A 70,550-nucleotide genomic window follows, 5' to 3' on the forward strand; every position below is an offset into this window, starting at 1 on the left:
GTGTGGCTGTACTGTGGGATTATGGGACTGTGGGATTATGGGACTGTGGGATTATGGGACTGTGGGATTATGGGATTGTGGGAGGGTAATTTTAGCATATGGAAACATTTTTTTAGCTTTGTTTTAATAGTGTATTGTTATTTCTGCCGGCAGGGTTTTTAGCGCATTGAGACTCTTTTTATTGTATACGGGGGATTTTAACTTGTATTTGTGATTCTGGCTGTGTGTTTTTATGGAAATAAATGGTGTGTGTTCAAAGCCAGCTTAGTTTCTGTGCCCTGAGCGCTGACCCGCTCACTCCCCTTCCTCTTGTATGTGAACGGACTTGGAGGTGAAGATTTAGGTCCACCAGTCTTAGCGGCTACAGAGTCCCTTCTCAGTTTAATGATCTTCATTGTTGCCTGGCTGGTTGGTAATGCAGCGTTCAGCCTTTAAAACAAATCTACATGAAGCTGTTAGTTTGCTCGTATCCATGTTGGTGCATCAGTAACTACAGCAGAGGCTGTCGCTTCTCACCCAGGGCCAACATGACGAGCAGACAGAGCATGTAAACAGACAGCAGGTGGCAGTCTTTCACTGGAGACCAACCTATGATCACCAAGGGCTGATAAAAATCTGTCTTTTCACATAATAATGATCCCATACATAGCTTATTGTCTCCACATCAGTAGCATTATCGTCAGTTCTTCACCTTGATGGAGGCGTCCTCGGCTACCGTTCACCTGTCCCTCCAACCTTCCTCCAGGTGATCTGATGTCTAATTGGCTGACTGGAGCAGATTAAGCTAAGACCAGGAATAGGACTGCACACACACACACACACACACACACACACACACACACACACACACACACAGGTCTGCATGTGGCTTTCCGTTAGACAGTAAGCTCAGTGTAGCATTACAAACATAAACAAATCCATCAAGAAGGAAACGCTCTCCTCTCATCTTCCTCATGTTATTAATTCTGTTCAGGGGCGCGTGTGAAAGGGCGCGTGTGAAAGGGCGCGTGTTAAAGGGCGCACGTGAAAGGGCGCGTGTTAAAGGGCGCGTGTGAAAGGGCGCGTGTTAAAGGGCGCACGTGAAAGGGCGCGTGTGAAAGGGGGCATGTGTGAAAGGGCGCGTGTGAAAGGGCGCGTGTTAAAGGGCGCGCGTGAAAGGGCGCGTGTTAAAGGGCGCGTGTGAAAGGGGGCATGTGTGAAAGGGCGCGTGTGAAAGGGCGCGTGTTAAAGGGCGCGTGTGAAAGGGCGCGTGTGAAAGGGCGCGTGTTAAAGGGCGCGTGTGAAAGGGTGCGTGTGAAAGGGCGTGTGTGAAAGGGCGCGCCTCAGCCGGCTCCATAGCTAAACTCCAACGTTACAAGTTCTTGGAAAAAGTAACACTGTGGTGGAAATATTTCTGTGGAGATGAAATGAGTCACGTGGAGAAACAAATCTGTTCCTGATGTCTGGCAAACAAGCGCGTCCAACAAAGAAACGTCCGTCCTCAGTGTCTTCATTAGGACACTTTTGTTATTGACACCCATGCTTGTTTCTTTTGGGCAAAGGTGCGGGACGGACTTGAAGACCTTGTTCGTACCAGTTTGGACACACCTGCGGCGCCGGTTTAGCGCAGCTGGATGAGCAGCAGTCCCTGTGTCCCTCTCTCACTTTCCTGTCAGTTTTCACTGCATCTGTCTAATAAAGACAAAAATACATTTAAGAAAAGAACAGAAAGTTTGGATACACCTTCTCATTTTATGGTTTTTCATATTTACATCGTAGAAGACATCACAATGTGGAGTTAAACAAAAAAGTCTGAAAACATGTTTTATATGTGAGATTCTTCAAAGCTTTGCTCTCCCAGTCTCACCTTGTCCCAGCACAGAAACAGAGACACGTGGGAAAAGTGACATCTCATTACATGAGTTTGTGTGAGGCTAGTCCAACAGTAATGCAGTCTAATGGTGTGGAGATCTTCCAGTCAGTGGTGACAGGCCCAGCTCTGACAGCACAGTGTGACAGCACCGTGTAGCATATGGAGCCCTTTAGAGATCAATGCATGTAAACTGTAAGGCGACCCCCGTATCTGTAGTCCTTCTGAATATTTCTGTTTAACAAGCAAACACTTGATTAGAAAACTAAGTGATGCAAGTGCAGACTTAGCTAGCGGCCTGTGAAAGTCACAGTTCAGTCAGGCAGCTCAGACATTTGGCACTCAGGACTTTGGCTTTACAGCTTTGGGTGATGGGAACAAACCACAGTGCAGTCCTCCATCCAACCTAACCCAGCTCTCATCATAGCACAACGTGTGGAAGAGGGAGGCCACTCAGACAGGAGAGAAATGCCATCAGCATAGATGACTTTGTGGTGTTACTTTTGTAATGTTCACACAAATACAAATAAGCAAACGGTGCATTTTGTAGCAGCCTTGAAATATATAAATATATATACATATAAATAAAAATAAATATATATAAAAATATAAATATATATAAATATAAATATAAATAAATATAAATATAAATAAATATGTATATAAATATAAATATATATAAATATAAATACAGTTTCTATTACTGGGAAAGAGGATTTCTGTTTAAATCCAGCTCCAGCAGGCTTTGGCAGCACGGCCGGTGATGTGTGCGCGCGTTTATGTGACCATTGACTGAGCATGTGCGAGGCAGCAGAGAGATCATCGCTGCCACGACTCTGGGCTGTCCTGTAAATCTTCTACTTGCTGGGATATTCGTTGTAGTTCAGGCATGGAGGAGCGGAAACCTCTCGGTTCAGGCGCAGTCCGTGGAGCGGAGCGACTTTGGAGACTTTACGCATGCTCCTCATCAGCGGCGGGCGGGGAGACTTTAAAGTTGGACCCTTTTCATTTACAGTAGTGACGCAGGTGAAATGCTATTCTGTAGTGAACTCTTGATATTTTTGGAACATCTCGAGTGGTCTCACAACAGATAAGAAGAGGACAAACTCACTCCGGGACACTGTGACCATTCCCACTGTAACAAATGGCAGATGGATATGAGCAGGCCAGCTCATCAGAATTTATTAAGGGTAAGTTTAACATCAGTGCTGGGATGTAATACTGCATAATGGTTTTCTATAAGAAACTACAGCCTGCAATATTTCCATGTGTGTGACTGAGAGCGTGGACATAAATACACAGCACTGACCTGCTCGTTCATTTTGGCTCATTTGTTCTTTCAAACAAAGCTAAACCAGTATGATTCAGTGTGAGCTACACTGACCACGATGGTCTCCATCATGGGGACACTAACCAAATAAGAGACGAGGACATTTCTGATTATTTTGTAGCTTCTTCATCAGCACTGTGCATTGTTGTGGAGAACAATAACTCTTGACAGGACTGTGGGGGCAGCTGGTCGGCCTTTGGCCTGGAGGATGCTGGATCGTTTTCAGCTGTGTCTGCTATAATTAACATGATATAAAGTGTAACAGCTGTGCATTAAGACGGTAAAAAGAATCCTGGTAAAGTGAGTCCATGCAGGTGCAGGTCAGCTTCACAGCCTTTACACAGCAGCTCGTTTCCAGGAATAAGTTTTTCTCTTTTCAGCTATCACTGCAGAACTTTCCAGTTTTACTGAAGCTGCTTCACTCATGAGTACATGTAAAACTACATGTAGCTGAAAGGTTCAAACTTACAGGCTAACAGTTGGCAGGTTGTAGCCCAGTGTCCCACAACTCATTCACTCATAGAGTCAAATAATACAGTTTAGTTAAAGCAAAGAATTACAAAGTTTATTAAGTTTATGAAGCCACGACCCATCGTTCTCTAATCTGGTAAAAAGAAGCATTTCAGTAGTGCGAGGATTAAGTTTGGCTAAATCAGGTTAAGTAACCAGCACCAGTGTGTCATGTAAGGACGGAGATTTGGGTCCTGCCTTGGTTTCAGCAGCAGTTAATGAGGGGAACTGATCCTGTGCTGTAACCGAGACACCAAAAATACCTGGATACAGTCAGCAGCTCGGTGTGATCGGGACAAGAGAGCGTTATCGCCCTGTATCTGAAGCCAGGACTGTCTGTGAGGCTGAATGTAACCTGTGTGTGTGTGTGTGTGTGTGTGTGTGTGCACCACAGACCGCCTGTACTTTGCCACTCTGCGGGTCAAACCTAAGAATACAGCCAACACACACTTCTTCAGCACGGATGAGGAGCTCATATATGAAAGGTAAGCTGTGATCTAGTCTGATCCCAATTCTGACGTACCGCCGTCTGACATCCATTTAAAGTGAGTCCGGATGTTATCATTCACATGCTGATATTATAGTTGGTGTTGTTCTTGGTTTAGCTGAATGTTCATTTAACAAAATACTTTCTGTACCATGTAAAAGTAAACTCATGACTTTCTATAACAGCAACAAGCATAAAACATTCAAAGTGACTCAAACTCTGATCGCTTCATGTCATCTGTCCAGTAGATCTGCAGAGATCTGCAGAGATCTGGTCTCTGTGGCTGAGACGGCTACAAGTGCCTGAAGGAGATCTCCAGCTTCTTCAGTGCTTCGGGGTGTCTCGTACTGTTGTGCAGTAAAACGTGTAGTGTGTGAAGCTTCCTCATGATTCTGCTAACCAGCTGTAGCTGATTATGTCAGCCGAGCTGGTCTGAGAGACACGTGGAGCTGAAGGTTCAGTGAATCCTGCAGATTCACTCAACAAACACACGAATGGCTGAAAAGTGAGAAACGCTGCGATGTCATTGCCACTGAAAGTCTCCATGGTAACAGTCTGCTCCTGCTCACTGCCAGCACACGCTCCTACAAATCATTTCTTTCTGATGCCTCTTTTGTAACAGATGAACTTTGTTTGCCTCCGTTTTTGTTTCGTGTCCTTTAGAAATTCCTTTGACCTCATTAATATCCCACCTGTTCATTTCAGAGAGACACGCCTTTTGACAGTCATGGTCCTGTCCTTCCTTGACTTCTCATCACTGGTCTCTGATGACCATTATACTGTTAGAGGAAGTCCACTGCTCCACCCGGAGGGATGGTGTCCTGGTTCAAACTGTGGTCTTTCTAGTTGGAGTTCACACGTTTTCCCTGGTTCACAGTCCAAAGACATGCATGTTCATTCACGTTAGCTTAACTGGTGATTTAGTTTAGTCCAGTTTTATTTGTATAACATCAGTTACATCCAGGCCCTTTGTAGGTAAACAACCTACAATATTAGAGAGAAAACTCTAATTGGACGATTCCCAACGAGCAGGGCCGGGAGCAGTGGGACGGTAAACTTCTAATAGGTGGGGAGACCCTGAAAGAACTTCCTTACAGTGCCGCCATGCCGCCTGGATGTGAGCAGGATGCTGCTTCCTGTCAGGACAGCTGCTCTGGCCACCACGAAGACTATCAGAACCTGGCCTGATGAAGCCTTACAGCAGCTGCAGGACTGTCTCCACACCACCAGGACATTCCTGAACATCCAGACCTGGAGGTGTACTGTGTCACCTGGTCTATCCCAACCACAAGCCCTGGATGACCGGGGACGTCCACCGGCTGCCTTCAGAGTGAGCGACGGTGCAACGAGTCGTCTGAAAGGCCAAATCACAGTACAGGTGGAAGATCACCTGGACAGCAACAACAGCAGGCAGGTGTGTCAGGAGGGCAGCACATCACCGAGTACAGGAGCAGTCACAGAGCTGATGCTTCACTAGCAGAGCAGTTGAATCACTCCTTGTTTTGAAGTGCAGTCACCAGAGGCACGTATCAATAAGTCCATCCTCACTGTGGAGGAGTGTGACATGAGACACGCCGTCAACCCTCCAACAGGAACAGCTCATACGTCAGTGAAGACATGAAGTCCACATACTTGTGGAGAATTTCATCCAACCCTGTGTTGTCATGTTGATACATTTGCACTGTTTCTCCATGAAAATGTCTGTTGATGTATCACCAGTGTGACTGATGTCATAAACCAATCATCTGGTCCTGGCCTACTCTGTGGTCATAACCCCTGACTGAGCACGCACGAGTTATGGTTCCTTAAATGATCTGCATTTATTTTAGGATATAAAATAGTTTTAATCATACACCCTTTATACACCGATGAGAGACAGATCAGAGGTGAAACAGCCTTGGAAAAATGCTCCATCTATGCGTTTATATGTGCCCTGCAAATTGCAGCTTCATACTGTGGATGTTCTGCTGTGGAGCTGCAGGCCACCACAGTACACAGGGCTGGGTGGAAACTGGTTTCCAGCATTTCCTGACCTCTCAGGACTTTTTAGGAACTCTAAGGCTACGTTCACTCTGCAGGTCTTGATGCTCAATTCAGATTTTTGGATCAAATCTGATTGTTTTGTCTGCTCGTTCAAACTACAAATAAAATGCGACAGCAAACGCGCTCTAGTGTGAACGCTCAAAGCGGCCGCATGCACAAAAGAAGACGTCACACACAACGCGCTCTGTTTAGACCCAGACCAACAGTATTGTTTGACTGATGGTCGTTAATATAAAGACTTCAGACTTCACGTTTCCCAATTTTTGCTTTAAGTTATTTTGTTATTTACATAATAATGTAAATAACCTAATAATGATCCTTATTGCTGTTTTAGAGGAGCGCTGCTTCAAAGGATAGTTGCAGATTTCTGTCAGAATCTGCAGATTATACAGAACAAATAAAATGTTCACGTTTCTCCAACGTTGTCTTCCCAACAGTTTCACTGGATGGAAGCGTTCACAATGTCTTCTCCGGCGCTGATAATTGGCGTCTGTCTTGTGTCGGTGACGTAAAAGACGGATTTAATGCGACATGACCATCAAACAGCAGCTTTCTAAAACATCAGATATGTATCGGATTCAGCACCACATACGAAAGTGACCCAGATCGGATTTGAAAATATCGGATTTGTGCCGTTCACACTGTCACACCATGATCGGATAGATGGTCGCAGAGGGTCAAAAAATCTGATTTGATGCGCTTTCGCCTGCAGTGTGAACGTAGCCTGAGTTCTTGATGCTCAACTCTGAGCATCAGTATCATGGGATATATCACAGTTTCAGTGTGTCTGTCACAGAGCGGGTGTTTGAGCTGTGATTAACCGGGGAGGTGGTCTATGAGTAAACCTGAGATGGCTTTTGTCACAGTGGAGTGAGCCGTGTGGAGGAAATAAAGGAGGATCCAATTGGAGGCAGTCGTGAAGGTGGTTTATTGAACACAGAGCACAGGGAAAAAATGGCAAACGAAGATTAAACTAAACTATACTGGGAATAACTAAACTAGTAAACACAAAGCAGAAGACGAGCATGAAGGAGGGAGGGCAGAACACACGGGTGAAACATGGCAGATACACAGACGGACCGGCAATGACAGAAGACACGACTTAAATACACTCAGAGAAACACAGGGAGATCACACACAGGTGGAAGTAATTAACGAGACGAGACAAGGGAGGGAACACAAGAAATCACAAAGACGCAGACTGGACACAGATCAAGACCCACAGCAAACATGGGAACACAGAACCTGAGAGCAAAAACCAGAATCACAGAAACAATAGATAAATAATAATAATAATCAACAAAGCACCAGAGAACAAAAACGATCCTTCAAAAAGAAACCAAAGCAAGAGAACTCAAAATGCTGGGTCGACCCCAACGTGACAGCTTTCAGTGCTTGTTTGACGATCTTTGAGATCCTCTTGCTGTCATTCGTGCTGTTGGCCGACTTACTGAATAGCAGTGATGATGAGTAATCTGGTATCCAATGCTGTGGTGTTAGGGAAAGGACTTTATAGAACCTGATGTTCTGCTGTAACAGTGCTGACTTGCACCCCTGCTCGTCTGTCATGTTCCAGCCTTGATAACAGTTTTCTTTTCTGCAGCAGACAAACGGGATCTGAGTTTGGTTTCATTGAGTGAAACAAAGCTGTGAGCTTCCTCTGACTCCATGTCTGCATTGTGTGGGTTTTCTAACGGAGCATTTTATTATAACCAGATGAACAATGTCACCGACTTCACCTGTCAGTGGGTTTAGTTTTGTGGCTGATTTGTGTTGTTGTTGTAATTGTTGAAAGCTCCTCCATCTCTCGCTGTGTGTTGCAGTTTTTATGCAGACTTTGGGCCCCTCAACCTGGCCATGCTGTACAGATACTGCTGGAAACTCAACAGGAAGCTGAAGGTAATGCAGATGAAGGTCTTCAGACTCAGGGCTTTGTTTGCTGTATAGACATCATTTAGAAAACGCGTTACGCTCTTATTTTGAAAGGTCTTTACTCTGATGGTGTGTGTGCACTCCTCTGACAGTAGACTCTTATTTTGAAAGGTCTTTGCTCTGATGGTGTGTGTGCAGTCCTCTGACAGTAGACTCTTATTTTGAAAGGTCGTTGCTCTGATGGTGTGTGTGCACTCCTCTGACAGTAGACTCTTATTTTGAAAGGTCTTTGCTCTGATGGTGTGTGTGCAGTCCTCTGACAGTAGACTCTTATTTTGAAAGGTCTTTGCTGTGATGGTGTGTGTGCACTCCTCTGACAGTAGACTCTTATTTTGAAAGGTCTTTGCTCTGATGGTGTGTGTGCAGTCCTCTGACAGTAGACTCTTATTTTGAAAGGTCGTTGCTCTGATGGTGTGTGTGCACTCCTCTGACAGTAGACTCTTATTTTGAAAGGTCTTTGCTCTGATGGTGTGTGTGCAGTCCTCTGACAGTAGACTCTTATTTTGAAAGGTCTTTGCTGTGATGGTGTGTGTGCACTCCTCTGACAGTAGACTCTTATTTTGAAAGGTCTTTGCTCTGAGGGTGTGTGTGCACTCCTCTGACAGTAGACTCTTATTTTAAATGTATTAATGCACATGTGCTGTTTCACTGATTATTGATTATCATTATTGGTTTATAGTCTTTCACAATGTCTAGAAAGAGACTGGTTCACTACACCAGCTACGACCAGAAGAAGAGAGCCAATGCTGCTGTTCTCATTGGTGCCTATGCTGTAAATATCCTTTCATTTGTCCATCACATCATCTGATTGCCCGTCTGTCTGTCCATTATTAGTGATGTAGTTTAACTCTGCCCTGTAGGTGATGTATTTGAAGAGAAGCCCAGAAGATGCCTACAGGACTCTGATAGCAGGAAACAACACAGGCTACATGCCGTTTAGGTACAGGCTGCTGCTTTCTACGAAACAGCACTGCATGCTGGGCTGTTGTCATTACATTTACTGAGACACTATTCTTCTGTCTGTTACTTCCAGCTTAGCTTAGCTTAGCATAAAGACTGCAAGCAGGGTAACAAGAAGAAACTCCACCTAGCTGGAAATTATTTGGTGACCATGAAGGTTCCAGGAGGTCAGGAAACCTCATCAAACCCACACTTTTAAGTTTGGGATGGGAACATTTTCCCGTATTATTGTAGGGTTTCTACTGCTGTTGTGATTTGGCACTATATAAATAAAACTGAATTCAGAAATTTGAATGAACTGTTAAGAGTTTATGAGCTCTTAGTGAGCTTTAGCGGTGCCAGTGGGTTGATTTCATTCATCTAGACTGAGCTAACGTGTCCCCCCCCAGTCCTGAGCTCAGCTAAACAGCTGCTGCTTAGTTTTTACACTCTTAGTGATGCTTTGTGTTAATTTACAGTGCAAACAAGCCTGAGACCACATGTGACCAGATATGATCTGAACCCTGATAACTACTAGTGATGGGTAGATGAGGCCTCGTGAAGCGTTTCATTCTCCAAACTGTATCGATACTGCGTCGACACAATGTTGCTGTTTTACTCCATACTGACACCTGCTGGATCTTAAATATCATTGCAGGCAACTTACTTGAGACTCACAACAGACACTGATTCAATGACCTAGTCATACTTGTATACACTGTAAGGTATTGTACTTTCCATGGATTAATTTTATATATTTTACATTGCAAATATTTTAGACATCTTTAAAATATATTGTGAATGACATTAATTGAAAATTAAAATGAAAGTATTGTGAATGTAATATTACCCATTTAAATGTAATTGACCCAGAGTTTATTATAAATTTCTATTCAGAAAAGGATATATTTGTTAAAGGATCCTCTGATCTTGGAATGTTTCTCTCCGACACTCTCCACAATACTAAGGGGTTTGCACTCCTTTATAATAAAATTCACAACAGCCTGGTCCAGAACAGTCTTCCCAGATGCTTGATTTCAAAATAATAAAACACATATTAATTAAAAAAAATGATGATAAAGTTGTTCAGTGTCAATATAGGCCGACCTGTGTTCATTCTCAGTGTGTTTGTTTCCTCATTTTCATGTTTGGCTCTGTAATGCCTAAACACTGAGGAGGTGCTTTTGTTTGTGTAAGAAAGCTCCACAGAACAGATGCGACATTCAACCTGCATAAAATGAAATAAATAATTTACACTGCAAGTCACATTGCTGTTTTTCCTATTCTGATAGATTACACTGAAACAAAGACAGACAAACTAGTCCCTTATTTGCAGTTAAAAGATCAAAATGATCCCACACAGCAGAAGCATTTCTTTTTCTTTCGGGCTCCATTTTGTTATGGAGAGATGTGTATTATTATTTGTTGTAGAGAGATATGTATTTTTTTTTTTTTATCTTTGCAAGAGTAATTTTGTGGGGTTTTTTTTTTTTTTTTGGTGGCAACTCATTCCGTTGGCAGATGCGGTACCTTTTAAACACAGTTTGGCGCGTTGGCAATTAGCGATACAGCAGCTGTATCGATCACGTGACTTTTTTTTAAAGCGACGCACCGATACAGGCTTCGCTCTGTGAGCTTGATAGATGCATCGGTGCGTTAGTGTTGCTGGACCCATCACTAATAACTACTATTACTGTATTCCTCTGACTGTATGTGTATGTGTGTGTGTCTGTGTGTGTGTTTATGTGTGTGTGTGTGTCTGTGTGTGTGTGTGTCTGTGTGTGTGTGTGTGTGTGTGTCTGTGTGTGTGTGTGTCTGTGTGTGTGTGTGTGTGTGTGCCACAGAGACGCAGCAGTTGGAGAGTGCTCTTTTAACCTCACCGTCCTAAACTGCTTACAAGGAATCCACAAGGTAGCAACAACGTCTAACACAGATGATTTTAGTAAAATTAAAATGACACTTATTAACTTCATTTTGGTCATTTTAACCTCATTTTAACTTAAAAATCCCAGTTTGAGCCACATTTGACATTGTTCTCCTCTTATTCTGTAACAACAGTAATTGAATTCAGTTTTATTCATAGCACTAATTCTAAGCAACAGTTACTTCAAGGTACTTTAACTTATAAGGTAAAGACCCTACAGCTCTGCACTAGAAGTATACACTTGGCAACAGTGGGAAGGAAAAACTCCCTTCCAACAGGACGAAACCTCCAACAGAACCAGGTTTAAGGAGGCAGCAATTCACTGTGACAGGTGAGGGGTGAGAGAAGAGAGCAGAGAGAACTACAAAGGAGTTTAATAATTACTAATGATTAAATACTTAAGTGATGTACAAACACACAGGAATTGAAAACAAATGACTAAAGAAGAAATAGTCAGTGCATCAACATCTCTTTTAGTCCCCATTCCTACAAAACTGCTCAAAGAAGTCCTGCCATTAATTAATTCTTCGATCTTCAGTGCAGCGTTTGATATTGTCGACCATAATATCCTATTAGAGTGATTAGAACATGCTGTAGGTATTACAGGTACTGTGCTGCAGTGGTTTGTATCATATCTATCTAATAGACTCCAGTTTGTACATGTAAATGGAGAGTCCTCTTCACACACTGAGGTTAATTATGGAGTTCCACAGGGTTCAGTGCTAGGACCAATTCTGTTTACATTATACATGCTTCCCTTAGGCAGCATCATTAGAAGACATAGCATACATTTACACTGCTATGCAGATGACACCCAGCTCTATCTGTCCATGAAGCCAGAATTCAAAATCCTGCTCCTTACATACAAGGTCTTAAATAATCAGGCCCCATCTAATAGACCTCTCTGCACTGAATCATCCTTGTTATTAATCTCTGGCTGTCCTCACAGTGTGTCTTTGGTCCTGTCTCCGTCCCCTCAGCCCCTCAGCAGTCAGTCAGATTGCCGCCCCTCCCTGAGCCTGGTTCTGGTGAACATGTGTTTCTGTTAAAAACGAGTTTTTCCTCCCCACTGTCACCAGTGTGCCTGCTCGTAGGGGTGGTCTGATTGTGTTTCCTCTGTATAACTGTAGGGTCTTTACCGTACAATATTAACTGCCTGAGGTGACCTTTGTTGTGATTTGGTGCTAAAAAAAACTGAACTGAATCTGTGAAACCACTGCAGATCACTATAACACTAAACATTTCAGCCCTTTGGGGGGAGTTGTGCTTTTGTTGTGAAAATCTGTTCCTGCTCTTTTCCTCTGCAGGCATTACAACATGGTTTCTTGGATTTTGAAAGGTTCAGTGCAGAAGAATATGAACATTATGAGGTAACAGACTGCAGAGTGCTGACTGTGCTACAGGTCGATATCAATGAAAACAGGACCAGGATACAGTAAGAAATAAGTAACGTACGCTTGTTATTCATCCAGTTTATTTGCAGTGCTGTTACTAACACAGTCAGGGCCAACCAAGGGCTCGTACCATGTCCAGGCCTGCCTTGGTGCACGCTGTACTTCCTCAGTTTCTCAGTTAGATTGATCCATAACTCACCCGTCCAAGTGATAGACAGTCAGTGAAGTAAAGGTCAGCTCACCTGTGTCCACTGCAACAAAACTGATTTCCAATGAAAGGTAAAAGCCTGTATGTGTTCATTACTGCAGTGGTGGTATAATTAAGGTGTTCTGGATCCATGTTTTTAACTGATATGTCGCTAACCTCTATCACAGTCTTTCTTTCCTTTCTTTTTGTGCTTTTAGCGAGTTGAAAATGGAGATATGAACTGGATCGTTCCGGGAAAGGTTCTGGCATTCAGTAGCCCTCATTCTCGTGGTAAGATAGAAGATGGTGAGTCAGAATCTCTAAGCTAAAAGCTAAAAGCATGCCTCCAAACCAACATCAGTGCTCACGTTGCTTGGCCTGACAGAAGGCCTGTGCAGCCCCTCAGTGCCTGCACGTCCTGAAACAGCTGAGAAGAGCTAACCTTACCCTGCTGTCTTCTGATGGCGTGTATTGTTTCCTGCTTAGTGCTGTCATGTTGTTACGGCTGGATTAGACGAGCCTGAGCCCTGCAGTGGCTCGGGGTTTCCCATGATGCACTCATGCTTCTTCATCACTCAGCTCTTTTTACTTCCTGTGTATTTACACCACTTTGCACGTAGTTATTATTCCCCTCTGGCTCTCCAGTACATCTCTTTTCCCGTTGTCCTCCCCTCACCCCGACCACATGTGGCAGATTGCTCCCCCTCCCTCAGCCTGGTTCTTGTTAAAAGGGAGTTTTTCTTTCCCGCTGTCAGCAGGTGCTTGGGGCCGTTCGATCGTTGAGTTTTCTCTGTATTTAACGTCTTTACCTTACAATATAAATCAGTTGACACTACGTCATTGAATCTTATTTTACGTTTGCATTAAGAGACAGGACTTGCATTAAAAACAGACCCTCGCTGATTGAAACGTACGACGTAACTCAGTTGTTGTTGATTCTGTCTCCAGGTTATCCCCTCCACACACCCGAGGCATACTTCTCATACTTTTGCCAAAATGACGTAACGACCGTGGTTCGTCTGAACAGGAAGTTGTATGATGGCAGGCGGTTTGAGGATGCAGGATTTGAGCACCACGACCTCTTCTTCCTTGATGGGACCACGCCCTCTGACCTCATCGTCAGACGCTTTCTGCATGTGTGTGAAAGCACAGACGGGGCAGTGGCAGTGCACTGTAAAGGTAGGACTGCAAGTGTTTATGTATGTTTAATTGATGTCATTTATTTCTTTTATCTTAACTTTGTCTCTTTAAACACTCCATCCATTTACAGCTGGATTAGGCCGCACGGGCACTCTGATTGGCTGCTACCTGATGAAGCACTTCCGGTTTACTGCAGCCGAGGCGATTGCTTGGATCAGAGTCTGCAGACCTGGATCTATCATCGGTCCACAGCAAAACTTCTTAGAAGAGTGAGTTTGTGCCTCAGCTGTGACCGCTCAAACCAAACGCTCCAATTTCCGTGACTCCAAAGGTATCAGTCGGAGACAATCATTAAGCTTTAGTGCCGTTCATGAAAGTACAGGAGTAATGCTTTCCAGATGATGTGCACACAGACACGTCTGCAACACTTCATTAGGATAATGTCACAAAACACAAGCAGACGGCAACTTCACCTCCAAGGTGCACGGAGAAAGATCTGACGAGGTGAAGACTCCAGTCACAGAGTATTAGGGAACCATAACGTGTTAGTGGCCTTCATCAGGGTCATTGCGTTTATCTGTGAAGGTGTGATTGGTCCACTTTTTCTGTTTCCAGTCTTTTTTATTTAAACACAAGCTGTTTGACATTTTGCAATGACCCAAAAGGCGTTGGTCACTGAGTACAGCTGTTCTCTAATACTTCGAGTGTCGCTGGAGTCTTCACACGAAGCACAAGTAGATCAGGAAGTAGATCAGGAAGTAGATCAGGAAGGGTTTGAGGCGTCACCTTGGCCTTCAACGTCGGCAGATCTCAATCTCATCGAGCATCTGTGAGAGCATCTCAGCTCCGGACGCACACTTCCTCCTTACGCCACAGTAGTGCTCTGTTGCTAATGGCTACTAGCTTTGTGTGTCTACTTACACGCTAAACCAGGATGTTGAATGTTATACCTGCTAAACATGATATCACAGTTAGTTTGTGGCGTGTGTTTGATGTTTGTGTGCAGGAAGCAGCACAGTTTGTGGGTTCAGGGTGACGTGCATCGGTCTAAACAGAAGCTGGTCCAACAGAGACGGAGTCGGCAGCAGCAGCTGCAGCAACAGCAGCTTCACCGCTCTGACTCTGTGCAGGGAGGCAAACAGGAGGCAGTGTCCTCGCTGCTTTCCAGCATGGATGACCTGTCAATCAACACCGTGCTCTGCAAGTCATATAGCTTGGATGAGGTCAGCGGTGTGACTTCATAGCACCTTTTTTAATGGTTACTGCAGAATTCAAACAGGCTACTGAGTTCTGATCACAATGTTGTGTTTTCATGCTGCTAATTGTGTCTTTCTTTCTGTGTCTGTGCAGAATAACTGCAAAGAAGTCAGTCTGACACAGGGAGACGAACTGAGAGCACTGAAGGGAAAACGCCCACCGAGATCAGCGTCATCCTGCTCAAGGTACCAATATCTGTAATTTAATTAATGATAAATGGTTATTGTGCTCAGTGCAAGAGACACGTTGAGAATTAGCTCAAAACAAAGTTTCTATTAACAAGGAGATATAATAGACACCAACATGTTTTTGTGGATGTCAGAAAGTACATAAGTGACTGTTGTCGAATGCTTTGTTTGCACGCTGTCTAACAGACAGACTGGACTGCATGAAATCCTGCTGTGTTCTCATCTGTGCAGCGTAAATGTTGTGTATAACCTGCTCAAGCTCATGCATCCTTTTTTGTTCTTCGGTTAAACTGAAACCTAAATGCAACAAGAGAAGTTGTTGTCTTTGGATACTTTAGTTAATCATGAGTGAGATTAAGGTTGTGGAGGTTGTCAGAGTATTCCTTCTACTGCCTGACAGTGTCCTCAGTTGGAGTCAGCAGGCCTCCATCTTTACTGGACACCGTGTTGGTAGAGCACCACTTCCCCCTCCTGACGGTTTGCCAGAATCGCTCCTCCTACGCCCAAGTTTTTGCTGCAGCCGCGGCCTGAGCTGCGTTTCGATTGGCCTGCCCGCTGCCTCTGCTCTCCACCCGTGGCTGCCGCCAGACACACAATCAGTAGATAATACCTCTGCTCACTACAGTTTTTGTTTTGGTCCCTGAATCCACGGCCCAAATATAGCAGATATATAAGAAGCTGCCATAGTTCAAGAAACATTTCATAAAAAGTAAATAGTTACAAATCGGGGATATGGGAGCTGCGGCAAAAAGAAACCAAAGGACGACCACGAACCAAACTCACAACGTGCTTCTCCTGTAAACTAACATCACTAAACTGCTAACCTGACACAACCAAGAACTGGGCTTCCACGGAGGTTAACTCGAGGTACCTCCCACACGTCGAAGCGTATCTGTCTCTTGTCTCTTGTACAGAGTGTGTGTGCAGATGTTGATTCCTGCAGTGAGCGTAGAAATCATCAGAAGGATTTTTGGAGAAGTTGTTCGTTGTGCTTGTTTTTGTGAAGGATCAAGTTTAGTATTTGCTCTTGGATCACACACACACACAAATATGAGGTGTTCTTGTTTTCTGTGTCAGGTTAAACCTGTCCAAGACTTCACACTGCTCCATCCTCCCTCCCCCGAAGCCCTCCAAAGTCCACCTCACCCGCTCTTCTACTAAAAAGCTGAGACGAAGTTCCTCTACCACCACTGCTCCGCAGATCAGGAGGTTGGTGTCTGTGCTTTTGTTCCTTACTAGAAGCACATTATAATAAAACCAATATAAAATGTGATGTGCTGATGTCTCCACAGTCCCTTCAGCCTCATTGTGTTCAGCACCAGGCCAGCACTGATTCACTGACTTCACACTTGGGACGTTGTGGTCATGAATCAGCCCAGCTGATGATGGACTCGCTGGAAACTGGATCAGCTCTCTTGCACCTTTAATAGGCTGTAAATCCTTTTTTAGCCCCAATAACTACTTTTGGTTTTGACAGAGCCAACAGTTTGTCACCACTTTAACTGGTCACGTGGCCCATTCTGTGATAACAGGGCCGACACCATAAATCATCACGTCTCTTGGGTATAGCAGGCAGGTAACTGTAAAAAACTGCTGCTGCATATTGCAGATATAACATCTGCTAGATGCTGAATGTCCCGTTGTCACAATCATTTTGCTGGAAGCAAAGGACACGTGCAGGTGCCAAGACCAAACAACGCTAACAGGGGATAAAAGGTCGTAGCCCGAGGACTGAGTCAGACCATCGCCAAGAGCAGTCTGGGTGCTTCTGATAAATGGCTGCTGCCATTTGTCCATCCAAAGTTCAGAACCACAGGATGTAGACGGCCTGAAGCAACGTCTTGGTTGTGGAAACACAGACCTTTAGAAGTCGTACCAAAATCCACGCCAACTTTGGCAGATCACAGGTTTCTTGGCTGCACATGATGGACCTAGCTTATTTGGCACGTTGTTGTAATGTTGTCTCCTCATTTTCAGTACTTTAGTAACCTGGTTGGGTTAGAGAACCATAGCAAACCACATCTTTTGTAAGAGATCGGTGCACATTGTTCAAGAATTAACAACTGGACGCAAAACTGTCTTGCAAGACCAAGACTGATACACTGCTTCTGCTATAGATGTTATTTATATTTTCTAAGATTTCATCGATAAAGTATGAAAAACTTATATTTGTTGGTCTGTTAATGTTCTAATGATGCAGAGCGAGGGACACAAAGCTACGACATGCGTATAATGCATTCATATATATATATATATATATATATATATATATATATATATATACACACACACACACACAGTATATATATATATACTGTGTGTGTGTGTGTATATATATATATACATAAGCATATATATATATATATATATATATATATATATATATATATATATATATATATATATATATATATGCGTATATATATATATATATATATATATATATATACATACATTCATATAAAGTCAAATAATAAAAAAATAAATAAATGTTCACTTACCTGTTACTACGGATTTTATGTTTTACCTCTCCAGACACCTTTCTTTTGCAACATTATGGGTTGTACGAACACTGTGCTATGTTTGTAAACACTATGTTTGTTAAGCTGCAGCCGTTCAACCGGGCTTATATGGTTGACGAAGAGAAGGTGTATTAAAGGAAACACTGTGGAATTCCCAATGCCAGTGTGAGCACTGCTATCAGTGAGCTTAACGACAGCCGTTAGCATCATTTCAGTGTTTCAGTCATAAAAACACTTCCTGTCTCTGTGGTGGTTACACTGACATCATGCAGTTTGTGCTTTGACCTCCAGAGGGCGACAAATCAGCACAGACAGAGAGCTCCATTCAAACTTTGCTGCCATCAGTAATAATTCTTCAAATATAGTCATCAGTGCTTGAGCAGCTATGATATCAGGGACAATCTAGACATGTGTGACAATACTGAACATGTCACATGACACAACTTAAACATCATGTGATCCACTCTCAGTCTGCACTTTCATTCATGACTTCAACAGGTTGAAATGAGCTTTGAAGAAACATCAGTTCAGTGGTGAAATATTCAAACGCTGCAGGAAGAAGAACAACAAAGTGATGACAGATGTTTGTGCTTCAAACTGGAAAACCAGCAGAAATAAATCTGCAGAGGTTTAGGAGTTTCTGAGGGGAACTGGAACGCAGCACAGTGTTTCAAAGTCCCTGATTGTCCCCAAACGCCACATTAGGCTGAAAGTTTACTTTCACTTCCTGAACTTCGTGGAGTGGCGCTTGTTGTTGTTGGTGTGTGAAGAAACTGTAAGTTTGCTTTGTTTCCTCCTTTAACAGTTTGTCTTTAGGAACTTTACTGTTTGTTCAGCTCATGTTCGATTTCTTCACACAACAAACTGTGTGTGTTTGTATTTCCGGTCTCTCCATTAAAGTCAGTGTGTAATGTTTTCCTGGCTAACATCAGCTGTGTGCAGCTTAGTTCCAGCACAAATCTGCCGCTCCATAGTTCACGGTAATGGACTCACAGCTGGACCAACGAGGCCGAGTGTGTCCGCCACTCTGAGCTACGTTCGTGTTTGTGTACTTGTAGTTTGTACTTTGTGAGTTTACTCAGAGCCCACAGAGGACGCACGTACGTGATGACGTCAAAGCCCTTTACCTCCTTTACTGTCACTGTAATTAATATTTACACACCACACGAGACACCTGACAGCATGTTAACGCTAAGCTAAAGTAAGTTGAGTAACTTCATCTCTGTCAATAACAACATTCATACGTGGAATAAAAACACATCAGTGGATCATTGCTGGAGCTGCCTGGACTTCAGTCTTCAGGATCTCAACCAACAGCATCAACATGCTGCTCCAGATGTTTGTGCTCCAGATGTTTGTGCTCCAGATGTCTGTGCTCCACATGTCTGTGCTCCAGATGTTTGTGCTCCAGATATCTGTGCTCCAGATGTTTGTGCTCCACATGTTTGTGCTCCACATGTCTGTGCTCCAGATATCTGTGCTCCAGATGTTTGTGCTCCAGATATCTGTGCTCCAGATGTTTGTGCTCCACATGTCTGTGCTCCAGATATCTGTGCTCCAGATGTTTGTGCTCCAGATGTTTGTGCTCCACATGTCTGTGCTCCACATGTCTGTGCTCCAGATATCTGTGCTCCAGATGTTTGTGCTCCGGATGTTTGTGCTCCTGGTGATCAGACTCGCAGTTTCATCCTTGAAATAAGTGTTTATATTGTTGTTATATTGTTGACCCACCATTGATCATGTGTCTCATCACATGATCAATGGTGGGTCAGCGACATGCTTTCTTTCCGTCTCAGGTTTAAATATCTGGGACTCTCCACCGTTTGGTTTTAAAACTGAAGAAGCTTCTCGGATGAAACGTCTTCCAGAAACTTAAAGAAGTCTCTATTTTCTTTCTAAGCTCCTTAGATCACATGAACTGGATGACTGAACCTACAGACATATTGACCTGGTTTCTAGGTTACATGACAGGTCAGAGGTCAGCGACTGTAACTCAGTTACTCCTGTTAATGTGAACTCACTGAGTGTTTGTGGTTTACCTCTCAGACTGACTGAAGATGATGATGGAGGAAGAGGAGGACAGAGCAGAGTCTGCAGGGTCCAGCTGTCCGTCTGTGAGGAGTGACCGGTCCAAAGATCAAAATCCAGACTTCAGTGCTGAACCTGGACCAACGAGGTCAGAGAGCTGAACACACTGAGTTACAGAAATAATTCTACACTGACATCATAATCAGTGTTGATTCTGGTTGATTGTCTGACTGTGTTTGTGAGCTGAGAGGAAATGAAAATGAATTTGTAACAAAAATCAGTTTTGTCCAGTTTTCCTGTAAAAAGCTGAACTCTAATCTAAGAGGACTGTTACTGACAGGAAACAGCTGCATTATCTGCAGTCTGTGTGATCACAGCTGCTTCAATCATGTTTGTGTCTGCAGAGGTCAGAGGTCACAGTCTGCAGGGTCCAGCTGTCCGTCTGTGAGGAGTGACGTGTCCAAAGATGACCCTCCAGACTTCAGTGGTGAACCTGGACCAACGAGGTCAGAGAGCTGTGATGACTCCTTTACATGTTTGTGTTTCCTGGATAAATATGACCTGAAACATCCTCAGATTGTTACAAAGATTCATTAAAAAGAAAACAATGAAAGAGAAAAGATCCAAATGTTAGACTTGGTCATTTGCTGTTTGAGGACAGTGATGCTCATATCTGTGGGGAAAGTGTGACCTGAGTGGGTTCATGTTTGTCTTTAAAGAACAGAGCTGCTCTGATTCTCTTTGTGTCTGATCTGTTAAACAGTCTGAGAGGTCACACAGAGACCCAGCAGCTAAAGCCTGGCTCATACTGGCTGCTGTTAATGAGACTCCATCAGGACAACACTGAGCCACAGTGGTGTTCATGGAAATCAATCAATAAATTCAACTTTACACTGTATTACCAAAGTACTGACTCGTCTGCCTTCACACACATGTAAACTTGAGTGACATCATATTCTGAGTCCACAGCATTCAATATGATGTCAGCCAAGAGTTCAACATATAACAGCTTAAACTGTTCTAAAAAGGTTTTTTCACAGGTTTAAAAGTGTTTACGGGAATTTTTAACGGTTCTTTCAGAAGCACATACGTGAGGTTAGACACAGGAAGCAGCAACACTGACTGAACACAGCTTTTAGAGGCTAAATTCACATTTTAATAATGAAAGTGGCTTCATGTGTGTGTGTGTGTGTGTCCATGGTTCCTCCACAGAGTGGACCAGCAGAGCTCAGAGGTTCCCAGTGGTCAGTCTGCCCGGCAGCATCAAACACAGCTGGACTCCATGTTTATGGTCTGTACATGTACAACAACTACTTTATTATTAATATTAATAATAATACATTTATTTATAGGTCCCTTTCAGAACACCAAGGACTCTGTGGACTAAATGACCAAAAGAAACAAACTTTGAAATCAGACGGTGCAAATGTGATCACAGGGAAACGTTTTAAACATCGAGGCTTTAAACAAAAACCAAAGAGAAACAGTTTGTAGTCGAGATCAGTGGGAATGAAGCTGAATAACTGTTTCTTCAATAACTTTGAGAAATAAATGACAAATATGATGGAAATTAGGAGCATTAGCACTTACTAATGATGTGAGTCGACACTCTGCTGTATTGAGACGACCACATTAGGTGGTCCTCAACTGTAATGGAAACCAATGGCTCCAGTCGATCTGAGCAGCTACTAATAGAAACGGGCCATAGATGTGTTTGTGCTTAATAACAGTGAATCACAGGATTTTTACATTACAGTTAAAATCTCATGTTGTTTGTTAAAGTGTGCAGTTCAGGGTGTGTTACTAAAACTGTTGTTTGCTCACTTTCCAAAGACCCAGCCCCCATAAAAAGCAGCCAAACAGCTCTAAGAGTTACACACACACGCATATCTATCAAGTTTACTCTGGTCTAATATACTTGGATTTAGCTTGAAGAATGTTCCTGTACGAGGACTGAAAATGATTTAAAAAGCAGCCAATGCCCAAAGAACAACTTTGACACACCTTCATAAAGCCTGCAGAGCAAAAGAAAAACTAGCTGAAATTCTGGCTGCTCTTATGAAAAGTACAGAGAAATTATGGGTCGTTCAACACTTGTGCACAATATAAGAGTTTAAATAAATCTAAAGAGTATCTCAAAATCCTACAATCATACTGAGAAAATCATCTACAGCTAACTATCCAAGTGGATTTGTTTAAGACAGCTCCATCTGCTGGTGGCCCTCTGCAGGTGCATGAAAGGGGCGTGTTTATAGTGAAAGTAGTAGAGAAAGTAAACCCCATGGGAAGGAGGGAGGACTCTCAGCAGCTTCCAGCTCATATTCAGACATTTGACTTCTCACTGAAAGCAGCTAGTTTGAGTGTCTGTACCTTAATTAGAAGAGATAACATGGCCATAGTAATTAGAGTTGATTGGGCAATGCTGTCCTTGTAATGTACTTTATGATTTTTATACATCTGTTTGTGGACAAGTCACCTATAACATCTTCAAGTTTCTGGCTTCGATCATCAACCTGTTGATAGTTCAGCTCTGAACACCAGTGAAATGTTTCTCCCACTGAATTCACTGCATTCATATGAACAGAATCAACGTTTTGGGACCGTGGAGTTGTGGAGAATGTCTCAGTTAATCAGATAAAGTCAAACTTATAATTGGTGAAGAGCTCGTGGATGATATGCCCCTTGATCGTAAAGAAGTGGATGTTTTGTAGACTGAAGTTCAGAGTGGTGGTTCATTCATAAAGTATTCTGTTCCAGCTGCTGGAGGACAACATCATCACTTTTGTGAAGAACGAGCTGAAGAAGATCCAGAAGGCTCTGAATCCAAATAAGCCCCAGTGCTTGGAGTTTCAGAGGGAGGATGATGAGCAGAGGAGCAGCAGAGAGGCATTTGTGAAGATCGCAGTGGACTTCCTGAGGAGAATGAAGCAGGAGGAGCTGGCTGACCGTCTGCAGAGACGTAAGAGGATTTCTTACTTAAGGTTTTAAGCTGTTAGATAAATGAGACACTCATGACACCAGTGTGCTCAGTCATTTCTCAGTGGGTCAGAAAATGTCATCAGCGTTTTGTAAAATATATTTGTTGAAGTTGTATTTTTATTATTATTATTCAGAACTTCCAGCTGCAGTTTGTCATCGTAACCTTAAATCTGCTCTGACGAAGAAGTTTCAGTGTGTGTTTGAGGGCATCGCTAAAGCAGGAAACCCAACCCTTCTGAATCAGATCTACACAGAGCTCTACATCACAGAGGGAGGGACTGCAGAGGTCAATGATGAACATGAGGTCAGACAGATTGAAACAGCATCCAGGAAACCAGACAGACCAGAAACAACAATCAGACAAGAAGACATCTTTAAACTCCCACCTGGAAGAGATGAACCAATCAGAACAGTGCTGACAAAGGGAGTGGCTGGCATTGGGAAAACAGTCTTAACACAGAAATACACCCTGGACTGGGCTGAAGACAAAGCCAACCAGGACATCCAGTTCATGTTTCCATTCACTTTCAGAGAGCTGAATGTGCTGAAAGAGGAAAAGTTCAGCTTGGTGGGACTTGTTCATCACTTCTTTACTGAAACCAAAGAAGCAGGAATCTGCAGCTTTGAAGACTTCCAGGTTGTGTTCATCTTTGATGGTCTGGATGAGTGTCGACTTCCTCTGGACTTCCACAAAACTACAATCCTAACTGACCCTAGAAAGTCCACCTCAGTGGATGTGCTGCTGATAAACCTCATCAGGGGGAAACTGCTTCCCTCTGCTCACCTCTGGATAACCACACGACCTGCAGCAGCCAATCAGATCCCTCCTGACTGTGTTGGCATGGTGACAGAGGTCAGAGGGTTCACTGACCCACAGAAGGAGGAGTACTTCATGAAGAGATTCAAAGATGAGGAGCAGGCCAGCAGGATCATCTCCCACATCAAGACATCACGAAGCCTCCACATCATGTGCCACATCCCAGTCTTCTGCTGGATCACTGCTACAGTTCTGGAGGATGTGCTGGAAACCAGAGAGGGAGGACAGCTGCCCAAGACCCTGACTGAGATGTACATCCACTTCCTGGTGGTTCAGGCCAAAGTGAAGAAGGTCAAGTATGATGGAGGAGCTGAGACAGATCCACACTGGAGTCCAGAGAGCAGGAAGATGATGGAGTCTCTGGGAAAACTGGCTTTTGATCAGCTGCAGAAAGGAAACCTGATCTTCTATGAATCAGACCTGACAGAGTGTGGCATCGATATCAGAGCAGCCTCAGTGTACTCAGGAGTGTTCACACAGATCTTTAAAGAGGAGAGAGGACTGTACCAGGACAAGGTGTTCTGCTTCATCCATCTGAGTGTTCAGGAGTTTCTGGCTGCTCTTCATGTCCATCTGACCTTCATCAACTCTGGACTCAATCTGCTGGAAGAACGACAAACAACCTCCAAGAAATCTGAAAAAGGAGAATCTGCAGAGAAACACTTCTACCAGAGTGCTGTGAACAAGGCCTTACAGAGTTCAAATGGACACCTGGACTTGTTCCTCCGCTTCCTCCTGGGTCTTTCACTGCAGACCAATCAGACTCTTCTACGAGGTCTGCTGACACAGACAGGAAGTAGTTCACAGACCAATCAGGAAACAGTTCAGTACATCAAGAGGAAGCTCAGTGAGAATCTGTCTGCAGAGAAAAGCATCAATCTGTTCCACTGTCTGAATGAACTGAATGATCGTTCTCTAGTGGAGGAGATCCAACAGTCCCTGAGATCAGGAAGTCTCTCCACAGATAAACCGTCTCCTGCTCAGTGGTCAGCTCTGGTCTTCATCTTACTGTCATCAGAAAAAGATCTGGATGTGTTTGACCTGCAGAAATACTCTGCTTCAGAGGAGGCTCTTCTGAGGCTGCTGCCAGTGGTCAAAGCCTCCAACAAAGCTCTGTGAGTAAACATGTGATCAGCCTTTTATTTATAACATAAACCGTGTAATGTGTGATGGACCCTTAAAAACTTAAACATATTTTCTTACATGATCATCAGCACTAAATACAGTATATTATAGTTAATGTTTGATAGCAGCAGTAAATATCAGAGTGTCTTAAACATATCTGGGTGTCAGCTTTTATCAAAGTCATGTCCAGAATCATCCTGTAAGTAAAATTTATTTATACAACAGCTTTCACAGGTCAAAAACCACAAAGTGCTTTACAATAGAAACAGGCAATAAAAAACACAGAAGATAAAAACATTAAACAGCAAACACTGAACATCATACAGCCTAAAACTAGTTAAAGGCCACTCTGAATACTAGAGTCTGAATAAATGAGTTAGTGGGACCAGTAAAAGCCTTTGACTGGAAGATCTCAGATGTGAGAAGAGCTGTAGGATTGTAGAAAGTCAGAAATATAGACTGGGACTAAAAGTAAGGACTAAATCTTTAAATAACGCCTAAAATGAACTGGTTACCAGTGTGACGAGATTAAACTGGAGTAATGTCCAGTCTATTTCATGTGCTGGTTAAAAGCCTCGCAGCATGATTCTGTACTGACTGAAGACGTTCAAAGACTGTGATGGACCCATAGGTGATCAACTCCCTCATTCCTCCTCTGGTCTTATTGCTCTGCATCAGTGCACTGCTCAGCTGAAGATGAGTTCACTTCTATATGTTACAATCGTCCTCACCAGTACAGTTCCAAGGATCTGCAGCTGCTGAATCAATTATATTCCTCGTGTTTCTTCTGGTTTCCTGTTGTTAGATCTGCATGCTTGATTGTTTTTCAATCTCTCCTATGTCGTGCACTTTGATTTCCGACTGTACACAGTCTGTGAACCATGACAATTTGTGACAGAATGCAATGATCAGTGAGGACCCGGAGGACACTGACATTTACACTGGTTCAACACAAGAAGTGATTTAAATTAATCACAAACAGTTTGGTATCAAATGACAATTTTTGAGATCATGTTTTTATTTTGTTTTTGTTTTTTAGGCTGAGTGTCCCTGATCTCTCTGAAAGAGGGTATGAAGCTCTGTCCTCAGTTCTCAGCTCCCAGTCTTCTACACTGAGAGAGCTGGACTTAAGAAACAACAACCTGCAAAATCCAGCAGTGGAGTTTCTTTCTGCAGGACTGAGAAGTCCACACTGTAAACTGAATACTCTGAGGTGAGATCAAGTTATGTTGTGCTTTTCATCAATTGACAGAATTAACCAATAAGAAGCCACTAAATGAGAAAAAAGTCAGTTAAACTTCTGTAATAGTTTTATGTTAGTGTCATCTCTTAGTGTTGACTCTTAGTAAAAAAACAGGATTTATTGCAAAATCTAAAAACTCTTTTGTGCACCCTCATTGCAATTTAATAACAGTGTTTGTTTAATGTTTATCTGTCATTTTTCAGACTGAGTCACTGTAAGCTCTCAGAGAGAGGCTATGAAGCTCTGTCCTCAGCTCTCAGCTCCCAGTCCTCTAGTCTGAGACAGCTGGACCTGAGTAACTCTGACCTGCAGGATTCAGGAGTGAAGCTTCTGTCTGCTGGAGTGAAGAGTCCACGCTGTAAAATGGAAACTCTCAGGTCAGGATTTAAAATGTTCCACTGATGATCATGTTAAACCTGATTTCTATTACTGCAGAAACAGGAAATTGATTTTAAAAAAGTCTGAATGTAGAAATTAGCGTCTGGGGTTTTTAGTGATATTTGTTCACTTTCTTTCTTTCATTTGCAATGAAATGTCCCATCTGCTCCTCTGAGTCCAAATTCTTTATTTTAGCAGTGCTTCATCCACCAAACCTTCTAGTTCGATTCCTGTATTCTGAAGGTTTTTACAGAGCTGTTTGTTCAGATATCAGAATTTGATTTTCAGAAAAATTTAGTAATAAAAATATGATCAATTGATTATTTCTGACTGAAAAGATGAAATATATATTTGGTCATAGTGATATGACTCATTGCCTCAATTAAACATAAAATGTAAACAAAAATTCAAAACAGTAGATTAATACAAAACAGAATTTGTCTGTTGAGCTTAAAGTGAGCTTGAGTGTTATTCACTTCCTGTTTTATTTTGGTAGTTATCGTCTCTGGTTTTTACTTTTACTTCCTCCCCCGACATTGTCTACATTAGTTTCAGCTGTAGAAGATTTTATTGACTGTTTGATTTGTCACTTTTTTAAAACTATAATTGTTGACCTATAAACTATTGCTAAAATGTATTTTCATTAAAATACCAAATAATTTATTACTTTATCATCTAATTAGATTATAATTCTGTAAATAGGGGTGATAGTGTGGTCTATGTGGGTTGTCTTCAGGTACTCTTCCTCCCACAGTCCAAGAACATGCATGCAAGGTTAACTTGAGATGTATGATTGTGAGCATAAATTGTCTGTCTCTGTCTAGCTCTGTGTTTACCTGGCTACATCACCATGGTTACTGATGCTGAACCAATAACCTGGTCTGGATCAGGTTATGTTCAGAGTTTTTGTTTAAAATCAACTGAAGTGCCTCATTTTCACTGATTCTTTCATTTACAGAAATCTTTAAGTGTGATATAGATTCAGTCATATCTAACTAATGTCAGTGAAAGAGGCCCAGCTGTAAAGTCACAGCAGTCACACTGTATGTGTCTCATTGTCACTGGAGTTTAGGCTCCATTCATTCAGCTGGTGCTGCAGAAAAAGTAGAAATGTTTCTGTTTGGTTCTAATGCTGAGTTCGCTGGAGGACTCACACGCAGGACTCAGAGGCACAGTATTTATTACAATTCCACCAGGTTAACAATTCTCTCAACAAATGTGTTTTTCCTCGTTCTTTGTTATCCAGCTGAGACTTTGGGTATAAATGTGTCATAAACAGGAGAAAGCAGTGCAGGTTCAATGTAATCAAACCTCAGACTGAGTTCAAAATCATCACCTGTCCCAGATACCACATCAGCACCAGAACCATGATGTGTTTACTCACATTTAAAAAGGTGGAGGTCAGTGTGAATGGACTGTTGTCATTGGTCCGAATGTGCCTCTATAAACATGTGCTCTTCATTATTGATGTTTTCCTAATGAACAGAAAATGAGACTTAATAAAATCCTTCTGACTGTTGTTGGAGCAGGTTAGGTCCTGGGTTTGAGTCCCCCACTGTACCACAGGGGCTTCTAGCTTTGTTTCACAGTGTGTAGAACAACAAATAAAACCAAATCACAAAAAGCTTCAAGTCAAAAACGCATCAAACTTTGAGAGTTTTTCCCAAGGATGAGGAAGCGGACTCGGCCACAAACAGCTGGATATATGAATGGTTACCACAGCAACCACAGCAGTGTGCTCTCAGTATATTTAGTTGTATAAAGGTGTTTGTGGTGTGTTGCAGCTGAAACAGCCTCATGTATGTTGACACAGGGAGAAAATAGTGTGAGAACACTGTTCACAGCAGTCACAGCTCGCTGCCTTCAACAGTCTCTTCCTTCCTTGTTCGGATGTCACTGATATCATCTTCTGCTCTCACACTGACCACCTGTTGAAGCTAACATGGAAGCCACAGGTATGCCACCTGTGGCAGCTGAGGTCACGTGATCTGAGTGTTTGAACCAAGTGTTGGAGCAGCATTTCCAAACATCTGCAATTCAGAAGCTCCAAAGTGTGGAAACGTCACTGTGGAGCGTCTCATCCCTATCTAAGAGATTTTCTTGCCTCTGCAAAGCTAAGCTTGCAAACAGCACCATAGTTTGTCAATCCCAACCAATCAGAGCGCTACTTATGTCACGTCACATGACTCGTGTGTTTACCTCTTTGATTAGCACCCAAAGAACTAAAGAAAGGCTAAAAGGACGTTCAGCCAATCAAATCCCTCCTAGGAACAGGAAGTCTAGAGAGGAAATGAAGCAGAGAAGGAGAATCACCAGTTTAAATGTCTGAGTTTTAAACTGTGACCCTCTAAAGAGGCTTTTATTGACTCTGTTTTCTTTTTCACCATTTAAACTGTTTAATATCAGATTTAGAAATAACTTTTGGACAGTTGTTGTACATTTCCACTAAAATGTGACACAAATAATGACTTTCTGACTTTACTTTGGACTAATCTAACGACTCAGCCTGGCTATGTTGGACTTGGTGTGGAAGCAGCTCCCAGTTTGAGTTCAGGAGACACACACTCTCTACTTTGAAGATCAGCTTCAAACTTTCCTTTTTGATAAAGCTTATAGTTCGAGCTGGATCAGGTGACCCTGAACCATCCCTTAGTGATGCTGCTATAGGCTCAGGCTGTTGATGATGCTCTGCTTTCTTCTCCACTCCCCTCTTTTCACTCCTGATGCTTTTATATGTCACGACTGTCCTTAACTTTTGTGTCTCTCTGAGCTCATCTCTTCTCTTTCCCCTCACCCTGCAACCAGTCATGGTAGATTTTTTTGAAGCTGAGCTTTCATATATGATGAATTGCTCTCTTCAGTTGGGTGTCTTCCCTGCTGCCTTTAAAACGGCGGTGGTGAGGCCCCTTCTGAAGAAGAGCAATTTGGATTGTAATGATTTTAATACAGACCTGTATCCAACTCACCATTTTTAAGTAAAATTTTAGAAAAACTTGTTTTTACTCAGATTAATGACTTTCTGAATGATAGACAGATCCTGGAGATATTCCAGTCTGGATTTAGGGTGAACCACAGCACAGAGACTGCTCTCCTAAAGGTTTTAAATGATCTTAGATGTAACTGGGACTCCCAAAAGCTCTCAGTCCTGGTGCTGCTGGATCTAAGCGCAGCCTTTGATACAGTAGACCACGCTATTCTTTTAAACAGACTGAAACACATGGTGGGCCTCTCTGGTGCTGTACACAACTGGTTCACTTCCTGTCTCTCAGACAGAACTTTTATGGTGAGTATGGATACATGCTCCTCTAAGATCCATAGAATGACATGTGGTGTGCCTCAAGGGTCGATTTTAGGTTTTAGGCCCTGTACTTTTTAATTTGTATATGCTCCCTCTCGGCGGTGTCATCAAGAGGCATGGAGTGAACTTCCACAGTTACGCTGATGACACTCAGCTGTACATCTCCGTTTCTCCTGATGACACCAGACCAATGGGTGCCCTTTTTAACTGTATTTTAGATATAAGATCTTGGATGGCAGAAAATGTTTTACAGCTTAACCAGGACAAAGCTGAAGTTTTAATCGTCGGTCCTGAGGCTCAGAGAGAGAAACTCTTGTCTAAATTACAGGCATCTTCACTATGCCCTTCACTACAAGTGAAAAACCTGGGTGTTATTTTTGACTCTGAGCTTGGTTTTATCCCACATATTAAACATGTAACCAAAATTGGATTTTATCATCTAAAAAATATAGCCAGAGTCCGCCCTATTCTCTCTCAGGCCAACACAGAGATGTTTAAGCATGCTTTTATTACCAGTCACATTGATTACTGCCCTGCTCTCTGGTCTCCCCAAAAAGAATATTTCACCTTTACAACTTTTACAAAACTCTGCAGCTCGTGTGCTGACGAAGACCAGAGGGCGGGCCCACATTACACCGGTTTTAGAATCGCTGCATTGGCTCCCCGTGTGTTTCAGGATCGAGTTCTTTTATTGGTTTTTAAATGTATTAATGGTCCAGGTCCTCTGGTACTGGCCTTTTGATTGTCCCCAAAGTCAGGACACATACTCATGGAGAGGCAGCTTTTCAGTGGTATGGTCCTCGTCTGTGGAACAGCCTGCCGGAGGAGCTCAGGGCCGCAGAGAACGTACATGTTTTTAAGATCAGGCTCAAGACCACCTTTTTAATTTAGCTTTTACTTAACGTTTATTTATTTTATGCTTATTTATTCTATCCTGTTATTCTATTTATATTATTAATTTAGGTTTTACCTAATATTTATTGATTTTATTCTTATTCATTTTTTATCTTCTTACTCATATTTATATTTATACTGTATCCCATTCTTATTTATTTTATTTTATTCTGTATATACTCTTATTAGGTCATTTCTCCAGTGGTTCCTCGGAGCGGGCTCTCTGCACCGGGGTTGTGATCGACCGTGTCTGCTGGGGCTCTGTGGGTCTTCTCAAACTGGCTGGGGGGCTTCTTTGCCTCCCTCCTGCTGTGTGCCCAGCCTGGAGGCTGTAAAGCACTTTGTGCTACATCTTTGTATGAAAAGTGCTTTATAAATAAAGATTGATTGATTGATAGATTCTCCTCCGGGAGCCTGTTTTCACTGGGAGAATCTTTGTGTCAAAGGGAGTTCTTCCTTCCCACCATCACCAAGTGCTGCTCACAGTGGATTGTCTGGTTTTTGGGGCTTTCTCTCTAATATTGGAGGCTGTTACCTTACACTGTTAAACAGCTTCAGACGACTGTTGTTGTCTGTTGGGAATTGTCACTTTTAAATAAAGTTACATTGAATGGATGTAAATGGATAGATGTTATTATGACAAACAGAAAATGATCTTTAAAAGATTGATTGTTGTTTTGTGTGTCTGCAGTCTGTCAGGCTGTCTGATCACAGAGGAAGGCTGTACTTCTCTGGCCTCAGCTCTGAGCTCCAACCCCTCCCATCTGAGAGAGCTGGACCTGAGCTACAATCATCCAGGTGACTCAGGAATTAAGCTCCTGTCGTCTGGACTGAAGGATCCAGGCTGGAGACTGGACACTCTCAGGTATGGAGAGAATGTCTGATAGAGGAGGACGAGCTGGAAACATTTCCTGTGTCCTTCACTCACTTCCTGTTTGTTTCCTGCAGATGAGACATGAACAATCACACATGCAGGAATATTTTCAGGGACAGACACACTAGTCTTGCTGGATAGTACGTAGGGGGTCTCCAAGGAGTCTGTTTGCAGGAACATTAATGATAACTGATAAGTCATGTTGAGAGTTTCATTAAAAGTAGACCTACAGTTAGGTCCATAAATATTTGGACAGAGACAACATTTTGTAACTTTAAATACACTTTATTAGGTCACCGGTTTACCTGAGATAGTGGTCACTGTGTACCTAATAAAGTGTCAGCCATGTGTATGTTTCCCATGCTGTATGTCCACAGTCACAGTGACAGTCAGTGACACTGACAGAAGGATGAAACAAGGCTGTGAATCATTTCAGTCTTTGTGTGTGATAAAGAGGCAGACAGGAGCAGCTAACATCACCATCATTTTCCTGTATGAATCGCTGTTACAATGAAAAATGTCACTTACATATATCATATAGGAGACACACATTGATATACACTAAATATTTATTTCATTTCTCTTTTTTTGTGTTGCCAATTTATGCACCTGCTTGATTTAGTTTAAACAGTTATAGCACACTTTCTGTAAATCCAATGAACTGCATTTCGCTTCTCAAATATCACTGTGTGTGTCTCCTATATGATATATTTAACTGGCACTTTTTATTGTGACAACCAACGATTTGTAAAGGAAAATAATTACTTTTCACAATGTTGCCCAAACTTTTGCATGCCACTGTATTAGTATGTTTTGTCATTAGTATAATATGAAATAAATTCTACTTGTGTCAGTCGGGTGCCAATATTTGCTGTGTAGTAGAACAGAGACATTAGTCATTATAAATGTTTATTTGAAAAAATATATAAATTCAGTAACAAAAACATTAAACATAAATATATGAAATTTAACTATTTACAGAGAGACAGGAATAAAAAGGACCCAGCTTGGAGTGGAAGAGCCTCAGGGAGAAGGAGGAGAAAAATAAGAACATTGTTTCTGCCCTGGAGAGCTGCTGCCTCATCAGAAAACTGCTGATCATTAGGGTCCAATGTTTCCAAATTTAACACAGCTGTGCTGTTTTCAAAAGCTAATTTATAAATTTGAAATTTCACGAATTCTTGTGTCTGAGGCGGCATGCTCTCCAGAACAGGAACAAGGCCGAGGAGGAAATGTTCTATTGGAGACGGGCGTGGCCTCTTTAGGGACTCCAGGATGGCCAGCTCCATCGCCGATGGACCGTCCTGGGACCCGTCCCTCGCCCGCCTTCGAGCTGTCCTCCTCTGTGGGCCTGTAAAACACAGCACAAAACAACACAAAGCAATGAGAAGGCTGCTACTAGATTTTCATTTTCAAATTAGAAAAAAACAGGATATAAACAGATTGGTTGTAGATATTTAGTAAAGGTGATCACAAGGGAATCCAAGCAAGTAAAAAGCTGTCAGTGCTTGATGTTCATACCTGTGGGTGCAGCAGCAGGAGCTGAGGGACCAGGGACTGGGGAGCCAGGAGAAGAGACAGGGGATGCTCTGCTGCATGATTACTTGACTCTATAAAGACAATATTAAATGTTAACAGGTTGAAGACAATAGTCATAGAGAATATAATATTATTATATACTTATATACTTATTATATACAGTGGGCTCTCATTTATTGCAGCACATGAACAGTAGTCACTGTTCTCACAAGTTGATTCTCAAAGTGCAAACCTTTGTCGATTTTAAAACGTAAAAGTATTATGCCGCGCTTTTTCTCCGTCTGCGGCGCCACTTTTGTGCGCCTTTTTTGCTCCCGGTGCAGGTGTCTATTTCCGAATGACGGTCACAGTTATGAGTGTTTTTGTGCTGTTTTTTTCTATTGGACGTGATGGTTATCAAAACCAAACATGATAAGTTTGGCAAGCGCAGGAGACACGACACGGGGGAGATTTGTCATTTGGGCTGCAGAATGCAATGCGCATCGTTGAAAGCTGTACGGTGCAATAAAAAAAATCAGTGAAAAGGCGAGGCAGTGACGGATGAACAGTGGGACTACTGTTTACTGTTTATTAATAAACAAAATATATTCCTGTATGACAACATGCATAAATTAACTGCCTACATTAATTCATTTTAAACATACCTTCTGACTGACACTCCCCTGCTGCCTCTCCGGGCTGTCCCTGGTCCTCGGGGGAGAAGTTCTCCACGGTCCGCACCATATTGCCGCTTGTCTCCCGCGGGGTGAGGAAGGGGTCCAGAAACCCCATGACCGCGAAGAACTTCCATCTTCTCCCCGATCCTGCTGCAGACCCACTCCTCTTCTCCTTCTCTGTCTTCTTCTCCTTATTATAAGTGTCCCTGAGGCTCTTCCACTTTCTCCTGCAGATGTCCTCTGAATAAACGCATTATCTTGTTAGCGGAAAGGTATTTGTACATCAGTGGGAAAATAGCGGGACAGTAGGCGGGCTTGGTAGCTTTTGCGCGGGTTCATCGGGTCAGTCTGAAAATTAAAAAGAAGGAGGAATGAACTTACCAGGTTGCCCGATCTCCTCACCTATGTGTCTCCAAGCTAGGTCCTTTTTATTCCTGTCTCGGTAGAAGTAGTAGCTAGCATCATATAGCTCTGGGTGATTAGCCACGGCACTGATGAGTTTTTCCTCCATACTGAATGAAGAATGAAGGGCTTTGGCTGGATCTGCCCCTTTGACCAAGGTCAGAGCCAAGTCACCAGGCTCCTGATTGGTTGTCACGGCGCGATTTGACGCTGGAGTTCAGATTTTTCCAACTCGAGCGGTAGATGCGAAACGCGCGTATGCACAAAATGCAACACAAAAACTCACGCGCGTGGTTTTTTTCGCGAGTCAAACGCACCAGACGCGCTACACTGACGCGCATTTCACGCGTTTTGGTGTTTTGGCGACGCAAATCTGCTTCCGAATTCACGCGGGACCTGCAATCGCGTGTCATCGTGTGTGTCACCCCCATTGACTTTACATGTAAACCTGACGCTCTATTCGCGTCCATCGTGTTTGGTGTGAACACACCGTAAGGCTACGTCCACACGTACCCGGGTATTTTTGAAAACGCAGATTTTTCTATGCGTTTGCACCTTTCGTCCACACGTAAACGGCGTTTTTGGTCACTGAAAACGGAGATTTTTAAAAACTCCGGCCAGGGTGGATATTTTTGAAAACTCAGTTTTTGCATTTATGTGTGGACGAGAAAAATGGAGAAAATGGAGAAAATGCAGAAAACGCAGTGTCAAAGGTGTGCGCCTTTTTTGACGTCACACTGTGCGCCACGTTATTGTTTCGGTGAAATGAATTTCTACAATACTGTTACTGTTAATTGTCTCTGCAGTGTTTAAATGCTTACATATACACACACAGTTACTGTCCCTCCACACATACGACTCGGTTCTGCTTCTATGCCCCAGCTTTGTTTACTGTTTCCCACCGAGGCTTCTAGACTTCTGATTGGCCAACATTTCTGCACGGTTAGGAATATAGCGCCACCTGCTGCTTTTGCATGTTCCTAGCAGCGTTTTCCTTCATTTCTACGTTTACGTGTGGACGGGATTATTTTTTAAAACGAAAACGGAAAATCTCCGTTTTCAAAAATACCCGTGTACGTGTGGACGTAGCCTTAGTAGTCTGTAAAGACTCTGTGTGCCTTCCAGAGTGCTCCGGCATGCACACACACCTTAAGGTCATGAGAGAGGTCGTACCTTCTCTTACTGATTTATGGTTTAGGAGGACACCTACTCTGTATCTGGTTAAGTATAAGAGCCCTTTGTTAGGGGGACCGCTGGACTCTTAGCACCAGCTTTGGGGTCACAGGGTCACATCTGGAACACACACACACACACACACACACACACACACCTACACTATGCACAGACTGGTACTCTTTGCTCATACCTGTGTAAGACGTCACATGTTAATGAACTTATGCATATTCATGTAACCTCAATAAAGAGCAGTGTTACGAGGGAGCAGACGAGAGCGACTGAGGTCAAGTGAAGGAACGGCGCTGTCACAGTTCTCTCCCTCATGAATTGTCTGGTTCCAGCGGTGGGTCTGTGCTAGACGACCATCACCAGCTTTTTCCAGCTTTTTCCACTGGTTACCAGTACGTGGTAGAATCCACTTCCAGATCTTGTTGTTTGTCTTTAAATCTCTGAGTGATTGGCTCCATCTTATCTCTCTTTAACAAAATAATCCAAGTCGAGCCCTCAGGTCTGCAGATAAGTAGCTTCTGACCAGAACTAGACGTAAAAACAGAGGTGAGCTTTATCGATCGCTGCAGCCAAACTCTGGAACAGTCGCCCTTCACATCAGGTCGTCACCAACACTCGACATTTTTAAAACCCGGTTGGAAACACATTTGTACTCTGTAGCTTTCAATTCTGACGAGTCTTTATAGTAATTACTGTGTATGTTTCCTATTTTCTCTCTACTCTGTGCAGCACTTTGGCTCAAGCTGTTTTTAAATGTGCTGATAAATAAATGTAGATTTCTTTGAATAAAACAGTGGAGCCGAGCTTTGAGCTCAGTGTGTAACAGTGTGTGTATGAGAGCCATGTAATGTCCATGTGTGCATGCTGACTGTGCTGCTCTGACCCCCCTCCTCCTTTCAGGGTGGAGCCTGCTGGAGTCCGATGGTTGACACCAGGTCTGAGGAAGTGTAAGTGTGTTTTTAATGGGATTCATGAAAACAAAGCAGCACACATTCAACCATCTTCATCATGTCAGGAGTCATCATCAAAGTGTCAATCAATGAACAGATGATGGATCAATAACTGCAGCTGGATTGTGTTTGTTCTCTCCATCAGATTCCTGTCAACTCACAATCGACACAAACACAGTGAACACAAACCTCCAACTGTCTGACAACAACAGGAGGGTGACACGTGTGGAGGAGGTTCAGTCATATCCTGATCATCCAGACAGATTTGATGGTTTTAATTATCAGCTGCTGTGTAGAAATGGTCTTACTGGTCGCTGTTACTGGGAGGTCGAGTGGAGAGGAATCGTTTTTATATCAGTGAGTTACAGAAGCATCAGAAGGAAAGGACGCAGTGATGACTGTTTGTTTGGAGGAAATGATCACTCCTGGAGTCTGAGCTGCTATAATGGTGCTCCTCGTTATGTCTGGCACAATAACAGAAAAACATCCATCTCCTCCTCCTCCTCCTCCTCCTCCTCCTCCTCCTCCTCTGTCTCTAACAGAGCAGCAGTGTATGTGGACTGTCCTGCTGGCACTCTGTCCTTCTACAGAGTCTCCTCTGACACTCTGATCCACCTCCACACCTTCAACACCACATTCACTCAAACTCTTTATCCTGGGTTTGGGTTTCTCTGGTCTCCTGGTGCCTCAGTGTCCCTGTGCTGAGTGGGGTGTAAAGAGTGTCTCCTGTTACAGAAACACTCTGACTGTTGAACAGATAGTTCAGTCTGTACATGTCTGTCTCTTTCACTCACAAACACGTTTTCAGATTCATGGATTCAATCAGTTGATGTTTGAAACTCTTCTAAATGATTCCTTGTAAACTTCTTCCTCTTCAGTCACAAACAAACAGGAAGTGATGTCACATGTGTTCCTGTCCACACAGCAGAATGAGTCTATTGCTGACAGTGATGTACAAACAGAGTGAGCATTTGTAAGGCCCAAAATAAACTGAGTAGTTCACTGAATGAACAATGGACTGTGAGCTCAGTTCCTTCATCATTAGTATGGATTATATATGTATATGTATTATATTAGTATCATATATATCAGGTGCTGCTGCTGCTGGTTTCAGTCATTGTGCAAATGTGCTGTTTGTAAGGTTGTAAAGCTGCAGTCAGCTGAGACTGAAGAAGTCACCTGATCAGTGAGCAAACGTTTCTGAAAACGTCCAGATGAACAGAATCAACCTTTTGGGATGAGCCAGCAATGCAGCATCATTGTTGTTCACGTTCAGAGGTTTGCAGGAATGAACTGATGACCAGAAACAGCTGCAAAGTCCAATAAAATACCAGCTGGAGTTCAGCTGCATTTGAAGAAGTCAAAGAAAAGGAAGGATGGCAAAGGGCGATGTTTTCTTCCAAAGAACTGAAAACATGGTCGACGCCTCATTAGAAGAATAATCTGGACATTTGTGAGGAACTCTAACCAAGAAAGCAACACAAGAAAGCAACGTCAAACAGATCCAACAGACAGTTTCCATGACTGGAAGTGTTGAGTGTAAAAATGCTACATTGCATTATTGCATCCTCTCACCACAGGAGGTGCTGTTGGCACCACTGATTGCTGATCAGCTGTTCTCTGATGATCTGATTGATACTGTGAATAACGGGACTCACTGAACTCTGTGACACAGTGAAGATTACAGAGTTTAACTGAGCCTGTGCTGAGTGTAGTGTTACAGGAAAAGGGCAGAAACACTGACACTGGTAGCTCACAGTGATGCTGACTGGGGCACAGAGCTGAATGATGCAGCATCAGGACACTGTTGTTCATGACGCCCCCTCATACGTCAAACAGATACAATATATGCATAAGTTTCAAAACCACAAACGTTCCGTTAACAACTTTAACAAAGTTTAAAAGAGCATCTTCTTCGCCTCCGTGACAGGTGCTTCTGGTAGCTCATCTTGCTCTCGCTTCTCCAAAACCTCGGGCCATGCTCTGCAACAAACTAGCAATTCTGCACGCACAAAAATGCAGTTACAAACAAAATATATCTGAACTCTCACCTAGAACATAAGCCTACCTACACTGTGTGTGTGTGTGTGTGTGTCCTGACCTCAATTGGCACTCTGTGTCACCTCTCACCCACTAACGCTCACAACCAGACAGAGGCCACCCTCAGATGTGTAGCAGTTTACTAAAACTATATATATGTAATATATTGAATAAATGCTGTAAATGAATGCCACTACTCAAAGCTTAATAAAAAGGATATAAATGAATAAAAGATAACAATGAATACCTGGTTATTCAAATAGCATCCTCCCAACAGCTCCTGAAAGTAACTCACACTTAGATTCTGCTTTAGTTTCACTTTCACAAGCACGCTCTGCAAAAGCCTGCGCTTCCTGTCTACTTTGGCACAGAGTGTACTCAGAGTTAAGCCTTTCTTTTATAATGCAATGTAATCTGCATATAAACATTTAAGATTATAGATTTAACTCAACAGTTTAAAGTGGTTATAACTGCACCTGTAATAAAAGTTAATTGGGTGCCAATATGTTTAAACATCTGAATACAATATCAATGCTGTAGATTATGTTATTAATGTTATTAATGCAATGGTAATGATGATTGTTAAGCTGAATTGTTAAATGTTTGTCATTTTTATGTTACCATTTGTACATTGTTTTAAGGAATTCTTCCTGTCCTCCCCTCCCCAGATCCTTAAGATTCCGGGAGGGGGGCAGTAGTGTTTTTAATCACAGGAACATCCTTGTGAAGGTCTGTTTGATGTTGGTAAACTTGCTCCCCTTTGTATGGCTTCACTGTGTTATCTAGGGTGTGGGGGAGACTACCCTCTTTATGACCAAGGATGTTCCTGTGCTTTTATGTTATATGACCCTTTGATCAGCAGTACACACACACACACACACACACACACACACACACAGTGCCTTGTCTTTGTAACCAAGGGGGGTTACGTGGGGAAGTTTATTGTGTGAACATTGTCAATAAAAGGAGGCAAGAGGGGGCGGTCGGGGAGGTCATTTGTGATGAGCTGAGATACCGACAAGGCCTCCCTTGCAAGTGAAAAGATCGATCGCTGTTGCCTTGTTTTTCTTTCACGGGAATAAGTTCTGGGATCAGCGGGGTCTGACTTTAGACCCAGCAATGATGACCATGAACAATAGCAGTGAAATATTTCTCTGATCTCCACAAGTCCTACAGAAGCACTTAATGCTAACAGGAAGTCATTTATTAAGGTGGAATAACACAGAGACACAACCACTCACAGTTAACCTGACCCCACTAACTGCATGTGTTGGGACTGTGGGAGGAAGCCGGAGTACCGGAGAGGACGCACACAAACACGGGAGAACATGAAGCTCAGCACTGAAACAAAGATGGTGGATTTGACCTCAGGACCAATTTTGCGTAATTTCCAGGGGGGGTTACGGGGGTCATGACCCCCCAATAATCAGATCCAGCCAATATAATTTCATCATTCCAGTTTATAAAATTATGAATTATCATGAGTTTCTTTAACCATTTCAATTATTATCAGCAAAATAGTTCCATGTTTAATCATCTAGTAATGTAACCCCGCCTCCTCCGCCGCGTACTTGGTATTACCCAACCGGCTTTCTCTACCAAACCTTCACTGTTTGCTGTGTTTGTTAGCGCAGTCGCTGGTGCCAGAGACTGCCAGTGACTTCAGTCTGAGGGTTTGAAGTTTCCATGTCTGTGTGATGTGTGGTGTGAAGGCTGCTGGTTAAACTGGGACTCACTGTTTAAAGCACTGAGTGCTCATAGAGAGATGCTCCATGAGTCCCAGTACAGACTACAAACATGGTGGAAACTTAGCTTTGATATCCACACACTCTGCACGTCTGTGAGTAACTGTGAAGAAGATGTGCAGAGATCTGTGTACAAACAGGAGAAAGACTGTAAAGACTCTGTGCTTCTAACAGCCTCTGTTAACATATGTGAGGCTGTTTGTTGTTGTTGCCATGGAGCTTTTCACTGTTTGGGTCAGCAGGTCATGTGATCAGGTTTGTTCTGTGAAAGCTGGACGATGGTTCAGTGTCAGGGTTTGTTTGCATTCATCAATAAATATCTAAATAAATCAAAGACTCCATGTTTTTTCTTTCATCATGTGACCTCTGCTCATCCATCTCTGTGTGTATCAGGATACATTTAGTTCATAATACACAGAAAAATCAGAGTTATTACCTGTAATAAATGTGAAAGTAAAGATTCCTGCAGTGATAACCAGGCAGGACTGAAACACATCCAAGCTGTCACCACGGTAACAGCACCGTCCATCCACAGGTGAGGGGAGGAGCAAAAAGAGGGACTTTCACCATACATACATACACCACAGTTGACAGGTAACCCTATTGGAGTCGCCATAGTGACTAGAGATGGCACGATACCACTTTTTTATGTCCGATACCGATATCCTAAATCTGGATATCTGCCGATACCGATATGAATCCGATATAGTGTTTTTAATCAATAAAACTGTTTTTTTAATATCTTGCTGCATTTTGCCTAAGTTTATACTCAAGTTTAAAAAAAAAAAACACTAAAGCTATTCTGTTAGACCTGTATGTAAAAAAATATTTCATAGTTCAGCAACACTGATCAATCTAATAAACTTAAACCTGCTCCATCCTCCCTATTCTGGTATTTTAAAGAGTACTTAGCGTAAATATTAAGCAAACTGACTAACAGGGTTCCAACTCCCAGTAACAAAAAAAAAATTTGGGAACCACCCCCCACCTCATGATGCTTAATCGACGTAATTAACCTTAATTTGATGCAGTGTGGGGAAAAAATGCACAGAAATAAATTATTTTTCAAGAAATATTAAAAAGATTCAACATCTTTCTTCAACAGAACTGCAGACTGCACAGATGGTACCTTCCCAAAGGAAAAAGTACGATAGCTTACTAGGTGTCAATGGAAAATTGTACTTAGTAGTCAGTATAATCTTTTAATAATATAAGTTTGCATATGGTAGTGATAGGATGTGCGATCCTTAATTGTCTGCAAAAGCTTTGTGTGTATTCCAGAGTGCTCTGGAGTTCACCCCCACATCCTAGGAGCACGGGAAAGGTCGTACCTTGTCTTATTGTTTTACGGTAGGATTAACGTAGCTATGTCAGTTTTAGTTTAAGTGCCTTTTTTACATATAGATGAACTGTTGGATTTTCCAGACCAGCAGGTTAAGGGAAGTTGTTTATGGGGTCACACTCTGACACACACACACATACATATACACCTCCACATTCCAATGTAAGGAACAAGCACCCACTGATGTATAAATAAAGACCAGAACAGTCTCTCAGCACGAGTCTCTGAGCCTCACTCTTGTGCGTGCGCTCTGGTGACTGCCCTTGCTAGCAAGAAAAATGTGTGTTTCTCTGATTCTCAGCTGAAGAAGTGTTTTAGAATACATCTCTTGACATTATTTGGTCCTTTGTAGCCGGATCAGAAAACATCAGAACTGTTATCTGTGACTCTGTTCCAGGATCCAGCACTGATTCCTGACGCCGTGGGGAGCCAGCACCGAAGTCTGTGCACAGCCCTCTTAGACGAGGAGAGAGCCCCAGGACGTGAATTTGGGTCTGGGCCGGTGGCCTGGTCCACGGCGCTGGGATTCAGTCTGATGATCTGAACCACCAGTGAGACGTCCGAGGGTGAGAAACACTATTTTGGTATATAAAACGGCCGCAAAGGTTTAAAGTAACGTGATAAAATAGGTTTAAGTTCGCCTAGTCTAGAAGCCTCGGTGGGAAAAAGTAAACAAAGCTGGGGCATAGAAGCAGAACCGAGAACGTGTGGACATAGCCTAAATCTAACTGGGGCTACGTCCACACGTACCCGGGTATTTTTGAAAACGCAGATTTTTCTATGCGTTTGCACCTTTCGTCCACACGTAAACGGCGTTTTTGGTCACTGAAAACAGATTACGTGATGTACGTGTGGACGTAGACTCAGACCTTCCCAAAGTGTGGGAATTTTAAAGTCCGGGATGTTTAAATCACAGACAAACAGGATCCCACAGCTGTTTATGTTTTTAAACCCATTTTGCACAGAGAGGCATTTTTTGAAAAATGTATTTATGCAATGTTGAATATTATTACACAGGAAAAAAACAACTACATGTAAAATAATCACAGCGTGACGCCTCTGCCTTTGTAAATGGAGGGACAGTAACTGTGTGTAAAACCTGCAGACAGTCAGATTAACAGTGTTTTGTCTCTATCATTCTGCAATTCATCTCATGTAAACAATAACGTGGCCACAGCGTGACGTGAATAAAGGCACATACCTTTGACGTTGCGTGACGAACTCTGTATTCCTCGTCCACACGGAAACGCAAAAAGGAGTTTAAAAAATCTCAGTTTTCTGTGATTGGAAACGCCGTTTACGTGGACGAAACAGCTGCGTGTTCAAAAACACCCGTGTAGGTGTGGACGCAGCGTAAAAGAGTTAGTAGTTTATTTTATTGCTACCTGTAATTTATTGCAGATTACTTACATTTTTCTTGTAAAACAAAGGGGGGCGCAGCAGAAAAAGTTTGGGAACCAGTGCTGTAACTATGAGACAGATGGCTGACACACGAACCTGTGGGAAGTAACATGTTTGTAAACAGAGTTTAACTCTGTTAACCCCAGCGTTAGCGACCTGCTGTTTGTCCGTGACAACACCCACCCGTGGCAAGTCTACTATGACATATATGAACCCACGCTGTCAGAATTTAAGCAGGCTGTAGGTGAGGAGCGTTTATGTGGAGCAGATTTACACAGATTATGTTTGGGTAAAATAATAATTGTGTTTGTGATTTATTCAAATCAACAGATTTGTTTTCAGTGAGTTCTTTCTGACTGTTGTTGAAGAAGAAAAACATTAGAAAACTACATGAAAAATCAGTGAAAACTAAACCTTTTGCTCATTGTGTGTATTTGTTTAAGCTTCTGAGATGAAGAAGAGTTTGCTTCTGTTTAGTTCTTCCTGCGTTCATTGTGTGTGTTCACAGGTAAGAAGGACAGCGTGAGGAGGTTCTATCCTGGAGGAGATCTGATGGAGTTTCTCCACCCAGGTTACAGCTCAGACCTCATGAACCGCCTGGCTGTGGCTTTGCTTCCCGTCACCGGCCGGGCCTCCCTGCTCCATCGGCTTTCAGGCAGGTTGACACAAACGTTTTACACCTCAGGGTTTATAACCTGATTTTAACGTGCCAGACTGAAACGCCCGGGAAAAGCACGCTCTCAAAGTTGTACTTTACGTATGCTAGCGACATCTGGTGGTAACATTATGAATGACAGTGTGGCACTGTGGCGAGAAACACCAAGAAACTGCCTCATTTGTGCCACGAAGCATTCAGAGATCCCTCATGAGGTTTTTCTCAAGGTATTTTTAAAGTGAACTTGATGTATGACGTCATGTGGCAGCTGAACCTTTGTGTTCACATCGGTCATCAGGATGATGTTCTTAGTGACTCTTGGTGGCAGAAAAGCTGGTTTGAACATTTCTGAACCTGCTGATGTCCTGGGATTTTGACCGTTACAGTAACAATTGTGAAAAACAAAAACTATCTGTTGTTTTGGTAGAAATGAAAGCGACAGAAGTGTTCACAGCTGTGCTGAGCAGAGAGTACAGAGCACAGCTGCTTGATCAGAAATCAGTGTTTGAAGCCGCAGTGGACAGAGGCGGCGTGTTGGACAACGGGGAAGTGACTGCTGCATTGGTGCGGCAAACATTTGGCCCTTTGAGTATCAGTCGTGGTCACAGCCTGTCCCTCCCTTCATAGCTACGATCTCCTAATCACCTCATGATAATGCAGCATGTCACAGATCAGCTGTTCATCCTGATGATGTCAAACTGTAAACCTGCACATGCTGCTGTCGCACCACCTTAAAGTCACACTGAGTCTGTTTCACTAACAGGTGGGGGCAGCGGGATGCTGGTCGTTCGTGTGACCTCTGACAGCAGTCGACCTGGAGTCCTTCTGGTAGAAGGTTCTGGAAGGAGCTCAGAGCCCCTCACACTGCAGGTATCTGTAGATCACCAGCCAACCACCAGCTTGGTTACATTTTTATTAAGGCCAATCATGTGTGTGTTCTCAGGATGTTATTCAGACCCTCGGGCAGACTGCTGATGCCTCCTGGGGAATTTACCTGAGGGTCCATAGTCAGCAGCTTCTGGAGGCTTCTCTTCACCTGCTGCAGTCAGCCTACAGGGCCGACGAGCTCCACAGGCCCGTGTGGATCAGCATGGAGGGCTTACAGAGCAGCGACAGCACAGCAGTAAGCACATCTGATCCCACCTGAAGCAGAGTCTGCAGACAGTACGTTAATAAATAACAGAGCAGACGCATGTAACGTTTAACACACCTGGCTGGAAATCCATCAAACTAGAATCGAGCAGGTGTAGATGTTGGAGCCTCCTTTTGAGGGTCCACCCTGGCTGGGAAACTCATCACACCCCCACAGAAAGAGTTATTTGAGATTAATGTTGGAATTGTAGCAAGCTTGAGTTGTATAAGCTGCCATGTTTGTCAGACGGTCCCCAAGCAAATGCAATCCTCTGTTCTTCATGAAGGCTTTTTAGCTGCTCAGGCTTGGTCAGCAAAACTCAAGTTCACTACCAATCCAACAATGTCCAGTGCCGATCCAGTTAGACGATGGAAAAGTGTCATTTTTAGGCGCTGGAGTGTTCTTGCTGTTTCATAGTCTTCCTCCTCTTTGCTCCAGGTCTTTGTGTCCACAGTCGAGCGCCTGTTTCCATACGTCACTGTAGTCCTGGCTGAGCACAAATGGCGTCCTCAGATCCCAGCGGCGGTGTCGCAGAGGGTGGCTCTACACCTGAATGCAGCATCGCTGCCCACGGGGCAGGAGCAGCTTTATGCTTTACTGGGAATGATGGACAAATACGACTTTATCATTGAGGCTGACACAAAGAAAGGTGGTGAAGCTGCCGCTGTGGTGAAGGAGCTCAGTGCACAGCGTGCAGGGAGAGCAAGCAGAAGCCTGTATATTCTACCTCAGTGATCACAGCAGGTTTCAATGTGCTTTTATATTCAAAGTCACCACAGAGTCTCAGTTTGTCTCAGTGTGTAGATAAATGCTGCTGCTTTGGGTCGCTGAAGTTAACATCATCATACTGTATATATATGATTCAATGATTATTATAACATTCATAATAAATTCTATTAAAGGAACCAAGTCCAAAACCAGAATTAGCCTCTGAGCCTGTGTGAGCCAGTCCGAGGTTTGTGATTGGCTACAGCAGCAGCTGACCACAGCGCACACATATGAAACGCTCTCCTGCTGTAGCTAACACTTCACATGCAGCCCGCCTCTCTTACTGACTGCAGCACTGCATTTATTTGCATCCATAAATCTTTAAAGTGTCACAGGTGACATCAGTGCTCTCAGTCTCACTCGGTACTTTTAATGCTGATTTTTGAACGTTTACAACAAAGAAAATCATCCATCACTTGATTAAAACAAGAAAAAAATACAACACAACACTTTATTGTAGTTCAGTGGAAAAAGTGAATATTCATGTTTTAAACCAGCACGTCATGTTGAACTGCAGCAAACAGTTATAGTGTTAAAATGAACCTGCATTAAGTACAAGCCCACACCTGTACAGCTGTTACAGTCATGTACCTCAAACATGAACAGCAGCTTAACAACTCAGTGACTGACACAGCGGCTGATTTTACTCACTTAACAAGTAGATTTTTACTGCTGACCTTTGTATCAATCCATGAAATGATCATAAAGTCTTCCCACCACATAAACCAAGCAGGCTGTCCCTACAGTGAGCGTCTGGTGCTGAGGAGAGCCTCGGACAGGCTGCTGCCGCTGTCACAGTCTGTTCCTGGTCAAGTACTGGCTGCAGGAGCAGAAGGTGTGGTAGAAAGAGGAGGACAGGCCGGCAATATCTGTGGAGATGTAGGGAAGGACCTCCGGAGACGCCTGGTTAAAGTAGCTGATCTGAAAGAAAGATAACACACTAATAACAGCCAGCTGTGATAAGAGTATATGTACGATGCTGTTGTTCTCACCAGTGACTTGTTGTCTTTGGTCTCCAGTATGGTGAATCCAGCACACAGAACCTCTCCTCTGTTATAGCCTTCAGTGGGAGGCTGAGTGGGCAGGGACACTGAGCGTAGGGCGATGACATATGGGTCTCTGAAGGAAAACAGAAAGGGAACGCATCAGGAAATCCTGCAGGACACAGGTGGATGGATCTGGTTCTACTGACCCGCTGCCACATGGCTTCCTTTTGGAGGCCAACAGGATGAAGTCCTGGAGAATCCCTTTTGCCTGATTGGCTGCAGTGGGAGATCCCATCGCGCCGTGACGCACCGATGGAGTCACCACACGATATATGAAGTCATCGTTGTCGACCAGCTGAATCAGCTCGCACTTCCTGTTTGAGGAAACACATACACACTGTTAAAAAGGTGACTGACAGCACTGTTTAAAGACTGAGCTGCAGTTTACTCCACATGTATCCACGGCAGAGGCAAACAGCTGCTTCTGTGCTTCACCAGCTGAGGGTGGAGCTCGTGCATAGGGACACTGAAGGGGAAACTACATAACAAAGGGCTTGGTGATGACATCACCCAGATCTCCACCCATCTCTGCTGCTTATCCTTCTCAGGGTCGCAGGAGGTGGAGCCTATCCCAGCCGTCTTAGAGGCAGGGTACACACTGGACAGGTCGCCAGTCGGTCGCAGGGCTAAACACGACCATTCACACCTATGTGAGATTTCCAGTTAACCTAACCCACTAACTGCATGTCCTTGGACTGTGGAGGAATCTGGAGGACAGGGGAGAACCCAGGGAGACACGGGGGGAACCCAGGGGGACGTGGGGAGAACCCAGAGAGACGCGGGGAGAACCTTCCCAGGGGGATGCGGGGGGAACCCAGGGAGACGCGGGGAGAACCAAGGGGGACGCGGGGAGAAGCGGGGGGAACCCAGGGGGACGCGGGGGGAACCCAGGTGTTAGGAGTTGGTGGGGTTTCTGTGGTGTGGTGTCACGGGGTCTGCTTCTGTTTTCAGCTCAGGTAGGCGGGGTGGTGTGTCACGGGATGCTGACACACCGGCGGTGCATCAGACGTCATTTGATGGAGCGTTACTTAGGAGCAGCGCGACTGACGTCTGGTGTCGGAGTATTTGCCACCTCCTCGAGTGCCGGATCCATCACCCGCTTACCTGTCAGCTGTTTGTGAAGCCGCATTTCCGGGATCACTACGGAGATCATTTACAGCGTTTCTCCCGCATCCCGAGGATCCCCGCCCTAGCCCGTACAGCCAGTGTGACAAATCCACCCTGCGTGCGCGGGTAACCCCTTTCCCTTCGAATACGTGTCAGCCTCCTCCCCTGGTTTCCCTCTGTTTGTCCCTCTGTATAATTTCATCCCGTGAAAATAACTTTGACACCACAAATAAAGAGCACTCCCTGCATTTTCTGCGCTTCTGTGTGTTCTGCCATAGAGTCCGTTCACTCAGCATAACACCAGGGGGACGCGGGGAGAAGCGGGGAGAAGCGGGGGGAACCGGGGGGAACCCAGGGGGAAGCGGGGGAGACGCGGGGGGAACCCAGAGAGACGCGGGGAGGACGCGGGGGGGACGCGGGGGGAACCAAGGAGACGCGGGGAGAAGCGGGGGGAACCCAGGGGGACGCGGGGAGAATCCAGGGGGACGCGGGGAGAACCCAGGGGGGCGCGGGGAGAACCAGGGAGACGCGGGGGGAACCCAGGGGGACGCGGGGAGAACCCAGGGGGATGCGGGGAGAACCCAGGGGGGCGCAGGGAGAAACAGGGAGACGCGGGGGGAGAACCTTCCCAGGGGGACGCAGGGGGGACCCAGAGAGACGCGGGGAGAACCTTCCCGGGGGGGACGCGGGGGGAACCCGGGGGGGACGCTGGGAGAACCAGGGAGAAGCGGGGAGACGCGGGGGGAACCCAGGGAGGCGCGGTGAGAACCCAGGGGGAAGCGGGGAGAACCAGGGAGACACGGGGAGAAGCGGGGGGAACCCAGGGGGACGCCGGGAGAACCCAGGGGGGCGTGGGGAGAACCAGGGAGACGCGGGGAAAACCCAGGGGGACGTGGGGGGAACCCAGGGGGGCGCGGGGAGAAGCGGGGGGAACCTAGGGCGACGTGGGGAGAACCTAGGGAGGCGCGGGGAGAACCCAGGGGGACGCGGGGGGAATCTAGGGGGACGCGAGGAGAACCCAGGGAGGTGCGGGGAGAAGCGGGGGGAACCCAGGGCAACCCAGGGAGATGCGGGGAGAACCCAGGGGGTAACGGGGGGAACATGCACACTCCCCGGCCTGATGCAATGATAGCATATTAGATTAGCTGTAAATCTAAACTCCACATCACTGCTGACACTGCATAAACAGCTCGTGCTCCACCTTACAATCCAACGTATTAAAAACCCTCGCTTGGGGCAGACTCCTGCCCTCGCTTGTCTGCCCCAAGCGAGGGCAGGAGTCTGCCCCACTGTGATACCTCAGTGACCGATCCACAACATCTAGTTATTGTTTTAAAACTGGGATTTCCCACAGTGGTCTGCTCCACCAGCACAGGCCCACGGTGTTGACAGCATGGGAGACAAAGCTCCGCCTCCTCCACAGACATGTTCTTTCCACCACCTGCCGGTCATGAGATCAATGCAAAGGGTAAGGCTGCAAATCTAAGCAACCAGGATGAGTTTCATCTGCAGGCTGGCTCGGCTGGGGGAGAGCCACTGTTCCCCTTTTATTTAAACGTGAGAATAAAGAGACAGACAGGCCCTCACAGCTAATGTCACTTTAACCTTAACTGATAACATGTCAGCCTCAGTGCAAAGTGAGCAGCATGAACCTAAACCACACATCGCTTATTTTTAACGCTGAGCCTCAGAAAAGTCCATCATTGGAATCGGAGAACAATACCGAGGCAGCGAGTAGAAACAGGGCGGAGCGACTGCTGCTGTGAAGCACAGAAACCGCTGATCGTAGCAAAGGTCAAACAGACGAGTCCCAGAGTCTTACTTATAATGCGAGTCCCAGCTCGGCCTGTTGCTCAGCTCAGCGAGTAAATCAAAGGCTCTGTGTGCAGGAACGTCCACCTCACATTCAATCTTGAAACTCAGCATGGACTTCTGCTCCAGGGTGTAAAGCTGAACCTGTGAACACAACATAAAGCACCGATGGGGGCAGACTCACACAAACAAACAGCTCATTAGTGAGAAGCACATACCTGGTCCTTCTCACAGCTCAGGCGCCAGTTGCTTCTGGCTGCCAGCATCTTCAGAGCTGAGACGTTGTTATAGCTCAGATACACCTGGAAGCACAAACACAGGAAACACCACAAACTCATCTCCAGAGCTCAGCGTTAGCAGGCCGCCTCCCGCCATTCAAATACTACTTATTATATATGAATCAGTGCCGTCCAACAGTTCAATTCAACTTTATTTATATAGCGCCAAATCACAACAAAAGTCGCCTCAAGGCGCTTCATAGATACAGAGAAAAACCCAACAATCATATGACCCCCTATGAGCAGCACTTTGGCGACAGTGGGAAGGAAAAACTCCCTTTTAACAGGAAGAAACCTCCAGCAGAACCAGGCTCAGGGAGGGGCGGGGCCATCTGCTGTGATTGGTTGGTGAGAGAAGGAACAGTGTAAGTATTAAGGGTGCAAAATGAAGACAAACTGCTGCAGCACTATTTCTCATCTGCAGTGAAGGTGAAGCACAGCGGTGCGACTCGTCGGCCTGTCGACTAAATCAGTCTGCAGGCGCGGTGAGAGTCTGACTGTGGCTCAGCTTTGGAGCTAAGTGGGACATAAACACGCTGAGGTCTGCTCGCTCAGATCATACACTGACATATAAACTGCAGTGGAACAAACAAATAAAATCACTGAACATCCTTTAAGAAAGAAACAGAAATCATGTCCCAAAAGTCGTGACGACGCACCACCGACACACAGCTGAGACGCTGATGTGGGTGAAAAGAAACTAAATGAGCCTATTAAAGGTTTACTGTGTCCAGCTCAAGCACAGGCTGTGACATCATCAACGACAGCTGATGAGCAGCTCTGTGGAAATCAAAAATACTGTTTTATGTCCGGTTTTTATAGATTCAGCTACAGAAATGAGAACTAATGATGTTTTTGTGACAAGCTGCTAGCAACAAGGTGCCTACACAATCAGTGCCAAGTTGTCTGTTATTTGTAATACAGTAATATACACATGTATGTAAAGAAGGTTTGACTTCTCTCCCGTGAGTCGTGGACTAACGTGAGCAGTACAGGTGACGCGTGGAGCTTCTCCTCACCTGGTTGGTGGGATCCCAGGGAACAGACAGAGGCTCCTCCCCCTGCGTGCGGGAAATGATGTACTTCCTAAACACAGTTACAGGAATCAGGATGATGGCACTGTGGGTCTGTGCAGCTGCACAACAAAAGCTGATGTAAACGCAGAGACTTTAGGGGCTGTTTGGAGACATGTACCTGTCCAGCCTGATCTTTTTCCTGGCTGTTGCCTCCTGAAACCTCCTTTGTCCTTCCTGTAAATGAGAGACACACAGGCAGAGGGCACCAGTGTGTAACACAGCAGGCAGATTCCCAGCACCAGTTCATGACCAGTACACCGATCTGTGCTACAAACTGAGTGGAGTGTTATTACTCGGTGTTTGTTCGTGCTGATAACGATCTACGACTACAGCGAGCGCCCTTCAGCCTGTAACGACACCATGGTCGCTCCATCAGACGGGTTTATGACTGATAACATGATTTGAAGTTCACAGCTCTGATCTTTGCTCAGCCTTCGGCTTAATGGTTAATCGAGTGTTTCTGCACCTTCTGTTTATGATACTCATGTTTTATTCTACAGGACGATCTCCACAAACTGCTTCACCACAGTGTGAATGAAGCTGACACCAACTGTCAATCTACTGCTCCACCCTTTTTAACAACACCACCAGAGGCCATGTTTCCTGCTCATCCATCCATCAGCACCACGGGCGGTGTAAAAGACCGACCCAGCTACACTGATGTCACCCGCTGCTTTCTCTGAGCTCACCTTGGATCAGCTGTTATCAGGAGTCTGGCTGTGAAATCAAACGTTCACAGGCTGATGTCTTGTGACTGACACCTTGTTAGCCAATCAGAGTGCGGTTTCATACCACCAATTCTGAAGCAGATTTCATGTCTTTCAGTCAGTATTAGCCAATCACAGACAGCCGCGTCACATCCAGACACTTTACGGATGCAGCACGCTAACGAGCCGTTTGTGAGCGTTAGCTTAACTCACCAGGGGTTCAGGTCGTATCCGTGGTAATGTGCGTGGCTTCCCGCCATCATCGAGCACCTCAAAGGTCATGAAGGCGGAGTTTATGTGTCGGTTAGGCCCCTCCTCGTGGTAGGCCTCCGCACGCACGCCCACCTCCATGCTGCAGTAAGGACACGTGTCAGTTCTCTGTCTGCTGCACAGCTGCAGCGCTGAGCCAGTGTTCTGGGATACCTGTTTCTGAAGGCGTTGTTCACGATCGCCTTCAGCAGCAATCTGTCTCCAACCTGAGAAGGTCCTCTGAAGGTGAACATGTCGATGGCTCGAAGGGTGGGATGAGCCTGAGACAGACGACTGCAAGCAAAGAGCACAGAGACAATAGGCCACGACCTCCCACGCGCTCGCCGTGTTCAGGTTACTCATACAGATACAGCTGGACAGATCCTTTAATCTGCACCAGGACTGAACTACACTGATCACAATATGGAGGTCAAAGGTCACAGTGATGCATCCTATTTTTAGATAAAAGTATGAAGGAAAGAAGTGTTTGTGACTGTACCTGGCAGCGATTGTAGCTACATTCACCATCCAGGCCATGATCTGCCCTCCAAATGTGTTTACCTGGGATTCAAACACACCTCATGCATGATCTGACAGTCATGTCTCAGCGGTACGATGACACACTGATGCACTGAACAGTCACATATATGTGCACATGTAAAACAGCTGGGCCTCATTTACAAACCTGTGTGTAGGATCCATACGCGCTGATCCACACAGGTGTGCACACGGGTGTTCACTCTTCATAGACATAAACTACACCTTTCTTGGCTGCTACTTCAAAGCACATTGTGCGCTGTCTGTCCTGCGTGCTGCACAACAACATTCAGTATTTAGTATTTACTGCTGTTTACACTTAGCTAGATTAACGTGATGGTGTTGTGTTTAGTATGTTGCTCTGTTTTTTTTGCTTGTTTTCTCTTCTTTCTCTTTTTATGTTTCCTTCCTCACTGTCCCTCTCCCCTTCTGTTTTTCTTTCTTTCTCCCTTTCCTATCCCTCAGTCACGTCTGTCCCGTCTGTAACAACTGAAAATAAAATAAAATAAATAATAACAACAAAGGTCGATCAAATGGACCAATACGGCAAAGCTGTGATGATCCACTTGGTAAAGTAAATCCATTGGGTCTCCTTGTTGGTCTTCAGACAACAGATCTGGCAAAGAAACCAAAACCAAATCGCTCTGACAGCAGCCGTCAGCGCCTCAGTTCACGCTCAGATGTAGTCAGTGTTTGGAGGCCATGAGCTGATGTTTTGAACCAAATAAGGAGTAAAAGAAATAAAACTACTGCATCTCCACTTCATCGTATTAAATAAAAGCCAGATGTTTTGTTCGTACCCAACAGTAAGAAACGAGGCCACGCAGGTGTTTCTGGTAACAACAGGTTCAAATTCAGTCTGCTTCAAATATTCCACGTTGTAACGGCACGAGACACCGACCAGCGAGACACCGACCAGCGAGAAACAGACCAGCGAGACACCGACCAGCGAGACACCGACCAGCGAGAAACAGACCAGCGAGACACCGACCAGCGAGAAACCGACCAGCGAGAAACAGACCAGCGAGAAACCGTCCAGCGAGAAACCGTCCAGCGAGAAACCGACCAGCGAGACACCGTCCAGCGAGACACCGACCAGCGAGACACCGACCAGCGAGAAACAGACCAGCGAGACACCGACCACCGAGAAACCGACCAGCGAGAAACCGTCCAGCGAGAAACCGTCCAGCGAGACACCGACCAGCGAGACACCGACCAGCGAGACACCGACCAGCGAGAAACCGACCAGCGAGAAGCCGACCAGCGAGAAGCCGACCAGCGAGAAGCCGACCAGCGAGACACCGACCAATGAGACACCGACCAGCGAGAAACCGACCAGCGAGAAACCGACCAGCGAGAAGCCGACCAACGAGACACCGACCAGCGAGAAACCGACCAGCGAGAAACCGACCAGCGAGAAGCCGACCAGCGAGAAACCGACCAGCGAGACACCGACCAGCGAAAAACCGACCAGCGAGACACCGACCAGCGAGAAACCGCCGCGCCCGCTCTAGTTCAGATGGGAAACACATGAAATGAACTGACCTGATGGTTTGCATGTGGAGGCAGAACCAGCTCCACACTCTCCACCCGAGTCCTCTCTGCTGCCACTGCATCGGCTCCCACTGAGCTGTCACCTGATACAGAAACAAGTCAAGTCGTTATGTGAAGAAAGTACTAATTAAAGTTTGATCGTCATTTCCTGCCAGACTGTTGTCTTTGTTAGCGACCACAGCAGACGCCATGGAAGCCACAGGCTAAAGTATCAGGTCAGTTCAAATGTTCTTCTCTCAGCTTCGCCGCTTCTCCTCCTGTCTGAGCTTCCTTTGTCCTCGTGAGCGCCCGGACCATCGCAGCCTTGCCTCCCTAAGCTTAACCTGAGTCGTTCCTCTCATATCTTCATTTCCTGTCCACAGTGGTCACTCCCAGTGGAAACCCCGACATCTTCACTCCTCCAGCTCGGCCTCTTGTTTTTGTTAGTGCCACTGCCTCCAGATCATAGCAGCTCTCACTACCATCGTTTCAATCCTCCGTCACATATCAACCCTGAAACCTGTCTGCTGCTCTTTATGGTTGAGCCCAGGTATTTAAACTCCTTCCTGTTACCTGCACCCTCCCTGCTCTCCCTGCAGGTCACATCATCTGCAAACCTCACGTTCACAGAAGGGGCTGAGAGCAGACCTCCCCATGTCATGCACCAGCCTCACATGCTTCTCCAGCACTTCTGACGTTCTCATGTAAACCCTCAGCTCCTCTCGTCTGTCCTGTGCTTTCTACACGCACAAAGACGTAGTGAAGTGCAAAGACTGTCTGCCGGGACGTGGCCGGGTGCATCACTCACCCTGCTGCACAGACTCATTGGAAAGCAAATCCTTGATGATGTCATCGTGCACCATTCGGACCCTCCGCCTTTCAGCGGCCACGCTGTGTTCAACCTGCTCCTTCTGCGTGACAGGAACAATGGGCTTCAAGGTCACCTGTGAGGTACCACACACACACACACACACACACACACACACACACACACACACACACACACACACACACACACACACACACACAGACTCTGTTTCACAATGAGAGCTGGTGGTATGATGGTGTCTGTGGTGCTGCTGCAGTTCGTCTCGCCGTCACAAAGCTCCTGTATCAGTGCTGAGACTCTGACGTTGTGTCACAGCTTCCTCTGATTTAATAAAGAGAAACATAAGTCCTGACTAAGGTCAAGGAAACTGTCACATCAAACTCAGAGTCCACTTTAGGACTTTGACCTCTGAGCTCTACGTGGACAAATGTCAGCTATGTGTCCCCGAGGTCATGTGACCAGCGTGTGCTAGCTGTGCGTCATACGATGCTGAAAACTAAAGCAGACACACGAACAGCAGCCCCCAGACTCTCAGCTCCCCCCCCACCAATCACAGCACCAATCACCAATCCTGTACTGCTCTACTGTACAGGATAAAGCACCTTGGTGTGACTGTTGTTGTGATTTGATGCTGTGTAAATAAAGCTGGATTGAAAAACAACTAAAAACTCTTTTCAGACTTTTGGTCAACCTTTGTTTTTATGTTGTGAAGCATTTTGTGATGTTTATCTTGAACGGTTACTAGGTTACGTACTAAACTTCCTTTGCAGGGCTCGCAAAATCGCTAGCCCGACGTCCCGGGGCTAGCGATCTTTCCAGTCGGGCTACCAAAATCTAACTCAGCCCTGCCCGTCGGGCTATCATAGGAAGGAAAATATATGTCAATGCTTTTGCATTCTTTCGCCAATGTAGCTGGGTAATTATGTCATTGGCATCGATGAGCCACTGTCAATATGTGACATATTGAAATCGCGTTTAAATTGGCACTTGCTTTTTGCTTTCACTTTCATTTTGCGATCGCGCGAACGGTGTGTAGAGAGCGGCAGCACTGATTGGTGAGTGGCGATTAATTGCGCACCAATTCCTCTGACATCGTCTTATCACTCATTAGCTTACTATTCAAACGTGACAAGTGAAATCTCTCGCAGCCAGCATAAACATGTGAGAGGTTGAGTGCGCAAAAAATCGCTGATCATTATGTAAGTACGTGTGTAAAAGCAGCAGGATTTACGCTGGTATTTTAGTTCTGCTCAGCCAAATAAGACAGGTCAGGGTGAAGAAGGGGCAGCCAAAGAAAAGCTTACCACAAAACGGAAAAGTTATGACAAATCAGACTATAAGGCAAAAAGAAAGTGCAGCTTTATGGTTTCATGGACAAAAGAATTTCTGTGGCTGGAATATGATGAGCTAAATAACATGATGTTCTGACAGGTGTGTTGTGAGTTTCATTTGATTTCAGTCCATAAGCGCCTTTGTTACTGGGACCAGTAATTTTAAGAAAGGCCCCCATTAGAACCCATGAGAAATGCAAGAAATGCATTATTGCCCAGTCTGCAGTATCTTTCCCAGAACAAACAGCAATTGCAAAAAACATACTAAAAATAAACCAAGCACAACAAGAACTCCTGAAAAATCAGTTTAGAACAGCGTGCTATATTGCAAAGAGTGAACTACCACTAGCAAAATTTAGCAGTCTTTGCAAACTTCAAAAAGCAAATGGCCTCGATCTTGGTTCCACTTGCCTCTTACCTGTGACTTCAGTGGAAATTTCAAATTCAGGATCTGACACAGACTGATTTATGTCCTACACAGTTCTTACAAATTCATAGAAATTTCTGCTCAATTAGAACCAAGTATTTGAGTTGATGTTTGTAATTTTTATACAGTTGTTGTGATTTGTTGTTCAACTATTTTTTGATTAATGTTTTGTTTCCGTTACAATATTATACTTTAATGTATAATATTGTAACGGAAACAAAACAGGAAACAAAGCATTAATCAAAAAATTGCTCTCTTTCTTATTCGGGCTACTTAAATTTATTTTGGGCTACCAAAAACTGAAGAGTCCCTGCCCGAAGGCCTACCAGGGATTTTGAAATTTTGCGAGCCCTGCTTTGAGATGCAACAACACATGAACAACATGCTTCTAAACAACGATCTTCATCTAGTTATCAGTAATGTGGCAAACGTCCACACACTCTCCAGAGTGTCGTGATCATGCACCTTTTGTCCTGTGCTTGTGCGCTGGGTAACAAAGGTGGCGTAGGCATGACAAACCCTCCAGTGACGATCAGAGAACAGGTCCTCACAGTTCACCTGTATGCCCACCTGAGGGGAAGTACGGGACAGTACGTTAAGGTAAACACACATGGTTGTACCCGTGAGAAAAGCACACGCAGCTAACTGATTTCAAAAACAACGAAAGGCACAAAGAACAGCAGAAGTTCACTGACCTCCATGCTGGTGTTAAAGGCTCTGTTGACCTTTGCCCTGATATTCACCACCTGACCCACACTGAAGAAAGATGGAAAGGCGGAGTTACTACCTTCAGCCCAACCCTTCCACACACTCACACACGCCTCCTCTCACCTGATGGTGTGCTCAAAGTGGATGTCATCCATGGAAGCAGTGACGCAGGGACTCCCAGCGTGCCTCTCAGCTGCACGGTCGAACAGTTGGGTCATTACAACACTACACGCTCACAGCTTCCAACACACACCTGAGACACACAAAGCTCACCGGAGAGGCAGGCGGCGGAGTCGATCCATTTGAGCAGCTGACCCACGCCGAGCTCCTGCCGATGGTTGCTGTGACAGGGCATCACGATCTGACTCATTTTCACCTCTGTCGGGTTGTAGTTTTCTTCTTCTTCCTCTTCTTCTCCATCCTCTTCCTCCAAACAATCTGATGTCCTGGAACTCATTTGGAAAGCTGGGGAAACAAAGTAAAGGAAAGACACTGAAGCTACAGTACTGTGCAAAAGTCTTGAGTCACACCTCATTTTCTTTTGTTTTGCCCCAAAGAGCCAGACTTTGTAATCATTTTGAAACCTGATACTGAACAAGAGTTTCGCTCTAGTCCAATTTCAGATGAATGTCTTTTTGTTTGTTCAGTCACTTAAAACTGACCCATGACTCTTTTTGAAGCATTCAATTCAGCTTTATTTATAAAACACCAAATCACAACAACAGTCGCCTCAAGGTGCTTTATCCTGTACAGTAGAGCCTACAGTGATACATGCAGAGAAGAACCCAACAATCATGTGACCCCCTATGAGCAGCACTTGGTGACAGTGGGAAGGAAAAACTCCCTTTTAACAGGAAGAAACCTCCAGCAGAACCAGGCTCAGGGAGGGGCGGGGCCATCTGCTGTGATTGGTTGGGGCAAAAAAGGCACCTAACCCAGGAGGTGAACCAGTGCGTCTACACACAACAGACAATTTAGCAAAGAACCAACAAGGGCTGTGCGATATGACCAAAATCTCATATCCTGATATAAAACATCTATCGTCTGATAACGATATAAATCACAAAAATGTAACATTTTCTGTAAAGTCTGTGAATCAGCTCGACTTGTGTGAAGTGTTTCCAGCTGCACGTCGTGTAGCTGGAGTCGAGTGTTTTAACCGATGCATGAAACGATACATTTTTAGACATAAGTTGTAACGGCGCCGTTTTCTTTGTGAGTATTTATTACACGGCGTGCTGCGAGGAAAAGCCTGTTCTAACGTTTGAGTCTAAGGTTTATTTTTTAGCACCTGGCGTCTTTTTTTACTTCTCATCTGTAAATAATCTGCATCTTTCACGTGATTCAGTTTATTTTGAAAAGTCTCAACAGGATCTTGAGCTTTATTGTGAAAGGTTTAAGTGGAACAAGTGGACACGTGGTGGTTTTACCGTCGTTGTTGCTAATGACAACGCATAAAAACAATCGCTTGTCCGTCCGTAGTGTGGTTATATTAAATATAAGAGAAAGAGAGAACTTTAATAAATTAATAATAACTACAGTGACATCAAAATATGAAAAAATATTGCTGTAAACAAACAAATTTATTTTGCGACACCACGAAACAAACGACAGCGTAAAATGAAACAATAGATGTTTTTATATCATCATCGATATATATCGTTATATCGAACAGCCCTAGAACCAACTGTAAACTGGTTGAGGAGCTGCTGCTCAGCACTCCCAGTCTGCTTCCCACCCAAACATTCATCAGGTAACTGACTGTAAGTGTCAGTCGATGGATCCACGTCAGCCCGTTATCAGTGGAAAAGAAGGTGCAGCACAGCTGAGGTTTGTAAAGATGCACCTGAGTGCACATAGAGAGTCCTGGAACAAAGTGAACACAAGTTCAGCCATAATGCACAACGCCACACCAGACCTCCTCATATGAACGCTCAATGATGGGGATTCTTTACATTTGCTTTGCAGCCACAGGATCCGGGCACACCATGAACTCCTCTGTACACCAAAGGAGTCCAGAGTCAGCTGTGAGGCCATCTGACAGCTAAAGCTGTGGGATCTATGGTGGAGCTGCATATCAGACTGTAGATGTGACAGCTGTGGTGGCTGATTGCTTGGTTCTGCTGGTCACTGTAAGCCTGCACAGCATTGTCTACGCTGCATGCTCCAGAACACAGTAGGTTGGTTTTTGAGGAGTTTTGTTCTTAATGCATCAGATTTTCTTTTTATTGTATCCTATAGTTCAGGTTCTAATACACAGTTTGATATGTTGTTGATTGTTCTTTGTTTTCATTGTATTCATATATGTGCTGCACATGTGTATAAATACACAGATGCTCTGTTGTTGTGCTACATACAGGTTTCTCTTCCGGGATGGAAACCACGCAGGTGTTCCAGATCTACTGGCGTTTAGATCACCTGGCGTTGGTCGAACAGATGTGTGGCAGTCTTGCGTTTCAGGAGCTGCTACCGACAAACCAGCGAAAAAAACGCCAAATGTGTCACCTGTGACACTTGTGAGGTTATCTCAAACACACTCCGTCAGTCTTGATGCTGTTGAACAACAAAATGTTTAAAAAAAGTTTACCTGGTGATATCCTCACGCGCGACGCGATCGCGAAAACAGCAAACAATTAACACCACGCCGATGTTGTTCACAGGACAGCTAGAGTAAACGATCGGGAGACTCTTGTCGTCGTTATCGGACGTTTTATTTCTCCGGTTTCAGCGTTTTTGCTTCACAACTAAAGCGAGCAGTTTACTTTGTGCACTAACATGGACTCGAGTCAACCAGCGCCACCTCTGGCCAAGTGCCACAGCCTACAGCCAGATCAGCCTGTGACACACATCTGCAGCACGTTTGAATTTGTTTCATGCACATTTGTACCATATATCCCATGATACTGATGCTCAACCCAATTTTTGCTCTAAGTTATTTTGTTATTTACATAATAATGTAAATAACCTAATAATGATCCTTATTGCTGTTTTAGAGGAGCGCTGCTTCAAAGGATAGTTGCAGGTTTCTGTCAGAATCTGCAGATTATACAGAACAAATAAAATGTTCACGTTTCTCCAACGTTGTCTTCCCAACAGTTTCACTGGATGGTCAGGAAGCGTTCACGATGTCTTCTCCGGTGCTGATAATTGGCGTCTGTCTTGTGTCAGTGACGTAAAAGACGGATTTAATGCGACGTGACCATCAAACAGCAGCTTTCTAAAACATCAGATATGTATCGGATTCAGGACCACATACGAAAGTGACCCAGATCGGATTTGAAAATATCGGATTTGTTCCGTTCACACTGTCACACCATGATCGGATAGATGGTCGCACAGGGTCAAAAAATCTGATTTGATGCGCTTTCGCCTGCAGTGTGAACGTAGCCTGAGTTCCTGATGCTCAACTCTGAGCATCAGTATCATGGGATATATCACAGTTTCAGTGTGTCTGTCACAGAGCGGGTGTTTGAGCTGTGATTAACCGGGGAGGTGGTCTATGAGTAAACCTGAGATGGCTTTTGTCACAGTGGAGTGAGCCGTGTGGAGGAAATAAAGGAGGATCCAATTGCAGGCAGTCGTGAAGGTGGTTTATTGAACACAGAGCACAGGGAAAAAATGGCAAACGAAGATTAAACTAAACTATACTGGGAATAACTAAACTAGTAAACACAAAGCAGAGCACGAGCATGAAGGAGGGTGGGCAGAACACACGAGTGAAACATGGCAGATACACAGACGGACCGGCAACGACAGAAGACACGACTTAAATACACTCAGAGAAACACAGGGAGATCACACACAGGTGGAAGTAATTAACGAGACGAGACAAGGGAGGGAACACAAGAAATCACAAAGACGCAGACTGGACACAGATCAAGACCCACAGCAAACATGGGAACACAGAACCTGAGAGCAAAAACCAGAATCACAGAAACAATAGATAAATAATAATAATAATCAACAAAGCACCAGAGAACAAAAACGATCCTTCAAAAATAAACCAAAGCAAGAGAACTCAAAATGCTGGGTCGACCCCAACGTGACAGCTTTCAGTGCTTGTTTGACGATCTTTGAGATCCTCTTGCTGTCATTCGTGCTGTTGGCCGACTTACTGAATAGCAGTGATGATGAGTAACCTGGTATCCAATGCTGTGGTGTTAGGGAAAGGACTTTATAGAACCTGATGTTCTGCTGTAACAGTGCTGACTTGCACCCCTGCTCGTCTGTCATGTTCCAGCCTTGATAACAGTTTTCTTTTCTGCAGCAGACAAACGGGATCTGAGTTTGGTTTCATTGAGTGAAACAAAGCTGTGAGCTTCCTCTGACTCCATGTCTGCATTGTGTGGGTTTTCTAACGGAGCATTTTATTATAACCAGATGAACAATGTCACCGACTTCACCTGTCAGTGGGGTTAGTTTTGTGGCTGATTTGTGTTGTTGTTGTAATTGTTGAAAGCTCCTCCATCTCTCGCTGTGTGTTGCAGTTTTTATGCAGACTTTGGGCCCCTCAACCTGGCCATGCTGTACAGATACTGCTGAAAACTCAACAGGAAGCTGAAGGTAATGCAGATGAAGGTCTTCAGACTCAGGGCTTTGTTTGCTGTATAGACATCATTTAGAAAACGTGTTACGCTCTTATTTTGAAAGGTCTTTGCTCCGATGGTGTGTGTGCACTCCTCTGACAGTACACTCTTATTTTGAAAGGTCTTTGCTCTGATGGTGTGTGTGCACTCCTCTGACAGTACACTCTTATTTTGAAAGGTCCTTGCTCTGATGGTGTGTGTGCACTCCTCTGACAGTAGACTCTTATTTTAAATGTATTAATGCACATGTGCTGTTTCACTGATTATTGATTATCATTATTGGTTTATAGTCTTTCACAATGTCTAGAAAGAGACTGGTTCACTACACCAGCTACGACCAGAAGAAGAGAGCCAATGCTGCTGTTCTCATTGGTGCCTATGCTGTAAATATCCTTTCATTTGTCCATCACATCATCTGATTGCCCGTCTGTCTGTCCATTATTAGTGATGTAGTTTAACTCTGCCCTGTAGGTGATGTATTTGAAGAGAAGCCCAGAAGATGCCTACAGGACTCTGATAGCAGGAGACAACACAGGCTACATGCCGTTTAGGTACAGGCTGCTGCTTTCTACGAGACAGCACTGCATGCTGGGCTGTTGTCATTACATTTACTGAGACACTATTCTTCTGTCTGTTAAATCCAGCTTAGCTTAGCTTAGCATAAAGACTGCAAGCAGGGTAACAAGAAGAAACTCCACCTAGCTGGAAATTATTTGGCGACCATGAAGGTTCCAGGAGGTCAGGAAACCTCATCAAACCCACACTTTTAAGTTTGGGATGGGAACATTTTCCCGTAATGAATTGTTAACAGTTTATGAGCTCTTAGTGAGCTTTAGCGGTGCCAGTGGGCTGATTTCATTCATCTAGACTGAGCTAACGTCCCCCCCCCGTCCCAGTCCCAGTCCCAGTCCCAGTCCCAGTCCTGAGCTCAGCTGAACAGCTGCTGCTTAGTTTTTACACTCTTTGTGATGCTATGTGTTTATTTACAGTGCAAACAAGCCTGAGACCAGATATGATCTGAACCCTGATAACTACTAGCGATGGGTAGATGAGGCCTCGTGAAGCGTTTCATTCTCCAAACTGTATCAATACTGCGTCGACACAGTGTTGCTGTTTTACTCCATACTGACACCTGCTGGATCTTAAATATCATTGCAGGAAACTTACTTGAGACTCACAACAGACACTGATTCAATGACCTAGTCATACTTGTAGACACTGTAAGGTAGTGTACTTTCCATGGAATAATTTTATATATTTTACATTGCAAATATTTTAGACATCTTTAAAATATATTGTGAATGACATTAAGTGAAAATTAAAATGAAAGTATTGTGAATGTAATATTACCCATTTAAATGTAATTGACCCAGAGTTTATTATAAATTTATATTCAGAAAAGGATAAATTTGTTAAAGGATCCTCTGATCTTGGAATGTTTCTCTCCGACACTCTCCACAATACTAAGGGGTTTGCACTCCTTTATAATAAAATTCACAACAGCCTGGTCCAGAACAGTCTTCCCAGATGCTTGATTTCAAAATAATAAAACACATATTAATTAAAAAAAATGATGATAAAGTTGTTCAGTGTCAATATAGGCCGACCTGTGTTCATTCTCAGTGTGTTTGTCTCCTCATTTTCATGTTTGGCTCTGTAATGCCTAAACACTGAGGTGCTTTTGTTTGTGTAAGAAAGCTCTGCAGAACAGATGCGACATTCAACCTGCATAAAATGAAATAAATAATTTACACTGCAAGTCACATTGCTGTTTTTCCTATTCTGATAGATTACACTGAAACAAAGACAGACAAACTATTCCCTTATTTGCAGTTAAAAGATCAAAATGATCCCACACAGCAGAAGCATTTCTTTTTCTTTCGAGCTCCATTTTGTTATGGAGAGATGTGTATTATTATTTGTTGTAGAGAGATATGTATTTTTTTTTATCTTTGCAAGAGTAATTTTGTGGGGTTCTTTTTTTTTTTGGTGGCGACTCGTTCCGTTGGCAGATGTGGTACCTTTTAAACGCAGTTTGGCGCGTTGGCAATGAGCGATACAGCAGCTGTATCGATCACGTGACTTTTTCTTAAAGCGACGCACCGATACAGGCTTCGCTCTGTGAGCTTGATAGATGCATCGGTGCGTTAGTGTTGCTGGACCCATCACTAATAACTACTATTACTGTATTCCTCTCACTGTGTGTGTGTGTCTGTGTGTGTGTGTATCTGTGTGTCTGTGTGTGTGTGTGTGTGTCTGTGTGTCTGTGTGTGTGTGTGTGTGTGTCTGTGTGTGTGTGTGTGTGTGTGTGTGTGTGTGTATCTGTGTGTCTGTGTGTGTGTGTGTGTGTCTGTGTGTCTGTGTGTGTGTGTGTCTGTGTCTGTGTGTGTGTCTGTGTGTGTGTGTGTGTGTGTGTGTGTGTGTCTGCCACAGAGACGCAGCAGTTGGAGAGCGCTCTTTTAACCTCACCGTCCTAAACTGCTTACAAGGAATCCACAAGGTAGCAACAACGTCTAACACAGATGATTTTAGTAAAATTAGAATGACACTTATTAACTTCATTTTGGTCATTTTAACCTCATTTTAACTTAAAAATCCCAGTTTGAGCCACATTTGACATTTTTCTCCTCTTATTCTGTAACAACAGTAATTGAATTCAGTTTTATTCATAGCACTAATTCTAAGCAACAGTTACTTCAAGGTACTTTAACTTATAAGGTAAAGACCCTACAGCACTGCACTAGAAGTATACACTTGGCAACAGTGGGAAGGAAAAACTCCCTTCCAACAGGACGAAACCTCCAACAGAACCAGGTTTAAGGAGGCAGCAATTCACTGTGACAGGTGAGGGGTGAGAGAAGAGAGCAGAGAGAACTACAAAGGAGTTTAATAATTACTAATGATTAAATACTTCAGTGATGTACAAACACACAGGAATTGAAAACAAACGACTAAAGAAGAAATAGTCAGTGTTAACTAGGGATGGGTATCGAAAACCGGTTCTTGTTGAGAACCGGTTCCCACTGTTTCAATTCCTTGGAATTGTTTGCCATTTTTGCAAACGATTCCTTTATCGATTCCAGTCGCCCCGAATGACGTCACCACGTTGCGGAGCGTCATTTACCTGGCAGGAAACACGGCGCCTAAGCGGCTCAAACGCTCAAAAGTTTGGTTTTGCTTTACGAGAACGGATGACAACAGGACAACTTGCAATACTTGCAAAGTAGATATTTCATTTAAGGGAGGAAACACTACGAATATGCAAAAGCATTTGCTCACAAAACATGCGATGACCTTAAATGAATGTCGTGTTTTTAATTCCGCTCCGGACTCGTGAATCTCAACCCAGCAGCAGCGGTAACGTTTGCACGTCCTCTCCCGTTAATGCGGCAGGTAAATAATCAACTAACAGTGCAGATTATGTTAGCGCGATCTGCCTTATTACAAACCTGCCATTACTGTGCATTTAGGTGACCATGATGAGAGACAGAGTCTGGCTCAGATGCTGGCAGTTCTCGCTGCAGTCTACCGTAGCGTCTCCTTTCAGGCCAGGATAGACGAATGTCGCCAAGCAGTGACTAAGTTTGTGGTAAAAGGCTTGCACCCATTTGCCACAGCAGATGATTTTCGGTAAGTGAATGTGTTTAATTGTAGGCAGGGACATTACTGGATATTCTTGTGTAATTGCTACAGAATAATTGATGTTATACTTTGTTATTGCTACAGAAGAATATTTATTTTATTATTTTACATTTACAATTTTATTTTTCCTGGGGACCCTGTGACACCCCATTGAAGAGCCGTAGGCTGTGGATCTCTTAAGATCTCACTGTTGGGTTTGTAAGGCCATGTTACTCCTAAATTTCTATCTTGTTCAAAGAGAAGATATAAAACAAAGTTCTGAGCTAATAGACCTTAGTGTTCTCCTTTGTTAAAAAGAATCGATAAGAGAATCGATAAAGAATTGAATCGTTAAACAGAATCGAAAATGGAATCGGAATCGTGAAAATCTTATCAATACCCATCCCTAGTGTTTACATTACTTCCTCCAAACCATCAACGTGTCTTTTAGACCCCATTCCTACAAAACTGCTCAAAGAAGTCCTGCCATTAATTAATTCTTCATTCTTAAATATGATCAACTATCTCTAATAATCAACTATGTACCCCAGGCCTTCAAGCTGGCTGCAGTTAAACCTTTACTCAAAAAGCATCTCTAAACTGCAGGAATGTCTCAAAGACATAAAGACTTGGATGGCCACTAACTTTCTGCTTCTTAATTCAGATCAAACTGAGGTCATTGTACTCGGCGCTGAAAATCTTAGAAATATGGTATCTAACCAGATTCTTACTCTGGATGGCATTACCTTGGCCTCCAGTAACACTGTGAGGAACCTTGGAGTCATTTTTGACCAGGATATGTCCTTCAACGCACATATTAAACAAATATATAAGACTGCGTTCTTCCATTTGTGCAACATCTCTAAAGTTAGAAATATCCTGTCTCAGAGTGACGCTGAAAAAGTAGTTCATGCATTTATTACTTCCAGGCTGGACTACTGCAATTCATTATTATCAGGATGTCCAAAAAACTCCCTGAAAAGCCTTCAGTTAATCCAAAATGCTGCAGCAAGAGTCCTGACAGGGACTAGAAAGAGAGAGCAGATTTCTCCTGTTTTGGCTTCCTGTTAAATCCAGAATTCAAAATCCTGCTCCTCACATACAAGGTCTTAAATAATCAGGCCCCATCTAACAGACCATGGCTGGACCAGGTGACCCTTAATCCTCCCTTAGTTATGCTGCAATAGACGTAGGCTGCCGGGGATTCCCATGATGCATTGAGTGTTTCTTCTTCACTCACTATGTGTTAACAGACCTCTCTGCACTGTGTCATCCTTGTTATTAATCTCTGGCTGTCCTCACAGTGTGTCTTTGGTCCTGTCTCCGTCCCCTCAGCCCCTCAGCAGTCAGATTGCCGCCCCTCCCTGAGCCTGGTTCTGGTGAACATGTGTTTCTGTTAAAAACGAGTTTTTCCTCCCCACTGTCACCAGTGTGCCTGCTCGTAGGGGTGGTCTGATTGTGTTTCCTCTGTATAACTGTAGGGTCTTTACCGTACAATATTAACTGCCTGAGGTGACCTTTGTTGTGATTTGGTGCTAAAAAAAACTGAACTGAATCTGTGAAACCACTGCAGATCACTATAACACTAAACATTTCAACCCTTTGGGGGGAGTTGTGCTTTTGTTGTGAAAATCTGTTCCTGCTCTTTTCCTCTGCAGGCATTACAACATGGTTTCCTGGATTTTGAAAGGTTCAGTGCAGAAGAATATGAACATTATGAGGTAACAGACTGCAGAGTGCTGACTGTGCTACAGGTCGATATCAATGAAAACAGGACCAGGATACAGTAAGAAATAAGTAACGTACGCTTGTTATTCATCCAGTTTATTTGCAGTGCTGTTAGTAACACAGTCAGGGCCAACCAAGGGCTCGTACGATGTCCAGGCCTGCCTTGGTGCACGCTGTACTTCCTCAGTTTCTCAGTTAGATTGATCCATAACTCACCCGTCCAAGTGATAGACAGTCAGTGAAGTAAAGTCAGCTCACCTGTGTCCACTGCAACAAAACTGATTTCCAATGAAAGGTAAAAGCCCGTATGTGTTCATTACTGCAGTGGTGGTATAATTAAGGTGTTCTGGATCCATGTTTTTAACTGATATGTCGCTAACCTCTATCACAGTCTTTCTTTCCTTTCTTTTTGTGCTTTTAGCGAGTTGAAAATGGAGATATGAACTGGATCGTTCCGGGAAAGGTTCTGGCGTTCAGTAGCCCTCATTCTCGTGGTAAGATAGAAGATGGTGAGTCAGAATCTCTAAGCTAAAAGCTAAAAGCATGCCTCCAAACCAACATCAGTGCTCACGTTGCTTGGCCTGACAGAAGGCCTGTGCAGCCCCTCAGTGCCTGCACGTCCTGAAACAGCTGAGAAGAGCTAACCTTACCCTGCTGTCTTCTGATGGCGTGTATTGTTTCCTGCTTAGTGCTGTCATGTTGTTACGGCTGGATTAGACGAGCCTGAGCCCTGCAGTGGCTCGGGGTTTCCCATGATGCACTCATGCTTCTTCATCACTCAGCTCTTTTTACTTCCTGTGTATTTACACCACTTTGCACGTAGTTATTATTCCCCTCTGGCTCTCCAGTCCGTCTCTTGTCCAGTTGTCCTCCCCTCACCCCGACCACATGTGGCAGATTGCTCCCCCTCCCTCAGCCTGGTTCTTGTTAAAAGGGAGTTTTTCTTTCCCGCTGTCAGCAGGTGCTTGGGGCCGTTCGATCGTTGAGTTTTCTCTGTATTTAACGTCTTTACCTTACAATATAAATCAGTTGACACTACGTCATTGAATCTTATTTTACGTTTGCATTAAGAGACAGGACTTGCATTAAAAACAGACCCTCGCTGATTGAAACGTACGACGTAACTCAGTTGTTGTTGATTCTGTCTCCAGGTTATCCCCTCCACACACCCGAGGCATACTTCTCATACTTTTGCCAAAATGACGTAACGACCGTGGTTCGTCTGAACAGGAAGTTGTATGATGGCAGGCGCTTTGAGGATGCAGGATTTGAGCACCACGACCTCTTCTTCCTTGATGGGACCACGCCCTCTGACCTCATCGTCAGACGCTTTCTGCATGTGTGTGAAAGCACAGACGGGGCAGTGGCAGTGCACTGTAAAGGTAGGACTGCAAGTGTTTATGTATGTTTAATTGATGTCATTTATTTCTTTTATCTTAACTTTGTCTCTTTAAACACTCCATCCATTTACAGCTGGATTAGGCCGCACGGGCACTCTGATTGGCTGCTACCTGATGAAGCACTTCCGGTTTACTGCAGCCGAGGCGATTGCTTGGATCAGAGTCTGCAGACCTGGATCTATCATCGGTCCACAGCAAAACTTCTTAGAAGAGTGAGTTTGTGCCTCAGCTGTGACGCTCAAACCAAACGCTCCAATTTCCGTGACTCCAAAGGTATCAGTCGGAGACAATCATTAAGCTTTAGTGCCGTTCATGAAAGTACAGGAGTAATGCTTTCCAGATGATGTGCACACAGACACGTCTGCAACACTTCATTGGGATAATGTCACAAAACACAAGCAGACGGCAACTTCACCTCCAAGGTGCACGGAGAAAGATCTGACGAGGTGAAGACTCCAGTCACAGAGTATTAGGGAACCATAACGTGTTAGTGGCCTTCATCAGGGTCATTGCGTTTATCTGTGAAGGTGTGATTGGTCCACTTTTTCTGTTTCCAGTCTTTTTTATTTAAACACAAGCTGTTTGACATTTTGCAATGACCCAAAAGGCGTTGGTCACTGAGTACAGCTGTTCTCTAATACTTCGAGTGTCGCTGGAGTCTTCACACGAAGCACAAGTAGATCAGGAAGTAGATCAGGAAGTAGATCAGGAAGGGTTTGAGGTGTCACCTTGGCCTTCAACGTCGGCAGATCTCAATCTCATCGAGCATCTGTGAGATGTGCTGGACAAACAAGGCCCGTCTGTGCTTAGGCTGTGGCATCTATTGCTGTTACCACACAAGATGTTTCTCCATGCTGAGGTCATGGTTGGAGCATGCTGGAAATGTAGTAAAAGTTAGAAGAGAAGCAAAAGGTGGAGGTCAGGGTGGGGCATTCCCCAGGGTGCCCATGTGCAGCTGGTGGTGACTGCAGCAGTGGGAAACTGGTGGATGATGAATCAAATCGAATTTAAAAAAAGCCTGAAACTGTGTTACTGCTGCAGACTGCAGTCAGCTGGTTTCTCTCCTCAGCTCTGGACGCACACTTCCTCCTTACGCCACAGTAGTGCTCTGTTGCTAATGGCTACTAGCTTTGTGTGTCTACTTACACGCTAAACCAGGATGTTGAATGTTATACCTGCTAAACATGATATCACAGTTAGTTTGTGGCGTGTGTTTGATGTTTGTGTGCAGGAAGCAGCACAGTTTGTGGGTTCAGGGTGACGTGCATCGGTCTAAACAGAAGCTGGTCCAACAGAGACGGAGTCAGCAGCAGCAGCTGCAGCAACAGCAGCTTCACCGCTCTGACTCTGTGCAGGGAGGCAAACAGGAGGCAGTGTCCTCGCTGCTTTCCAGCATGGATGACCTGTCAATCAACACCGTGCTCTGCAAGTCATATAGCTTGGATGAGGTCAGCGGTGTGACTTCATAGCACCTTTTTTTAATGGTTACTGCAGAATTCAAACAGGCTACTGAGTTCTGATCACAATGTTGTTTTCATGCTGCTAATTGTGTCTTTCTTTCTGTGTCTGTGCAGAATAACTGCAAAGAAGTCAGTCTGACACAGGGAGACGAACTGAGAGCACTGAAGGGAAAACGCCCACCGAGATCAGCGTCATCCTGCTCAAGGTACCAATATCTGTAATTTAATTAATGATAAATGGTTATTGTGGTCAGTGCAAGAGACACGTTGAGAATTAGCTCAAAACAAAGTTTCTATTAACAAAGCCACGACCTGCTTATAATGCACTTTGAAAGCCTCTGAGCACACATGCAGGCAATAAAAGACACAAAGAGTCATTAGAGGAAATCAGTTAAATGAAGACAGAGATTCTGAAGTTTCATGTCAAACGTATCAGACTGAACACGGCACACACTTTATTTCACAGGTCATTCATATTCATGCACTGAATTTGTCAACAGTACACAGCAAATCCAGCATGTCCAAATTAACACTGTCAGATTTGATTTCAACTCTATTAAAGTGTCTATATGGGTCCACACCAGAGAGTGTTCATTTAACTCTTTTTGGAGAGTTGGTACGTTAACTCTGATTTAGTGTTAAACACCAAATCTATCTGGTGTTGATAATTTAACACTTACTAATGCTAACTAGGTGTTCAGAGTTTATATATTAACTCTCAAAGAGTATTTTAGTTTAACTACGTAAGAGTTATCTTCTAATTAATTCTAAAAAGCAGGAATTTTTCTGTTCTGAACTTCTAGAAATTTCTTTTGGAAATAAACATTTTTTAAAAAGACGCAATGGTTTTTGAAAAACATTTATTCTGAACTGTGCACCACAATTTCAAAACATTTTCTGAAAGATGTAACAGTGTACATGTTCTCACTTTCATTAGAATTTTGTTTATCAAAAGGTCTGAC

The 70,550-nt window shown here is 44.1% G+C and overlaps 5 protein-coding genes and 1 pseudogene across 7 annotated transcripts; 5 read left to right on the forward strand and 1 right to left on the reverse strand.

Annotated features, from left to right (window-relative positions):
* Positions 1–2,651: 2,651 nt before the first annotated feature.
* Positions 2,652–16,521, forward strand: LOC148098661 (dual specificity protein phosphatase CDC14AB-like). 2 transcript variants are annotated; one of them, XM_087851449.1, is made up of 14 exons: positions 2,652–3,039; positions 4,084–4,174; positions 8,043–8,118; positions 8,831–8,923; positions 9,012–9,091; positions 10,935–11,001; positions 12,322–12,384; positions 12,814–12,901; positions 13,544–13,774; positions 13,866–14,004; positions 14,742–14,958; positions 15,086–15,177; positions 16,258–16,389; positions 16,473–16,521. In XM_087851449.1, the coding sequence occupies exons 1-14, from the start codon at positions 2,994–2,996 to the stop codon at positions 16,519–16,521; spliced, it is 1,464 nt and encodes a 487-aa protein (XP_087707575.1). In that variant the 5' UTR covers positions 2,652–2,993. The 2 variants fall into 2 exon arrangements, with proteins under 2 accessions (XP_087707575.1, XP_087707576.1); XM_087851450.1 differs by having other exon boundaries at positions 12,814–12,886.
* A 5,598-nt stretch (positions 16,522–22,119) lies between these two features.
* On the forward strand, positions 22,120–31,411 carry LOC118453469 (protein NLRC3-like). The gene is made up of 6 exons (XM_087851408.1): positions 22,120–22,128; positions 22,488–22,689; positions 22,844–24,641; positions 25,691–25,864; positions 26,098–26,271; positions 31,156–31,411. The coding sequence occupies exons 1-6, from the start codon at positions 22,120–22,122 to the stop codon at positions 31,346–31,348; spliced, it is 2,550 nt and encodes an 849-aa protein (XP_087707534.1). The 3' UTR covers positions 31,349–31,411.
* Positions 31,412–35,991: 4,580 nt separating this feature from the next.
* LOC148098662 (stonustoxin subunit alpha-like) lies at positions 35,992–37,043 on the forward strand (the record flags this gene model as incomplete). The annotated part of the gene is made up of 2 exons (XM_087851409.1): positions 35,992–36,067; positions 36,216–37,043. Coding segments are annotated over 2 exons (636 nt in total), but the record flags the coding sequence as incomplete, so codon positions are not given.
* Positions 37,044–39,438: 2,395 nt separating this feature from the next.
* Positions 39,439–45,120, forward strand: LOC148098663 (protein FAM151A-like). The gene is made up of 7 exons (XM_087851410.1): positions 39,439–39,465; positions 41,595–41,727; positions 42,723–42,842; positions 43,107–43,253; positions 44,017–44,123; positions 44,197–44,376; positions 44,824–45,120. The coding sequence occupies exons 1-7, from the start codon at positions 39,439–39,441 to the stop codon at positions 45,118–45,120; spliced, it is 1,011 nt and encodes a 336-aa protein (XP_087707536.1).
* Positions 45,121–45,590: 470 nt separating this feature from the next.
* On the reverse strand, positions 45,591–57,258 carry LOC148098664 (acyl-coenzyme A thioesterase 11-like). 2 transcript variants are annotated; one of them, XM_087850572.1, is made up of 16 exons: positions 57,067–57,258; positions 56,917–56,986; positions 56,781–56,841; positions 56,551–56,655; positions 54,307–54,442; positions 53,511–53,602; positions 51,928–51,989; positions 51,603–51,722; positions 51,393–51,531; positions 50,591–50,646; positions 50,416–50,482; positions 49,337–49,420; positions 49,129–49,262; positions 46,346–46,513; positions 46,146–46,272; positions 45,591–46,074 (listed from the first exon to the last, which is right to left on the reverse strand). In XM_087850572.1, the coding sequence occupies exons 1-16, from the start codon at positions 57,248–57,250 to the stop codon at positions 45,946–45,948; spliced, it is 1,734 nt and encodes a 577-aa protein (XP_087706698.1). In that variant the 5' UTR covers positions 57,251–57,258; the 3' UTR covers positions 45,591–45,945. The 2 variants fall into 2 exon arrangements, with proteins under 2 accessions (XP_087706698.1, XP_087706699.1); XM_087850573.1 differs by lacking the exons at positions 51,393–51,531; positions 51,603–51,722; positions 51,928–51,989.
* A 1,312-nt stretch (positions 57,259–58,570) lies between these two features.
* The window catches only part of LOC148098665 (dual specificity protein phosphatase CDC14AB-like), a 12,146-nt pseudogene continuing 166 nt past the window's right edge, over positions 58,571–70,550 (forward strand).

Source organism: Neolamprologus brichardi, chromosome 14, assembly GCF_056152115.1.
Source record: "Neolamprologus brichardi isolate AB-2024 chromosome 14, ASM5615211v1, whole genome shotgun sequence".
Lineage (NCBI taxonomy): Eukaryota > Metazoa > Chordata > Actinopteri > Cichliformes > Cichlidae > Neolamprologus > Neolamprologus brichardi.

Coding starts and splice junctions, on each gene's coding strand:
- LOC148098661 (XM_087851449.1), top strand. CDS start 2,994: ATGGCAGATGGATATGAGCAGGCCAGCTCATCAGAATTTATTAAGG. Junction 11,002..12,321: donor GCTTACAAGGAATCCACAAG/GTAGCAACAACG, acceptor TTTCCTCTGCAG/GCATTACAACATGGTTTCTT. Junction 13,775..13,865: donor AGTGGCAGTGCACTGTAAAG/GTAGGACTGCAA, acceptor ATCCATTTACAG/CTGGATTAGGCCGCACGGGC.
- LOC118453469 (XM_087851408.1), top strand. Junction 22,690..22,843: donor GGCTGACCGTCTGCAGAGAC/GTAAGAGGATTT, acceptor ATTATTATTCAG/AACTTCCAGCTGCAGTTTGT. Junction 26,272..31,155: donor TGTAAAATGGAAACTCTCAG/GTCAGGATTTAA, acceptor GTGTGTCTGCAG/TCTGTCAGGCTGTCTGATCA.
- LOC148098663 (XM_087851410.1), top strand. CDS start 39,439: ATGAAGCTCAGCACTGAAACAAAGATG. Junction 42,843..43,106: donor AGAATTTAAGCAGGCTGTAG/GTGAGGAGCGTT, acceptor GTGTGTTCACAG/GTAAGAAGGACAGCGTGAGG. Junction 44,377..44,823: donor AGAGCAGCGACAGCACAGCA/GTAAGCACATCT, acceptor TCTTTGCTCCAG/GTCTTTGTGTCCACAGTCGA.
- LOC148098664 (XM_087850572.1), bottom strand. CDS start 57,250: ATGAGTTCCAGGACATCAGATTGTTTGGAGGAAGAGGATGGAGAAGAA. Junction 56,987..57,066: donor CTCCGCCGCCTGCCTCTCCG/GTGAGCTTTGTG, acceptor TCGACCGTGCAG/CTGAGAGGCACGCTGGGAGT. Junction 46,075..46,145: donor CCAAAGACAACAAGTCACTG/GTGAGAACAACA, acceptor TCTTTCTTTCAG/ATCAGCTACTTTAACCAGGC.